Raw genomic sequence first — 70,760 nt, 5'->3', positions numbered from 1 at the left:
ATTGCCAAATGCTCTGGAGTCCCACAGCGGTGTAAGTTTGGTGACCACCCCCTCCCATCCAAGCCGCCTCTGTGCCCTATGCCATATAGTCACCGTGTGCTTGGTCGGACCTTCCAGCTTCCCAACCAATCCCTTGTTGTAGAGCGGGGCCAGGAGGGTAGCCGTGCCCAATTGCCTTCTATCGGCCATATACGCCGGGTCATCATGGGTACCATGAATCCATTGGTTGATCACCTTAAGGTGCGCTGCCCAATAATACAGTTCAAGGCTCGGGAGTGCTATCCCCCCGCTATACCAATCTCTAATTAATTTCAGCTGTGCTACTCTAGCCGGCTTGCCACTCCAAAGCAATGTGGTCAGTAGTGCCGTCACTTGGCGGAAAAACGACAATGGGACCACCGTCGGTGTGTTCTCTAGGACATATAGGAAGCGAGGCAGTGCCAGCATTTTAAAGAGTGCCGCTCTACCCAGCAATGTCAGGGGGAGGGCCTTCCAATGACGCACATCCGCCCTCAGTCTATGCAGCAGGGGAGCCAGGTTTAGCTCCAAAAATGTCTCAGATTCCTGTGTGATTTGAATTCCCAAGTACCTGAAGGTACGTGTTGCTATGATTAACTGGCATCCATCAGGCAGTACCGGGGGGTCGCCCCTGATCATGAATAGCACTGATTTGGACCAGTTTAGTTTATATCCTGACGCTGCACCATGGGTCTCACAGAGGGCCAGCAGGACTGGAATGCCAGAGTCGAGGTCCATAAGGTATACAAGCATGTCATCCGCATACAGGGAGACCCTGTCCTCCCAACCATCACCCCATCGTACGCCCCTCAGCAATTGGGTGGAGCGGAGAATCGTGGCCAGGGGCTCCAACACCAATGCAAAGAGTAGCGGTGAAAGCGGGCATCCCTGCCTTGTGCCCCTCGCTAGTGGGAAATCTCTCGATGTACAACCATTGGCCGTCACCCTCGCCACGGGCTCGGTGTATAACAGCCGGACCCAAGAGATGAAGCCGGGGCCAAAACCCATGTGTTCCAGGACTGCGAAAAGATAGCGCCACTCAACTAAATCGAACGCCATTCGGGCATCTAACGAGAGTACTGCTGCTGGCTCCTTCAGTCGTGGGGCACGTGCCAGCACTCCGTGCAGCCTTCTCAAGTTCAGTGCCGTACTCCGGTGTGGCATAAAGCCCGACTGATCCGGATGAATTAGGTGCTGTAGGTGCGGCAGCAGTCTAGTGGCCAGCAGCTTCGCCAGAATTTTATTTTCGGCGTTGAGGAGCGATATAGGGCGGTATGAGCCACAGTCCTCAGGAGGTTTGCCAGGCTTCGGAATCGCCACTATGGTGGCCATGCGTTGGTCAAAGGGCAAGATCCCTTGTTCCCTGCTTTCCTCGTACATTTCGAGTAGGGGAGCGGAGAGTGTCTCAGACATAATCTTGTACCATTCAATCAGCACGCCGTTGGGGCCCAATGCTTTCCCAGGGTGCAACGCAGCTATGGCTAGCTGTATTTCCTCGGACGTCAGGTCCGAATCAAGTTCGTCCCTGGCGTCCGGGAGGAGAGTACGGGTTGGTACCCCTATGAGCGACCCCTCCACCACCTCCCGCGTGACTTCAGTTTCGGGGGAGAAAACAGACTCAAAGTGGTCCGCGAGGAGTTCCACTATCCGATCAGGCCTAGTCTGCAAATGTAAATGTAAATGTATAGGCATTTATATAGCGCACTACTTACCCGTAGGGTCCCAAGGCGCTTCGACCGCTGCGAAACCCTTCCTGGCTTCCCTGAGAGATGGTCCCTTAATGGGTATCTCCAGGGTGAGACCAGGCATCCCCGGCAGTCTGGTGGGGCCGTTAGTGAAGATGAGGCAAGCTAATGCCCAGAGTTGCCGAGTGTGAACGCTGATCAGAGTGGGCACCGAGGCGAGAGAATTATCGAGTCCGCTGACCCTGGTCCAGAAACCTGCCACGCCGGGAATCGAACCCTGGTCCTGGGCCGTCCTCTGCTCTCGGCTCTGCCGCCTCTAACCAGTGAGCCACACTACTTCACTAAATGCAGTGCCCCTCTCGAGTCCCTGAGTTGCAAAATGGCCCTTTGATCTCCACGCTTCCTCTCCAACCATACCAAGAGTTTACCTGCCTTATCCCCCATGTCATAGACCCTACTTGCTGTTGCCGCCATCCCTCCCAATACTTTACATCGTTGATGTTCGGCGTGTCTCTGCTGGCACATCCAGAGTGTGTGGTGCGTATCCTCACTCGGGTCACTTTCGTGCGCCCGATTCGCACTGGCGAGTTGTTCCTCTAGGTCCGATAGCTCCCTGCTTTGCGAGCGTTTATGTTGTGCGATGACCGAGATCGCCTGCCCACGAAGCACCGTTTTATAGGCTTCCCAGAAGGTTACATGTGAAGTAACCGAGCCCACATTTTCCGCGATATAAGATCTCGTACCCGCTTTTAAAGCCTTGGTTATTACAGGTTCCTTAAAATACCCCGGGCAGATCTGATAGAGGCGTCTGTTGGTCCGCACCTGGCTGGACAGAGTCAGAGTCAACGGGGAATGGTCCGAAACCCCTCGTGGTTTAATGTCAGTGTCAGTGATATTGAGAAAGCCCCCTCCCAATGTGAGGAAGTAGTCTATTCGTGACAGGCTATCGTGAACCGCCGAATAATACGTGTACTGCTGGACTTCCGGGTGAAACTGCCTCCATATATCCACTAGCCCCTGTGCTTCCATGAATTCGAACAGTTTGGAAGACCCCGGTGTGCGTGTGCGCACTGGGTGACGGTCCTGAGAACTGTGTGCCACTGCGTTGAAATCACCCCCCACTATTAGATCCCCTTCCGGGAGGTGTAACAAAAAGTTCCCCAGTTCTGGTAGAGCTACGGTGTGTAGAGCCGGTGGTATGTACACCGAGACCACATGTAGCGGCCTTCCCTCCCACTGCCCATGGACCGCCGCGAAGCGTCCCTGTGTGTCTGCATTGACTGAGTGTACAATAAACCTGGAGGAGCGGTGTAGTAATATCCCAGTACCCCGAGACCCCTTAGTGAACTCAGAGTGTACAATCATACTGTAGCCCTTCCTATCCATGGCCCTTATGGCCGTCCCAGTCAGATGAGTTTCCTGTAATAGAACCAAGGCTGGGGTTAACCTCCTGATGTTCTGTAAGACCAGTCCCCGCTTTATTTTATCCCCCAAGCCCCTAACATTCCATGACATGAGGCTCAATGGTGGTGCCCGCCCCAAGCTAGTGTCCTCCCCCATCGTAACAGGTGAAGCGACCAGCCAGCCGGCCGCCGCCATATATGATACATCTTGTGAAGTGAATTTGCAGTTCGCGCAGCTGCGCCTCTACTCTACGCATTCGCTCTATACAGTGCAGTGAGTGACCCAGTGTAGTACTTAAAAACCAAGAAATCATCCTACCCCCAACTCCCCCCCTCCCTGCCCCCCTGCTCAACGGACTCAGAACTGCCCGCCCCCCCAACTCAGCAGAGTGCTTGATCCCAACCCAAAACACAGTACTTGCTCGCTGGGGTGAAGGACTCTCCGGTATCGGCGGCCCCCAACTTCTGCCGCGGAAGCCCTCAGCCCAGTATCCAAAGCGGCGTTTTCGGTCCACATTGCAGTCAGTTCAGCCATAGACCAACTGCGAAGCTCTATTCCTCTTCAGCACCCTCCTCTCGAAGATCAGATAGTGGGGAGAGGGCCTCCGCTCCCTCCCCTGTGGTCTGCGAGTTCTGTCGGGCTCCTGCATTACGGTGCTTGTTCTGCCTGTTAGATCGCCGCGGGGGATCCACCTGTCTCCACCCCTCCAGCCATTCCTGCGCCACCTCCGGGGAGTCAAAAAACCAAGTCTTATTGTCTGCCACAATCCGAAGTTTGGCCGGAAAAAGCATTGAGTACTGAATTTCCCGGGCTCTCAACTCCTTCTTCACCTCGAAAAATGTTCTCCTCCGTCGTGCGACCTCTGCCGTGTAGTCCGGGAAGAATGCCAAGGTAGAGTTCTGGATCTTGAGAGGGGGGGAAAGTCTCGCTGCCTGCAGGATGGCATCACGGTCTCTGAAATTAAAGAGTCTCGCTATGATCGGTCTGGGGTTCATGCCCGATTTCTGGCGCCCTCCAGGGACCCTGTGCGCTCTTTCCACCGTGAAGAAGGCCGAGAGGCCCTTAGGCTGTAGCTTTTGCGTAATTAAATCCTCCACGTACAGATCCATCGCTCTCGTATCTTCCGACTCCGGCACACCTATAATACGAATGTTGTTCCGTCTCGAGCGCCCTTCCTGATCATCGAGCTTTTCACGCAGCATCTTATTTTCCTTTACTACTCGTTCCATCCCAATTTGCAGCTCAGCCACATCTTCCACTAAGGACTTAGTCACCACTTCCATATTGCTCACTTTCTCCGACATCTTATGGAAGTCCGCTCTGATTAGCGTTATTTCGGCCGAGATGGATCCAACTGTAGTTTGCACTTGCGTGAGTGCCCGCATGACGTCATCAAGGGTTGCCTTCTTGCTTCCCCCAGGTTCGGTAGCTTTGCCTTGTTGTGATTTGGCGTCTGGGGGAGAAGAAACGGGCTTCTCGTACGCAAAACGATCAAGGCGCGACTGCGACGCCCCAGGTTTCGGGCCTTTGCCATCCATCACGACAGTGGTTTCCTCCTCCCGCAGACTCCGACGCAGTCGGTGTCGCGGTCCTCCAACTCAATGTGTCCTGTGGTGAGTACCCGCACCAGACGCTGTCCGGTCTACTCCTCCTTCCCGGCTGGCACGAGGCGTCACGGAAGGACCCACCTGGTCTTCGTGGGTCTATTCCAATCCCCCCAGGGCCCGGCGGCACCACTCCGTGCCGTGTCCCCTCAACAGATCACAGTGGGAGCAGGGGGACGTACCTGCCCGGCTCTGCTGTAGGCCGGTTGTTCCAACAGACTTCCTGCACTGTGTGGGGGCACTGCCACCTCAATGTTGCATGGCACGTCATCTTCCTGCGTCCCTCGGAGCACTGTACCTGCACCCCTGCTTGGTCTCAGGGCCAATGACAAGTGTGGCGAGACGGACCTCGGCCGCTGAGCCGGGTCCGTGAGAGCGCCTTCCAGTCCTCTGACGCAAGTTCAATATGTCTCTGTAAATGACCAGATGCACGGCTGTAGTGCGTGTGTCTGCGGAGCGAGGGGCCCCCCGCGGTCTATTTTGTGCCGGTCAGTGACGAACAGGCACCGCTGTTGCAGCTCCGCCTCAAGTGTGTGAGGCCGGGCCGGTGCGGCTAAGGCAGAGCCGATCACCCGACCCAAAGATGGCGTCCTCTCCTCCGGAGCCTCCGCTCCTCGTTCTGCCGCCCGACCCAGCAGACCCGCCGGAGCGCTCCCCTCCTCACCTCCGAGGCACAGCTGGGCTTCTGGGCTCACGGTCCGTGCCAGTGAAGGTCGGAGGCGCCGGGCGATGCCGAAAGTCCGTCTCCGCCTCCGTCCGTCTCAGGCGTGCGTTTCCTGTTCTCCTCCGCCCGGGGTGGCGCACTTCCTGTCCGCCCTGCAATGCAGGACAGTCCCAGGTCCGGATCCCGTACACAGGCCCACACCGGTGCCGAGCAGAACTCGCGATCCCAACAACGGATCGAGGTGCCGGTTGGTCAGGATGGTGCCGCTTGGTCCTGGGCTTCGTCGCCTTCCCGCTTGAGAGCAATTAACTACGGATATGTAACCGGATCGTCTAGGAGGCCGCTTCAATCACGGAGCTCTCCTCCTAAGCTGCCGCCATCGCCGGCTGCTGGCCACGCCCCTCACAAATTATATTTTTGAACGACACTATTCAACAAACTACCTGTCTTGGCTTAGCCAAAATCAAAGATTTGAACAAACCGTCTATTCCAAAGCCAACAGTGAACAGTAATAGCTCTATAGTTGTTGAGATAGGCGTAAACCATATATTAAACCAAAACAGAACACATCCTGAATGGAAAAAATGGTTGATCTGGCCCACAGATACAAATAACTGTCAAGACAGATTCCTGAACAAAGAACAGGGGTTCACATTGACTAGGCCAGACCCTAGATATTCCCAAAGACAACATCCAGGGATAGTAACCACCTACAGCGTGGGCAAGCTCTGCCTTCAATGGCTACAAACGTCCACACTGGCTGAAATTAAGCAACACCTAACTTTACTTACAGAAGGTGCTGACTTGCGTGATTTCATATTGGGACCACGCAAACAGCGTCAAAAACGTTTCATAGTGGCCTCTATATATGCAGCTTATAACGAAGTCTGGAAAGTAACTCAAATTGAGACAGCAGAAAAAATACGGGAAATTGACCGTATTAATTTGGAAAAATCACTTTCTGTGGTGGACAATGGGTTAATGACTCTGTCCTCCAGAATATATTCTCTGGACAGCATTGTGTCTTCAGCAATCGATATAATATCGCAAGACTTACTGATGTTACAACACGGTCAGTCCCAATTGCGTTCTATTGTACAGCTTGGCTGGACGTTACAAAATTTGCGTTCTGGCTATGTGCCTTGGCGTTTAATCAACACAACATCATTATTTAATATCTTTAACCTCACTGATAAACAAATCAGTTTGGCACAGAAGGGTGCTGACTATACAATTCTGAGCATTGAAAAACTTGAGAGATTACCATTGACAAAGTCAGAACGACCTGTCATTGAATGGATAATACATGGAATAATAAATATTCCGATAACTACTTTCCAGTTTCAATTCTGCCAACAATATATACAGGCAGGCCAGTATGAAAGGTTGGGTAAAGGATACATTAAGTCAATATGGAACTTGCCTTATACACACGAATGTGTCAGCAATAAAGGCCAGAAAGTGTTTCTCAGTGGCGATAATTGTGCAAGATCACTGAGCGGTACACTTCTGTGTCAGGGTATTAGTTTGCACGGAGCCTGTGAAGGGACTTCAAATAACCTTTCATGTTACCAGCTAGGCACACCTGCAACACGAATAGAACCATTCTTTAGGAGACTCTCGAACGGGAGTTACATTCTAATAGTAGATCGCAGATGTTGTAGTTTGCTGCCCGGAAAACCTTATCTCATAACTGTGACTAGGAAGGTCATGTGCTGTGAACATGTATTGTTCCCCAGCGAGTCTGCAGACAGGGAGGCAATGTTATGGCCCGATTTGAAAATTGCTTCTATTCGAATAGATACTTTAAGCAGAATGAAGTCTGTGCTCCTACAGACGCCGACCAGGCTCACGTCATCAAAAGAAACGTATGATCTCCAAGTTGCAAGGACAACAGAAGAGATTCATTCATTATTATCAACTAATTCCCCCATACATTTTGCAGAAATACTGAACGAAATCTTAAATATTTCTGATACCACTGGTATCTCCAGTGTATTTAAAGCAGTGTTTTCGGGTGCTTTAACTCCATTCAAAGCCATCCTGGGTATTTTTCCAGACTTTGTCCATTCCATTTTTGGCGGACTTCCTCTCCTTTTAGGACTAGTAGCGGGTATTCTATTTTTGATCCTGTTATTTCGCTATGGCAAACCATGTCACAGACAAAACACCTGCGACAAGCGAAGAAATGATCCTAGCCATTGGCTACCGGGACCGGGTAACTAAAATCCTTGGACTATCCCGGCTCAGAGACCTGAACATGACTTGGTTTCTTTCATTTAGACCAATGTGGCAAAGTTGTGTTATGCCTGTATTAAGGTGCTTGCTATGCGGCGAAGAATGCGTGTTGGACACCTGTCTGGCACTACAATCGGATGTGCCAATGGACGCAGATACCTTGTTGGGTCCGGTAACGGCTCATGCATTGTGCTGTCCCCAGCGGCTACCAATCCTGATGACGGCATTCGTGGAGTCTTCACCACTACGATTGAGGGGTAGTGAAGTACAAGATGAAAGCAGCATCGATCAGGTACGACCTTCAGTCAGCTATGCTGATCCAAACATCAATGGAGGCAATCATGCTCAGGCTCATGAATGCACGGTAACAACCTTTTCCGAATTAGTGGAACTTACGCAAGAAGCTGTTGACAGTTTTTTCAACAGTCTAAATGATATGATGTTTTCACCAGAGCAGCAGGAATAACTTTGAGCAAACTAGCACTTGGAGTTCCCTACATGCTGAATTTGGCCTTCAACTTTTTGAAGAAAAGCGATATGAAATTTTTTTTCTCATAATTTTTTTTTCAGACTGCAAGAACTTTTTCCCCAATTCCACAATATTTACGATTTTTGGGACACTTATCTTCTGCTTAAAGTAGACGTTATTCTTAGAGAACTAAATTTCTATTTTTAGGTAGTCACAAGACATTTGCTATGCTAGCACTGTTATACATAAATTTATGATTGTGATGAGATGGTCTCGCACTTTTTTTTCTGTATTAAGAGCCATTTCATGTGTGGTTTTCGCATTTAGATTATGCTGAATTTTTAACATATGAGTAGCATTATTAGACTGCTTGTGCTTATAGTATACGTGACAGTACATGTGATTGTGTTTCGTATATTTTATAAAATCCAATTTTCGGAATGCATATAAATGTATTTTGGGGTGGTACGGTATACACAAACGCTACTGATATTCACTATGCCTAGATTTGTAAATATGGACATAGTCTACGTGGAGTGGGTGTGATGTATTCCTATAGGTACTGTATCAATTCCCCTATTCCTGACCCTGGTTTGGTTAATAATTAACTAGCAGCCATCCAACGGTGCAAAAACCGTTATCTGATTAAGCCACACCACGGCACAGAAGCGCGTTATCTGATTAGGTCATAACGCATGCCATCTAATTAGACAAGCGATATTCCTCCAGCCCCTGATAAGGCATACGGAGTTCTCAAAACAAATCAAACCTACAGCGACCTGGGAAATTCCCATAGCCATTGTTTTGATTTCACCGAGAACTTCAGCAAAAGAATGTGCGAACGAGCCCGTTCATATGACATCCTTATTGACGTATATATGTCCATCCTTACGTCAATCTCGGCACCTTTCAGGTATAAATATTACCGACATTGCCTTAAGCAAACACATGCGGTGGTGACGAGATCGGAGCAGCGAGACGTGCTGAGGAGCCCAGCAGAGAGCGAAGCCCACAGACGCTGCCCCGCCTTCCTGACGCGCTGAGAACGAGACGCTGCCTTTCTCCTGCCGAGAAATCCAGCTCCGGCGCTTCCAAGCAGCCCTCGCAGGCAGCTGGAATATCAAGACCTGGGATAAGAGATACCAGCCCTCCATCATTCTAGATCTCAGGTACAGAACTGAATAACCCCTTGCAGAGAATTCTCGAATCAGTCCCTTGGCAAAACAAACTTAACTTAAACTGCTACTTATCTACTCCCGCCCACGTATTAGGCTTAGGTCAGGTACACTGGGGTAGGCGTGGTTAGAAGCACCAGTTGAGTATGATTAGTCAAATGTATATATGTATGTATCTATTTTATCCATTTTAAAGTATCATATGGCTCAGAAACCATATCAATGCTTTTACAGTATTATTTTATAATTCTGTCTCTACTGTATGCACTTTACTTAACTACAAGTATTGCAATAATAGCGATTCATTTCTCTTGTATGAGAAAAGAGACTGATCAATAAATAACATCTTTTATTGAACCACGCCCATCTCTTATTTCTCTACAAACTGGTGAAACTAAGAATGCACGTACTGACTGAGTAAAATAAGTTGTCTATTGTTTTCACACGACTCTAGAGATACACTCTTGATTAGGGGAGAGCAAAGTTGTCATGTTCTATGGTTGTCAGAAACTAAATCCCTTCTTGTCTATCCAGGGAGGTTAAAATCCTCCTTGCCTATTCGAGAAAGTTTCTAGTGAGCTCTGAGCTAGCTGGCAAACACAAAACTTTAAGTCTAATATCGTCGGTAGAAGACCTAGTTAACCTCTGCCCTAGGTCTATACTATTGAAGATATTATTCCAATGCGCAGAGCCTATTGGGATAATAGGAACTACACTACAGGGTTACAGTGTGGTGTGATGTGTTGTAAGTTGGTTTCGAGTGTGGTGTGATGTGTTGTAAGTTGGGTTATGTCTCCTGGTATCTTTGCCCCCGTTGTAAGTCCACACCCGTTTGTCCACGGATCTTACAGCGCCTTCTCCTGTTGGCTGCCTGTGGTCCACCAAGGGGACCCTCCTAAAAGGGCGGACGCCTTAGTGCCACATGAGGGCACACTTGTCAGACCAGTTGTTAGGGACCCACTAAGGGTCCGCGTGCCTCGTCACTTTTGGTAAGGGGTTGGCGGGGGATGCAGTATAAGTGCTTCTCCCCACCCATCTGGTGCCCTTTACGCCGCTTCCCTCCCTACCGCTTACCCGGTGTACTAACATGTTATTTCGTGTTGCAGGCGGAGTTACAGGGCGATCCATAGGCTGTAAGGTACAGACAGGTACTCTCTGCAGGAGCACCACAAGGGTGCAAAAGCCAAGTGTACCCAGGGATGTCCTCGTGTTGTCCCCTGGAAGAGCGATGGCGCCCCGCTAGTCCTAAGGGCGGTTGTGGGCCTGAGCAATCGGGGGCTGCCTGGAACTCTCCCCCCCCACTTCGGGGGGGGCGCGAGTAAGGGCGTGGACTGGCGGTCCACTGCTGGGAGGGTTGGTAAGCACCGGTTGGCGACGGCCACGGTGTAATTTGGCTCATCAGGCAGGCAGGCGGCGGAGGGGCTCGCCTGCCCTTGGATCGCCCGTATTATAACCCACCATGTTTGGCATATTTGTTATGCAAATAAACCTGCAGCAATTTTCTCCACAAACAATGTGTTGTGTGGCTTATTTACTGATGATATTGCTGTATGTGGGGTGGGGGGGGGGGGGGGGGAGGGGGTGATGCTGATATTAGCACCATGGCTCCTGCTGTTGAGCCCCAGTCAGGGTGCCGGGTGTTGTGCTGTATTGTGCTGTATTGTGTTGTATCACTTCTCAGGAGCTTTACTAACCCATGACAGCGTTGCACTTGGAGCCTGGGAGGTCCTTCGTACTTGTGAGCAGACAGGAGTTGAGACCAACGCATGGTGCTGCTCAGATGTGCAAGCATCGCTCTGAAAGAGCCGTCTGACCCTCTGCAGGGTGCCCTGAGGCCAGGCTGGAATGAGCGGCCCGGCCAGCGGGAGGGGAGTCCATGGCACCGCAATATGTCCATGTAAAGATTGGCTTTATGCATAAATAATTCAGAAGAGAACAGTATCTCTGTGTCCAAACAGGCAAGAGTAACTGGGCTTCATCAATAAACACAACGTGCAGCATCAACCACTACAGACACCTGTAGATCCGCTTTGGCCAGTATAAGCATCCGTAGATCAGCACTGACCACGGTGTACACCAGTAGATCAGCATCAACCACTACAGGCATCCGTAGATCAGCATCAACCACTACAGGTATCTGTAGATCAGCATCGACCACTAGAGGCATCCGTAGATCAGCATCGACCACTAGAGGCATCCGTAGATCAGCATCAACCACTACAGGTATCCGTAGATCAGCATCGACCACTACAGGTATCTGTAGATCAGCATAGACCACTACAGGTATCTGTAGATCAGCATCGACCACTACAGGTATCTGTAGATCAGCATCGACCACTAGAGGCATCCGTAGATCAGCATCGACCACTAGAGACATCCGTAGATCAGCATCGACCACTAGAGGCATCCGTAGATCAGCATCGACCACTAGAGGCATCCGTAGATCAGCATCGACCACTAGAGGCATCCGTAGATCAGCATCAACCACTACAGGTATCCGTAGATCAGCATCGACCACTACAGGTATCTGTAGATCAGCATCGACCACTAGAGGCATCCATAGATCAGCATTGACCACTAGAGGCATCCGTGGATCAGCATCGACCACTAGAGGCATCCGTAGATCAGCATCGACCACTAGAGGCATCCGTAGATCAGCATCAACCACTACAGGTATCTGTAGATCAGCATCGACCACTAGAGGCATCCGTAGATCAGCATTGGCCACTAGAGGCATCCGTAGATCAGCATCGACCACTAGAGGCATCCGTAGATCAGCATCAACCACTACAGGTATCCATAGATCAGCATCGACCACTACAGGTATCTGTAGATCAGCATCGACTACTAGAGGCATCCGTAGATCAGCATCGACCACTAGAGGCATCCGTAGATCAGCAGTGACCACTAGAGGCATCCGTAGATCAGCATTGACCACTACAGGAATATTTAGATTACAGTAAGGCAGATGACACCCTGATGTCAGTCAATGGACTTTTGTCATGTGTGACGCCATCTGATACACATATGTGTCTAAAGGGGACTACATGGTGGAGCTACCACTATAGAAGTCATTGAACTGGACCCTTTTTGGGTTGAACATGGGTTAGCGTCACCTACTCTTCCTGTCCATATTATCCAATCCACATGCACACTAGTGATGTGTTCAGGCTCCATTCCATCACCAGCCTTTGAGAAGTGACTCTGACCTCCTTAGAACTGTAGCTTGGTGAGGGCTCCCTGGCTCTGCCCCCTTGAATCACAGCAGCAGGAACAAAACCACTCATTGCATCATCAAACTTATTTTACGGGGTGTGTGCAATTTGTAGAATTAGGTTTTCATAGCTATGTGAGTCTACCCAAATTACCCGAAAGTAGCCAAATTAATATTGAACGTAAAAATGGCATCTAGCAGTGCATGTTAGCTCAAAATAAGTACTCGTGTCCATTTTAGATGGCAAGACGGGAAACATCCTTTACAACAAAACTTTTTCAGCGTAATTTATGATTAAGGCTCCCGGCTTGCTGTTTCTACTAAGTTTTCAAGGTAAATACAGATAGAAACCCATATGTTGTCCTGTCTGTATTTATTTTTAAATGTGTATAAAAACGGAAATTGGGTTGTTTTTTGAGTGATTCTAAAAACTGCCAGCCGTGGCTGCCAGGCGAATATCGGTGCGGATTGACAGACAAGGGGGTTAAAAAAACAGAAAGGAATTTTATTAAAGAGACTTAAACAGCAGTAGATATGCACAAGGTTGATACTGAAATGTGCATGTCTTCACATAAGTGCATTGATTTATCATCGTGGGTTTTCATATCATTGAAACCTCTCAGGCGTTCGAGCATGAGTGCACATTTATAGGTTAAACAAATGTGGAAATATACTGGTTTCAGCTGATGTTTTTTTTTTCACAATACCCAAACTAGATATAGATAAATAAAATACAGATAAAATTAGCAAAAAATAAATATGGATAAATACAGACGGAAAAGTCCAATAATGAAATAACATAAACCGGGAGCCCTATTTATGATTGACGCATTGTCCTTTATTCCTTACTTTAACCCTGTCTGCATCACATGCCAGAGGCCGAATGAGGAAATAAAAATGGAATGAATTAAGAGGATGTTAGGACACCCTGAATGAATCAGGCCACCCCGGGGTCTGGCACCCCATGAAAGAACGAATCTTGAGGACGTCATGAACCGTCCGGGTTTGTGCACACCGAGCAGAAGCCAACATCTCTACATACGGGTCTTCAGCCAAGCACTGCTCGTTCCAGGAAACATGAAGCAGTTCAACAGACCAGGAGCAGCCGGGGCATAAGAAGTATGAATTAATCAATGTGTTGGCGGATACCATGAGTTAGACCTGAGAAACTATGGGCCAGATGTAGGTAGCCCAATACCGATCGGTAACGGCCGAAATTACCGAATTTCGTCCGTTACCGACCGGTATTGGGCATTTGAGATGCAGGGGCCAAATTTAAGGATTTGGTAATTTACCGAATCGGTAATTTAAGGAATCGGTAAATTACCGATTCCTTAAAATAACGATTCGGTAAATTACCGAATCCTTCATGTAGGGAGCACTCAAGTGAGTGCATTTCTGAGTTAAGGATTTGGTATTTACCACCAACTAAAAGTTGGTGGTAAATATCGAAAACCTTTGAAAAAGCAAATTTGTGCTTTTCCAAAAGTGCCATGTGGCAGACATACATGCCCTTAGGGCATGTATGTGTGCCACATGTGCACCCATACACTATTCAGGGGTGCAACAGGGTGTCAATGTGCCACCCGGCCACCCTTGTAAGTCTTCCCCCTATTACCAATTCAGTAAATACCGAATTGGTATTTACTGAATTTTACCGATTTGGTCAAATTAACCGAATCAATACCTACAAACCATTTACAGAGACTGAAATACCAAATCTGTAAAATTCTGTATTTTAGAATCTGTAAATTTGGGTTACCTACATATGGCCCCTATATACCATGATTTAAACCCGATCACCATTGATGGAGCAGGATTTCGCAGAAAGAAACCAGCTCGAATTAATACCCCCATGATACGTACTAACAGTAAGTAGTAATAGTAAACTAACGTGCACCTCACATAAAAACGAGGTAAACTGCCTTGCGCATGTATGCAGTAACGCGAGTTAACATATGAAAGAACTAAAACCGTATTTACAGTGTGCTTTGAAAGAAACGAGAAACCATGCATGATTAGTCAGCATGTGCATTACGTAGTTTGCATGTTGCATCTTGCTTTGAAATATTAAATAATGCAGCGTTTGCTTAAAGGTTATGCTTGTAACGTTAATAGGGAATAGTGCGAAGGTGGACGGTAAACAGTGAAAAGTGCATTGTCATATAATTAATGAATGTCTATATTCCATTTGCTATAGTGAGCTTGATGGGGCGCCATTTTCTCTTAACTTAGCCGGATAAAGGAGGGGCGGAATCAGAACGAAATTGTCATGACAGAACAGCAAGAAGTGCTGAGTGCTGCAAAGGACGAACAGCGGTTAGAGGCCAATATGCTGAAGGAGAATATTGAGTGTCTGCCAAGGGATGTGACCAATCGTGGGACCAAAGACTCTTTCCGCAGAAATTTCTGAAACTTATTAATTAAAATGTTTAAATGTATCTTCTGTTAAAGTCGTGAGAACGAGTCAAGAATCTGACTATGGGAAAGGACGTGGAACCATAACCTAACCAAATATGAGTGAAGTCACCGTGGTGTGACAGAGCCACCTCCTAAACTCACCAATCAACTGCCGAGTTTCGTAAAATGTTTCAACTGATGTGGGATGGACATGTAGTTTTTAGGGTATAACTGGGGTGCTTGTAGTGATGTGGTTAGAGAGGCTTGCAGGAGATAGAGAAGAAGGGTGAATGCGTTGCTGATCGTCGGTTTGGCAGAGAGGCCGAGCTGCTCCTGTTAAGTACTGTTCCTGTCCCTAAATCTTTGTTCCCTGACTCTATATTCAGGGGACCCCAACTATCACTTTGGCAAGAGGGGTGGTTTTCCACAAATTCCTTAGGTGTGTATTATTCGACTCCTTCTTGCAAATTACTTGGAAATGTATTTTGTCTCTGGAACTTTTGTCTCTCCGCCTATCCCCTCCGTTAAATGTATTTTTGTTTCGCATTGTTTGCTGAAAATGTTGTCTCTTAATCTATCCACTCCTTCATGCACGTCAGGTTTGAAAGAGAAGTTTCTGTCTATTTAAAGGTGATGATGTGTGCACTTTAATTAATTAAAGATAACATTTTATTAACTTTACTGATAGTCTGTGATTATTTAACTGACTGAGCCATTAGTCAGACAGTAATATCATTACCATCAACTCTTCAACTAATTGGTTCATCGACCAAGGAGAAGGAAAGTTGATGAATACGTTTAGTAAGATATTTTTGTGATGTCACACATGAATCTAAGAAAGAAAACAATTTAATGACTTTAAAACTTGACCCCAGCGCATCAGGGATTTGGGTGAATGTGTATGGGCCATTGTATTGTGATGATATACGATACACCAGGAAGGATCTTTGCATTCCACGACTTGCCGAGGAGTAGTGTGTACAATGACGTCATCGGAGATTGTGTGTACTACACACTGGATGCTGACGCCATTGGTGCACACAGTCTCTGAGTGTACCACACGTGATCTATAAATGTTCTCCCTCTGTGGGTCCTGGGTCTAAGGTTCCAGGGCACACAGCGGCTAGTGGGCACCAATGGTGCCTATTGAAGTGAGGGGGGGCGAGTATCACTGATCTTCCATCCCAGCCCTACTGTGGGGTGCACAGCTGAGCCCCACTTGTAACCGTTCAGCACTTAACCCTTGGGGTAGCAAAGCAAGCCGAGCCAAATCTTTATCAGGGAGGGGGTGTGGGATATAACACTCACTAAACAAATATCCAATGCTTTGTCTTAAAAAGGAATATTGCTTTATTATTAGAACAACACAATACTACAATTTTAGTGTCACAGGTGTAGGTGTCTACACAACTCGTTCAGGGTAATCAGAGATCTGTGCCTGAAGAGAGTCACCAAAGGTCAATATTGTACTCGGACCCCTGTCTCTGTGTCACAGAGTCACTTTCAGACTATAGGCTTATATGTGGACCTACCCCTGATGCACTCTGGGACTTGTAGTCCAATGCTCTCCCAAGTGTGACCCCTTTGCAGTCCAAAGGGTCATCTCTCAGCTCTCTACAGTCCCAAAGGGTCAGCTCTCAGTACTTATCAGAGGCTGTGCAGTACTTTCAACAGGAGAGTGTAGTACTTATCAGGAGCTGAGCAGTACTTTCAACAGGAGAGTGCAGTACTTATCAAGGGTTGTACAGTACTTTCAACAGGAGAGTGCAGTACTTATCAGTAGCGGTGCAGTACTTAAGACAGGAGAGTGTAGTACTTATCAGGGGCGGTGCAGTACTTTCAACAGGAGAGTGTAGTACTTATCAGGAGCTGAGCAGTACTTTCAACAGGAGAGTGCAGTACTTATCAAGGGTTGTGCAGTACTTTCAACAGGAGAGTGCAGTACTTATCAGTAGCGGTGCAGTACTTTCGACAGGAGAGTGTAGTACTTATCAGGAGCTGTGCAGTACTTTCAACAGGAGAGTGTAGTACTTATCAGGAGCTGTGCAGTACTTTCAACAGGAGAGTGTGGTACTTATCAGGAGCGGTGCAGTACTTTCAACAGGAGAGTGTAGTACTTATCAGGAGCTGTGCAGTACTTTCAACAGGAGAGTGTAGTACTTATCAGGAGCGGTGCAGTACTTTCGACAGGAGAGTGTAGTACTTATCAGGAGCTGTGCAGTACTTTCAACAGGAGAGTGTAGTACTTATCAGGAGCGGTGCAGTACTTTCGACAGGAGAGTGCAGTACTTATCAGGAGCTGAGCAGTACTTTCAACAGGAGAGTGTAGTACTTATCAGGAGCGGTGCAGTACTTTCGACAGGAGAGTGGAGTACTTATCAGGGGCGGTGCAGTACTTTCAACAGGAGAGTGTAGTACTTATCAGGAGCGGTGCAGTACTTTCGACAGGAGAGTGTAGTACTTATCAGGAGCTGTGCAGTACTTTCAACAGGAGAGTGTAGTACTTATCAGGAGCGGTGCAGTACTTTCGACAGGAGAGTGTAGTACTTATCAGGAGCTGTGCAGTACTTTCAACAGGAGAGTGTAGTACTTATCAGGAGCGGTGCAGTACTTTCGACAGGAGAGTGCAGTACTTAACAGGAGTGGTGCAGTACTTTCAACAGGAGAGTGTAGTACTTATCAGGGGCGGTGCAGTACTTTCAACAGGAGAGTGTAGTACTTATCAGGAGCGGTGCAGTACTTTCAACAGGAGAGTGCAGTACTAATCAGGGGCTGTGCAGGACTTTCAACAGGAGAGTGTAGTACTTATCAGGGGCGGTGCAGGACTTTCAACAGGAGAGTGTAGTACTTATCAGGGGCGGTGCAGTACTTTCAACAGGAGAGTGCAGTACTTATCAGGAGCAGTGCAGATCTTTCGACAGGAGAGTGTAGTACTTATCAGGAGCGGTGCAGTACTTTCAACAGGAGAGTGCAGTACTTATCAGGGGCGGTTCAGTACTTTCAACAGGAGAGTGTAGTACTTATCAGGGGCTGTGCAGTACTTTCAACAGGAGAGTGCAGTACTTATCACGGGCGGTGCAGTACTTTCAACAGGAGAGTGTAGTACTTATCAGGAGCAGTGCAGATCTTTCGACAGGAGAGTGTAGTACTTATCAGGAGCGGTGCAGTACTTTCAACAGGAGAGTGTAGTACTTATCAGGGGCGGTGCAGTACTTTCAACAGGAGAGTGTAGTACTTATCAGGAGCGGTGCAGTACTTTCAACAGGAGAGTGCAGTACTAATCAGGGGCTGTGCAGGACTTTCAACAGGAGAGTGTAGTACTTATCAGGAGCGGTGCAGTACTTTCAACAGGAGAGTGCAGTACTAATCAGGGGCTGTGCAGGACTTTCAACAGGAGAGTGTAGTACTTATCAGGGGCTGTGCAGTACTTTCAACAGGAGAGTGCAGTACTTATCAGGAGCGGTGCAGTACTTTCAACAGGAGAGTGCAGTACTAATCAGGGGCTGTGCAGGACTTTCAACAGGAGAGTGTAGTACTTATCAGGAGCGGTGCAGTACTTTCAACAGGAGAGTGCAGTACTAATCAGGGGCTGTGCAGGACTTTCAACAGGAGAGTGTAGTACTTATCAGGGGCTGTGCAGTACTTTCAACAGGAGAGTGCAGTACTTATCACGGGCGGTGCAGTACTTTCAACAGGAGAGTGTAGTACTTATCAGGAGCAGTGCAGATCTTTCGACAGGAGAGTGTAGTACTTATCAGGAGCGGTGCAGTACTTTCAACAGGAGAGTACAGTACTTATCAGGGGCGGTGCAGTACTTTCAACAGGAGAGTGTAGTACTTATCAGGAGCGGTGCAGTACTTTCAACAGGAGAGTGTAGTACTTATCAGGAGCGGTGCAGTACTTTCAACAGGAGAGTGCAGTACTTATCACGGGCGGTTCAGTACTATCAACAGGAGAGTGTAGTACTTATCAGGAGCGGTGCAGTACTTTCAACAGGAGAGTGCAGTACTTATCAGGACCGGTGCAGATCTTTCGACAGGAGAGTGCAGTACTTATCAGGGGCTGTGCAGGACTTTCAACAGGAGAGTGTAGTACTTATCAGGAGCGGTGCAGTACTTTCAACAGGAGAGTGTAGTACTTATCAGGAGCGGTGCAGTACTTTCAACAGGAGAGTGCAGTACTTATCACGGGCGGTTCAGTACTATCAACAGGAGAGTGTAGTACTTATCAGGAGCGGTGCAGTACTTTCAACAGGAGAGTGCAGTACTTATCAGGACCGGTGCAGATCTTTCGACAGGAGAGTGCAGTACTTATCAGGGGCTGTGCAGGACTTTCAACAGGAGAGTGTAGTACTTATCAGGGGCTGTGCAGTACTTTCAACAGGAGAGTGCAGTACTTATCAGGGGCGGTGCAGTACTTTCAACAGGAGAGTGTAGTACTTATCAGGGGCGGTGCAGTACTTTCAACAGGAGAGTGTAGTACTTATCAGGAGCGGTGCAGTACTTTCAACAGGAGAGTGTAGTACTTATCAGGAGCTGTGCAGTACTTTCAACAGGAGAGTGTAGTACTTATCAGGAGCGGTGCAGTACTTTCAACAGGAGAGTGCAGTACATATCAGGAGCTGTGCAGTACTTTCAACAGGAGAGTGTAGTACTTATCAGGGGCGGTGCAGTACTTTCAACAGGAGAGTGTAGTACTTATCACGGGCGGTGCAGTACTTTCAACAGGAGAGTGCAGTACTTATCAGGAGCGATGCAGTACTTTCAACAGGAGAGTGTAGTACTTATCAGGGGCGGTGCAGTACTTTCAACAGGAGAGTGCAGTACTTATCAGGAGTGATGCAGTACTTTCAACAGGAGAGTGTAGTACTTATCAGGGGGGTGCAGTACTTTCAACAGGAGAGTGCAGTACTTATCAGGAGCGATGCAGTACTTTCAACAGGAGAGTGTAGTACTTATCACGGGCGGTGCAGTACTTTCAACAGAAGAGTGCAGTACTTATCAGGGGCGGTGCAGTACTTTCAACAGGAGAGTGTAGTACTTATCAGGAGCGGTGCAGTACTTTCAACAGGAGAGTGTAGCACTTATCAGGGGCGGTGCAGTACTTTCAACAGGAGAGTGCAGTACTTATCAGGGGCGGGGCAGTACTTTCAACAGGAGAGTGCAGTACTTATCAGGAGCGATGCAGTACTTTCAACAGGACAGTGTAGTACTTATCAGAGGCGGGGCAGTACTTTCAACATGAGAGTGCAGTACTTATCAGGGGCGGTGCAGTACTTTCAACAGGAGAGTGTAGTACTTATCAGGGGCGGGGAAGTACTTTCAACAGGAAAGTGCAGTACTTATCAGGAGTGATTCAGTACTTTCAACAGGAGAGTGCAGTACTTATCAGGGGCGGTGCAGTACTTTCAACAGGAGAGTGTAGTACTTATCAGGAATGGTGCAGTACTTTCAACAGGAGAGTGCAGTACTTATCAGGGGCGGTGCAGTACTTTCAACAGGACAGTGTAGTACTTATCAGGAGCTGTGCAGTACTTTCAACAGGAGAGTACAGTACTTATCAGGGGCGGTGCAGTACTTTCAACAGGAGAGTGTAGTACTTATCAGGAGCGGTGCAGTACTTTCAACAGGAGAGTGTAGTACTTATCAGGAGCGGTGCAGTACTTTCAACAGGAGAGTGCAGTACTTATCAGGAGCTGTACAGTACTTTCAACAGGAGAGTGCAGTACTTATCAGTAGCTGAGCAGTACTTTCAACAGGAGAGTGCAGTACTTATCAGGGGCGGGGCAGTACTTTCAACAGGAGAGTGCAGTACTTATCAGGGGCGGTGAAGTACTTTCAACAGGAGAGTGTAGTACTTATCAGGGGCGGGGAAGTACTTTCAACAGGAGAGTGCCGTACTTATCAGGAGCGATGCAGTACTTTCAACAGGAGAGTGCAGTACTTATCAGGGGCGGTGCAGTACTTTTAATAGGAGAGTGTAGTACTTATCAGGGGCGGTGCAGTACTTTCAACAGGAGAGTGCAGTACTTATCAGGAGCGATGCAGTACTTTCAACAGCACAGTGTAGTACTTATCAGGGGCGGTGTAGTAATTTCAACAGGACAGTGTAGTACTTATCAGGAGCGGTGCAGCGCTTTCAACAGGAGAGTAAAGTACTTATCAGGGGCGGTGCAGTACTTTCAACAGGAGAGTGTAGTACTTATCAGGAGCGGTGCAGTACTTTCAACAGGAGAGTGCAGTACTTATCAGGGGCGGTGCAGTACTTTCAACAGGAGAGTGTAGTACTTATCAGGAGCGGTGCAGTACTTTCAACAGGAGAGTGTAGTACTTATCACGGGCGGTGCAGTACTTTCAACAGGAGAGTGCAGTACTTATCAGGAGTGGTGCAGATCTTTCGACAGGAGAGTGTAGTACTTATTAGGAGTGTTGCAGATCTTTCAACAGGAGATTGCAGTACTTATCAGGAGCGGTGCAGATCTTTCGACAGGAGATTGCAGTACTTATCAGGAGCGGTGCAGATCTTTCGACAGGAGAGTGCAGTACTTATCAGGGGTGGTGCAGTACTTTCAACAGGAGAGTGCAGTACTTATCAGGAGCGATGCAGTACTTTCAACAGGAGAGTGCAGTACTTATCAGGGGCGGTGCAGTACTTTCAACAGGAGAGTGCAGTACTTATCAGGAGTGGTGCAGATCTTTCGACAGGAGAGTGTAGTACTTATTAGGAGTGTTGCAGATCTTTCAACAGGAGATTGCAGTACTTATCAGGAGCGGTGCAGATCTTTCGACAGGAGAGTGCAGTACTTATCAGGGGCGGTGCAGTACTTTCAACAGGAGAGTGCAGTACTTATCAGGGGCGGTGCAGTACTTTCAACAGGAGAGTGCAGTACTTATCAGGAGCGATGCAGTACTTTCAACAGGAGAGTGCAGTACTTATCAGGGGCGGTGCAGTACTTTCAACAGGAGAGTGCAGTACTTATCAGGAGCGATGCAGTACTTTCAACAGGAGAGTGCAGTACTTATCAGGGGCGGTGCAGTACTTTCAACAGGAGAGTGCAGTACTTATCAGGAGTGGTGCAGATCTTTCGACAGGAGAGTGTAGTACTTATTAGGAGTGTTGCAGATCTTTCAACAGGAGATTGCAGTACTTATCAGGAGCGGTGCAGATCTTTCGACAGGAGAGTGCAGTACTTATCAGGGGCGGTGCAGTACTTTCAACAGGAGAGTGCAGTACTTATCAGGGGCGGTGCAGTACTTTCAACAGGAGAGTGCAGTATTTATCAGGAGCGGTGCAGTACTTTCAACAGGAGAGTGCAGTACTTATCAGGAGCGATGCAGTACTTTCAACAGGAGAGTGTAGTACTTATCAGGAGCTGTGCAGTACTTTCAACAGGAGAGTGTAGTACTTATCACGGGCGGTGCAGTACTTTCAACAGGAGAGTGTAGTACTTATCAGGAGCGGTGCAGTACTTTCAACAGGAGAGTGCAGTACTTATCAGGGGCGGTGCAGTACTTTCAACAGGAGAGTGTAGTACTTATCACGGGCGGTTCAGTACAATCAACAGGAGAGTGTAGTACTTATTAGGAGCGGTGCAGTACTTTCAACAGGAGAGTGCAGTACTTATCAGGGGCGGTGCAGTACTTTCAACAGGAGAGTGTAGTACTTATCAGGAGCGGTGCAGATCTTTCGACAGGAGAGTGTAGTACTTATCAGGAGCGGTGCAGTACTTTCAACAAGAGAGTGTAGTACTTATCAGGGGCTGAGCAGTACTTTCAACAGGAGAGTGCAGGACTTATCAGGGGTGGTGCAGTACTTTCAACAGGATAGTGTAGTACTTATCAGGAGACTGCAGTACTTATCAGGAGAGTGTAGTACTTATCAGGGGCGGGGCAGTACTTTCAACAGGAGAGTGTAGTACTTATCAGGGGCGGGGAAGCACTTTCAACAGGAGAATGTAGTACTTATCAGGAGAGTGCAGTACTTTCAACAGGAGAGTGTAGTACTTATCAGGGGCGGTGCAGTACTATCAACAGGAGACTGCAGTACTTATCAGGGGCGGTGCAGTACTTTCAACAGGAGAGTGTAGTACTTATCAGGGGGGGTGCAGTACTTTCAACAGGAGAGTGTAGTACTTATCAGGGGCGGTGCAGTACTTTCAACAGGAGACTGCAGTACTTATCAGGGGCGGTGCAGTACTTTCAACAGGAGAGTGTAGTACTTATCAGGAGCTGTGCAGTACTTTCAACAGGAGAGTGTAGTACTTATCAGGAGCTGTGCAGTACTTTCAACAGGAGAGTGCAGTACTTATCAGGAGCTGTGCAGTACTTTCAACAGGAGAGTGCAGTACTTATCAGGAGCTGAGCAGTACTTTCAACAGGAGAGTGTCGTACTTATCAGGGGCTGAGCAGTGGTTCAACAGGAGAGTGTAGTATTTATCAGGGGCGGTGCAGTACTTTCAACAGGAGTGTGCAGTACTTATCAGGAGCGGTGCAGCGCTTTCAACAGCAGAGTGCAGTATTTATCAGGAGCTGTGCAGTACTTTCAACAGGAGAGTGTAGTACTTATCAGGAGCGGTGCAGTACTTTCAAGAGGAGAGTGTAATACTTATCAGGAGCGGTGCAGTACTTTCAACAGGAGAGTGTAGTACTTATCTGGGGCGGTGCAGATCTTTCAACAGGAGAGTGTAGTACTTATCAGGAGCGGTGCAGTACTTTCAACAGGAGACTGCAGTACTTATCAGGGGCGGTGCAGTACTATCAACAGGAGAGTGTAGTACTTATCAGGCGCTGTGCAGTACTTTCAACAGGATAGTGTAGTACTTATTAGGGGTGGTGCAGTACTTTCAACAGGATAGTGTAGTACTTATCAGGAGACTGCAGTACTTATCAGGAGAGTGTAGTACTTATCAGGGGCGGGGCAGTACTTTCAACAGGAGAGTGTAGTACTTATCAGGGGCGGGGAAGTACTTTCAACAGGAGAATGTAGTACTTATCAGGAGAGTGCAGTACTTTCAACAGGAGAGTGTAGTACTTATCAGGGGCGGTGCAGTACTATCAACAGGAGACTGCAGTACTTATCAGGGGCGGTGCAGTACTTTCAACAGGAGAGTGTAGTACTTATCAGGGGGGGTGCAGTACTTTCAACAGGAGAGTGTAGTACTTATCAGGGGCGGTGCAGTACTTTCAACAGGAGACTGCAGTACTTATCAGGGGCGGTGCAGTACTTTCAACAGGAGAGTGTAGTACTTATCAGGAGCTGTGCAGTACTTTCAACAGGAGAGTGTAGTACTTATCAGGAGCTGTGCAGTACTTTCAACAGGAGAGTGCAGTACTTATCAGGAGCTGTGCAGTACTTTCAACATGAGAGTGCAGTACTTATCAGGAGCTGAGCAGTACTTTCAACAGGAGAGTGTAGTACTTATCAGGGGCGGTGCAGTACTTTCAACAGGAGAGTGTCGTACTTATCAGGGGCTGAGCAGTGGTTCAACAGGAGAGTGTAGTATTTATCAGGGGCGGTGCAGTACTTTCAACAGGAGTGTGCAGTACTTATCAGGAGCGGTGCAGCGCTTTCAACAGCAGAGTGCAGTATTTATCAGGAGCTGTGCAGTACTTTCAACAGGAGAGTGTAGTACTTATCAGGAGCGGTGCAGTACTTTCAACAGGAGAGTGCAGTACGTATCAGGAGCTGTGCAGTACTTTCAACAGGTGAGTGTAGTACTTATCAGGAGCGGTGCAGTACTTTCAACAGGAGAGTGCAGTACTTATCAGGAGCTGTGCAGTACTTTCAACAGGAGAGTGCAGTACTTATCAGGAGCTGTGCAGTACTTTCAACAGGAGAGTGTAGTACTTATCAGGAGCGATGCAGTACTTTCAACAGGAGAGTGTAGTACTTATCAGGAGCGGTGCAGTACTTTCAACAGGAGAGTGTAGTACTTATCAGGAGCGGTGCAGTACTTTCAACAGGAGAGTGCAGTACTTATCAGGAGCTGTACAGTACTTTCAACAGGAGAGTGCAGTACTTATCAGTAGCTGAGCAGTACTTTCAACAGGAGAGTGTAGTACTTATCAGGGGCGGTGCAGTACTTTCAACAGGAGAGTGCAGTACTTATCAGGGGCGGTGCAGTACTTTCAACAGGAGAGTGCAGTACTTATCAGGGGCGGGGCAGTACTTTTAACAGGAGAGTGCAGTACTTATCAGGGGCGGTGAAGTACTTTCAACAGGAGAGTGTAGTACTTATCAGGGGCGGGGAAGTACTTTCAACAGGAGAGTGCCGTACTTATCAGGAGCGATGCAGTACTTTCAACAGGAGAGTGCAGTACTAATCAGGGGCGGTGCAGTACTTTCAACAGGAGAGTGTAGTACTTATCAGGAGCGGTGCAGTACTTTCAACAGGAGAGTGCAGTACTTATCAGGAGCTGTACAGTACTTTCAACAGGAGAGTGCAGTACTTATCAGTAGCTGAGCAGTACTTTCAACAGGAGAGTGTAGTACATATCAGGGGCGGTGCAGTACTTTCAACAGGAGAGTGCAGTACTTATCAGGAGCGGTGCAGCACTTTCAACAGGAGAGTGCAGTACTTATTAGGAGAGTGCAGTACTTTGAACAGGAGGGTGCAGTACTTTCAACAGGCGAGTGCAGTACTTTCAACAGGAGAGTGTAGTACTTATCAGGAGCGGTGCAGTACTTTCAACAGGAGAGTGTAGTACTTATCAGGAGCGGTGCAGTACTTTCAACAGGAGAGTGTAGTACTTATCAGGGGCGGTGCAGTACTATCAACAGGAGAGTGTAGTACTTATCAGGAGTTGTGCAGTACTTTCAACAGGAGAGTGTAGTACTTATCAGGGGCGGTGCAGTACTATCAACAGGAGAGTGTAGTACTTATCAGGAGCGGTACAGTACTTTCAACAGGAGAGTGTAGTACTTATCAGGAGTTGTGCAGTACTTTCAACAGGAGAGTGTAGTACTTATCAGGGGCGGTGCAGTACTATCAACAAGAGAGTGTAGTACTTATCAGGAGCGGTGCAGTACTTTCAACAGGAGAGTGTAGTACTTATCAGGGGCGGTGCAGTACTATCAACAGGAGAGTGTAGTACTTATCAGGAGTGGTGCAGTACTTTCAACAGGAGAGTGTAGTACTTATCAGGGGCGATGCAGTACTTTCAACAGGAGAGTGCAGTACTTATCAGAAGCTGAGCAGTACGTTCAACAGGAGAGTGCAGTACTTATCAGGGGCTGAGCAGTACTTTCAACAGGAGAGTGTAGTACTTATCAGGGGCGGTGCAGTACTTTCAAAAGGAGAGTGCAGTACTTATCAGGAGCGATGCAGTACTTTCAACAGTAGAGTGCAGTACTTATCAGGAGCTGTGCAGTACTTTCAACAGGAGAGTGTACTACTTATCAGGAGCGGTGCAGTACTTTCAACAGGAGAGTGCAGTACTTATCAGGAGAGTGCAGTACTTTCAACAGGAGGGTGCAGTACTTTCAACAGGAGAGTGCAGTACTTTCAACAGGAGAGTGTAGTACTTATCAGAAGCGGTGCAGTACTTTCAACAGGAGAGTGTAGTACTTTCAACAGGAGAGTGTAGTACTTATCAGGGGCGGTGCAGTACTTTCAACAGGAGAGTGCAGTACTTATCAGGAGCGGTGCAGTACTTTCAACAGGAAAGTGTAGTACTTATTAGGAGCGGTGCAGTACTTTCGACAGGAGAGTGTAGTACTTATCAGGAAGGGTGCAGTACTTTCAACAGGAGAGTGTAGTACTTATCAGGAGCGGTGCAATACTTTCAACAGGAGAGTACAGTACTTATCAGGAGCGGTCCAGTACTTTCAACAGGAGAGTGTAGTACTTATCAGGAAGGGTGCAGTACTTTCAACAGGAGAGTGTAGTACTTATCAGGAGCTGTTCAGTACTTTCAACAGGAGAGTACAGTACTTATCAGGAGCTGTTCAGCACTTTCAACAGGAGAGTGTAGTACTTATCAGGGGTGGTGCAGTACTTTCAACAGGAGAGTGTAGTACTTATCAGGGGTGTTGCAGTACTTTCAACAGGAGAGTGCAGTACTTATCAGGAGCGGTGCAGTACTTTCGACAGGAGAGTGCAGTACTTATCAGGAGCTGTTCAGTACTTTCAACAGGAGAGTGTAGTACTGATCAGGAGCGGTGCAGTACTTTCAACAGGAGAGTGTAGTACTTATCAGGGGCGTTGCAGTACTTTCAACAGGAGAGTGCAGTACTTATCAGGAGCGGTGCAGTACTTTCGACAGGAGAGTGCAGTACTTATCAGGAGCGGTGCAGTACTTTCAACAGTAGAGTGCAGTACTTATCAGGAGTTGTTCAGTACTTTCAACAGGAGAGTGTAGTACTGATCAGGAGCGGTGCAGTACTTTCAACAGGAGAGTGTAGTACTGATCAGGGGCGGAGCAGTACTTTCAACAGGAGACTGCAGTACTTATCAGGGGCGGTGCAGTACTTTCAACAGGAGAGTGCAGTACTTATCAGGAGCGGTGCAGTACTTTCAACAGGAGAGTGTAGTACTTATCAGGGGCGTTGCAGTACTTTAAATGGGAAAGTACTGGCACTTTCAGTATTACACATAAGCACTTCTCTTACATGGGCATGGTTCTTGACACTTGTCTTTTAGGGACTGCTGCCACCCTGTGGCAATACTGAAGACTGCAGTCCAAAGATGACAAATGAAACTCTGGGATGGGCAGAATAACAAATATTTCCAGCTGTGGGGCGTGTGAAGGATGCAACGTGTACCACAAAATATGACACCAACTGCTCTTTCAGAGGGGTTTATTTTGCATGCACAAAAAATCAGAATAATGCACTTTTATTCAAATCATTTCAATAACACACACAGCTTTTTTTATGCGGTGTATATATGCCCTTAACCTTTTCATTTTTTTTTTATTTTAAACAAAGATGAGCGAGACCTTACTGCACAAAAACAGTCCCCTGAGACATATTTGTTTTTGTGTGCGGTTCTATACAGTGTGAACTCAACCCGAAGGTATTCGAGCGCTTTACATGAGCACCAGTTGCGTTACATGAGGACACATCCATTTTTGTAGGCACGGGGAGATTAAGTGATTTGCCCAGAATCGCAGGATGTTGAGCCGACGCTGAGACTCTAACCTGGTTCCTCTGCTCCAAAGTCAGTGCACAGAGAAAGAGGAAGTAACGAGTAGAAATTAAGGCATTTATCCTTCTTACACCTCACCTGGGGAGGCGTAGCATTTTGACCCATTCCCATGTCTACCACTAATGGTAAATCGGAGCACGCTTCAAAATCCATGGGTGGAAGCTCCACCCACGGTACGCCACCCAGTGGCAGAGTACCTCAACGCAGCGATTCGCGCTGCCTTGCGTTACTCTAGATGTATGAAGCCACGCATAGTGGCCTCGCATGGCTCGATAAATCGTACTATGTTTTGTGTCTCCCTGGCGCCCCCTAGGGTAGGTGCAAGGGTGACGCAAAACCTTGATAAATATGGGCCCTGGGACATGCATCTGGGTGTGATGCTGGGGGCTGCTATAGGAAGTGGAAATCACCAGAAAAGATGCACTGTGCAGTCCCTCGACGTCAAAAGGTTTTAGCCCTAATATGCAAATGCTGTTGTCATGCAGCAAAACATGACATCATAAAACTTCATCTTCTGAACAACTTCATTTTAAAAATTCTGGTCTTTTTCTACAAACAGCCAAACTGAATAACACAGAATCAGCCAGAATTACGAAGACACTTCGAGTTCGCAAACCACGTGATTCACTCAAATTGCAGGGTTTGTCACTGTAAATGGCTTTTCAGATATTACTAAGACCATTTATTAAGTGTTTACCAAATCACAAAATCTGTTTAACCCCTTCCATGCTGATGACGTCCCCCAGCCGTCATGCACAACGGGGCTCGTGTGCTGATGACGGCTGGGGGCCGTCATAAACCCGCCCACTCGCGATTCTGCCGCACAGGCGCAGAATCGCGGCCGCATGGAAGGGGTTAAAAATACATACTGAATCGTAATTTTGCAGAGGTGCGCTTAGGGAGTTCCTTCCCTCCGGGGTGCTATGTGTCGAAGGTTTGTGACCACAATTTCAGTTGCAGAGAAGTGACATGTTCCTGACTCCACACAGGATGTGGTAACCCATTCAACAAGAGGAAGTGATCCTTTTCGCACCCGTCTCTTTTTTTATGTAATGAAAAAGTTTGTTTGGGCGTGGGCCGTCATCTATTGGACAACTGCCAACCCGTAAACAATTTTTTGTAACAATTTTCCTTCCTAAATGAAGACCTGAATCCTTTAAGGAAAACACGCTGCATTTAAAAAACACAACTTTACTTAAATGAGATTAAAGTCATTGTGCTCTGTGGCCGACATCAGACCCAGTGATGCCCTCCAACTGGAGTGAGTCGCAATTTGGGAATGGTGATGTGGTGGGTCGAATCGCGATCAACTTTGAATGGTGATTTAGAGAAGCGACAGAACAGTACATAGATCAGTTCGCAAAATCAGAATCAATCTGCAAAAAGTTGGTGAGTAATTTGTGATCACTTTTTGCAAATCAAATCTTAGTGCATCAGACCCGTGTGATTTATTCTTTTAAATATACCCTCTACCGCCTGAAATATCATCCATTTAATCCTTCCATCAACAATACAGGCACGTAGTAATATAATATCGAATAGGCAGCTGTGTACTACCGTGCAACAAAGCCACCTTGGGGTTCTGCTGTCTTGGAAAAGCACTCAAAATTTGGCATTGAGGTATAAAATACATCTAGATCTGTATGGGTGGGTGGATGGATGGGTGGATGGAATGTTTGGCTAGATGGATGGGTGGTGGGTGGGTGGATGGATAGATGGATGGATGGGTGGACAGGTGGATGGATGGATATGGATGAGCGGATGGATATGGATGGATGGGTGGGTCGATGGATAGATGGGCAGGTGGGTGGGCGGACAGACATATGGATGGATAGATGGATAGATGGATAGATGGGTGGATAGATAGATGGATAGATGGATGGATGGGTGGAGGTGGATGGATGGATGGATGGATGGATAGATGTTGGATGGGTGGGTGGATGCATGGATGGATGGATGGGTGGACAAGTGGATGGATGGATATGGACGAGCGGATGGATATGGATGGATGAGCGGATGGATATGGATGGATGGGCGGATGGATGGGTGGGTCAATGGATAGATGGGCAGGTGGGTGGGCGGACAGACATATGGATGGATGGGTATATGGATGGATGGGTGGATAGATGGATGGATACATGGATGGGTGGGTGGAGATGGATGGATGGATGGATAGATGTTGGATGGGTGGGTGGATGCATGGATGGATGGATGGGTGGACAAGTGGATGGATGGATATGGATGAGCGGATGGATATGGATGGATGAGCGGATGGATATGGATGGATGGGCGGATGGATGGGTGGGTCAATGGATAGATGGGCAGGTGGGTGGGCGGACAGACATATGGATGGATGGGTAGATGGATAATCCTTTGCATACTTCGGTCGGTCTCTGAATGTTGCTCGCACAGTGCCACTGTTGTGGCACCCTCTTGTGTCCTTAACATGTTGTAGACAGGTTAGTGTCAGGCCCAGGCCCTGTGACTATCACATTGTTCTGGTGACTTCTCGAATCCAGGTCATATATTTTGAGACACTCGTGTAGACGTCGGGGAACCGAGGATTTCCGCATCTCAAGCCGGAAAATGACACCACTCCAACTGCCTTCTCCCCACAGATCAAGGGTCCCCCGGAATCCCCCTGAAAAAGACAAGAGCACATTACCAGCTCTGGAAGGATAAACAGCGCCCATGCACAAGCCATGTATGTATATGGTATTTCTATAGCACAATCCTGGCAAAAAGGCAGCGGAGCGCTCTGCAGGGTCAAAGACGAGCAGAGAGTCGACGGGCGATAGCAGAGTCTACGGTGCAAGAATACTCTGGGGGTCACTGAACTACATAGGGTCACAGAAATGTAGGGTTGGGAGGGATTACCCCACAAGTGAAGGGTCCATTGCTGCATGCATATGTACACACATACACATGTATGGTTGTAGATACAAATGCACCCAAACATACATGTAGAAATGCACATATGCATGCATATGCACACACATGCACAGAAATAAAGACACACATATAAACACACACACACATACATGCATATATACATACAACACACATATATCTAAATACATACATGCACACAAACACACACACTTATAAATACACCATACATGCGCATACACTGACCGCCCTGACGCCGTCGGAGAACCGTACAGGCACCAGTCTCGGGTGTGGGCACTTACTGAGCAGAAGCCGCGGGTGGCACCGTCCAGGCTGGTGGCGCACAGCACGGTCCCTGGCAGTGCCCCTCTCCAGGACTCGTTGCAAGCCTTCAGGGGCATCACGCTGACCGCTGTCTCCATCAGCCCCAGGGGCGGGCTTTCAAAGTCTGAGATGTCGCCCCACCCTGCCACCGAGCACATGGTCCCGGGGGTGACGTCGGCATCCCGCCGCGGAAGCGAGATGTTCCCAACGAAGCGGTTCATGGACGCCCTGCGGTCCAGCTGGAAACACAGGACGGGAGAGGGTGAGACACAGGACAGGAGAGGGTGAGACACAGGACAGGAGAGGGTGAGACACAGGACGGGAGAGGGTGAGACACAGGAGAGGAGAGGGTGAGACACAGGACAGGAGAGGGTGAGACACAGGAGAGGAGAGGGTGAGACACAGGACAGGAGAGGGTGAGACACAGGAGAGGAGAGGGTGAGACACAGGACAGGAGAGGGTGAGACACAGGACAGGAGAGGGTGAGACACAGGACAGGAGAGGGTGAGACACAGGAGAGGAGAGGGTGAGACACAGGAGTGGAGAGGGTGAGACACAGGAGAGGAGAGGGTGAGACACAGGAGAGGAGAGGGTGAGACACAGGAGTGGAGAGGGTGAGACACAGGAGAGGAGAGGGTGAGACACAGGAGAGGAGAGGGTGAGACACAGGAGAGGAGAGGGTGAGACACAGGAGAGGAGAGGGTGAGACACAGGACGGGAAACATCCTTTACAACGCAACTTTTACCACGCAGTGCTATTACAACGCAGGGTTTACAACGAAAACCATTACAACGCAATGCGCTGGGGGCGCTCTAGGATAGGGAATAGATTTAATTTACTATCCAACACCTTCCCTACTATCCACGCGGACTGGAGTTGGAATAGTAAATTAAACTATTCACTATCCAGCACCCCAAAGCGCTATGCGTTGGCATGGTATGCGTTGTAAAAACTGCGTTGTAACAGCATGCATGGTAAAAGCATGCGTTGTAACGTCATACATCCCACAGGACAGTTGGGGAAGGATAGAGACTGCCAAACATTGAACGCACTCACTACTAACCTCCCATCAGAAAACACTACAGCCACTGGAATTATGTGATCTGGCAGCTATGGCAGATTCCGCATAATAATGGATATTTGCTGCATTTGTCACACAATGCACGAGTTACTGCATAATTTGGAGATTTACAAAATATTGTTTATAACCCAAATTGGTCAAACGATGCTTAAGACATGGCAACCGGTAGCCGCACAGCGGAACGCTCGTTGCTATAGTTGACTGTCCATCTTTCCGTTTGCTTATTACTACATTTGGGTGGTTGAACCGGTACTAATGAGGTGAAACCTGTGCCCAGACCGTGTTAAGAAGTGTAAAAATGAACCAAGTCATAAAGTAATACTATCAAAAAAAGTGCTGCATTATGTTGCATAATTTGCCTTTTCTTGAAGAGTAATTTAGTAAACGCAGCCACATAACGTGGTTCTCCCCTGCTGAATAATTCCAGTACTCCTGCCAAATAAAAGAGCAAAGCAACAGATCCAAATATTGGGCCCAATTCACAGAGCTAACTTAAGACACACCCCTAAACTTACTCCTTTTGGTATTCACAGAAGGCATTTAGTAGTAGTAAAGTTAGGATGTTGTCTTAAGTTTGTCTTAAGTCTGTCTTAAGTCTGTCTTAAGTTTGTCTTAAGACAGACTTAAGTTTGTCTTAAGTCTGTCTTTAGTCTGTCTTTAGTCTGTCTTTAGTGTGTCTTAAGTCTGTCTTAAGTCTGTCTTTAGTCTGTCTTAAGTCTGTCTTTAGTCTGTCTTAAGTATGTCTTTAGTCTGTCTTAAGTCTGTCTTTAGTCTGTCTTAAGTCTGTCTTTAGTCTCTCTTAAGTCTGTCTTAAGTTGGTCTTAAGTCTGTCTTTAGTCTGTCTTAAGTCGGTCTTAAGTCTGTCTTAAGTCTGTCTTAAGTCTGTCTTTAGTCTGTCTTAAGTCTATCTTAAGTTTGTCTTTAGTCTGTCTTTAGTCTGTCTTAAGTCTGTCTTAAGTCTGTCTTAAGTCTGTCTTAAGTCTGTCTTAATTTTGTCTTAAGTTTGTCTTAAGTTTGTCTTAAGTCTGTCATAAGTCTGTCTTAAGTTTGTCTTAAGTCTGTCTTAAGTCTGTCAGTTTGTCTTAAGACAGACTTAAGTTTGTCTTAAGTCTGTCTTTAGTCTGTCTTTAGTCTGTCTTAAGTCTGTCTTTAGTCTGTCTTAAGTCTGTGTCTTTAGTCTGTCTTAAGTCTGTCTTTAGTCTGTCTTAAGTCTGTCTTAAGTTTGTCTTAAGTCTGTCTTTAGTCTGTCTTAAGTCTGTCTTAAGTCTGTCTTTAGTCTGTCTTAAGTCTGTCTTTAGTCTGTCTTAAGTCTGTCTTTAGTCTGTCTTAAGTCTGTCTTAAGTTTGTCTTAAGTCTGTCTTTAGTCTGTCTTAAGTCTGTCTTAAGTCTGTCTTTAGTCTGTCTTAAGTCTGTCTTTAGTCTGTCTTAAGTCTGTCTTAAGTTTGTCTTAAGTCTGTCTTAAGTCTGTCTTAAGTCGGTCTTAAGTCTGTCTTAAGTCTGTCTTAAGTCTGTCTTTAGTCTGTCTTAAGTCTGTCTTAAGTCTGTCTTAAGTCTGTCTTAAGTCTGTCTTTAGTCTGTCTTAAGTCTGTCTTAAGTTTGTCTTAAGTCTGTCTTAAGTCTGTCTTTAGTCTATCTTAAGTCTGTCTTTAGTCTGTCTTAAGTCTGTCTTTAGTCTGTCTTAAGTCTGTCTTAAGTTTGTCTTAAGTCTGTCTTTAGTCTGTCTTAAGTCTGTCTTAAGTTTGTCTTTAGTCTGTCTTAAGTCTGTCTTACGTCTGTCTTGAGTTTGTCTTAAGTTTGTCTTAGTCTGTCTTAGTCTGTCTTAAGTCTGTCTTAAGTCTGTCTTAAGTTTGTCTTAAGTTTGTCTTAAGTCTGTCTTAAGTCTGTCTTAGTCTGTCTTAAGTTTGTCTTAAGTCCGTCTTAAGTCTGTCTTAAGTTTGTCTTAAGTTTGTCTTAAGTCTGTCTTAAGTTTGTCTTAAGACAGACTTAAGTTTGTCTTAAGTCTGTCTTTAGTCTGTCTTTAGTCTGTCTTTAGTCTGTCTTTAGTCTGTCTTTAGTCTGTCTTAAGTCTGTCTTTAGTCTGTCTTAAGTCTGTCTTAAGTTTGTCTTAAGTCTGTCTTAAGTCTGTCTTAAGTCGGTCTTAAGTCTGTCTTAAGTCTGTCTTAAGTCTGTCTTTAGTCTGTCTTAAGTCTGTCTTCAGTTTGTCTTAAGTCTGTCTTTAGTCTGTCTTAAGTCTGTCTTAAGTGTGTCTTAAGTCTGTCTTAAGTCTGTCTTTAGTCTGTCTTAAGTCTGTCTTTAGTCTGTCTTAAGTATGTCTTTAGTCTGTCTTAAGTCTGTCTTTAGTCTGTCTTTAGTCTCTCTTAAGTCTGTCTTAAGTTGGTCTTAAGTCTGTCTTTAGTCTGTCTAAAGTCTGTCTTAAGTCTGTCTTTAGTCTGTCTTAAGTCTATCTTAAGTTTGTCTTTAGTCTGTCTTTAGTCTGTCTTAAGTCTGTCTTAAGTCTGTCTTAATTTTGTCTTAAGTTTGTCTTAAGTTTGTCTTAAGTCTGTCATAAGTCTGTCTTAAGTTTGTCTTAAGTCTGTCTTAAGTCTGTCTTAAGTTTGTCTTAAGACAGACTTAAGTTTGTCTTAAGTCTGTCTTTAGTCTGTCTTTAGTCTGTCTTAAGTCTGTCTTAAGTCTGTCTTAAGTCGGTCTTTAGTCTGTCTTAAGTCTGTCTTTAGTCTGTCTTAAGTCTGTCTTAAGTCTGTCTTTAGTCTGTCTTAAGTCTGTCTTTAGTCTGTCTTAAGTCTGTCTTAAGTTTGTCTTAAGTCTGTCTTAAGTCTGTCTTAAGTCGGTCTTAAGTCTGTCTTAAGTCTGTCTTAAGTCTGTCTTTAGTCTATCTTAAGTCTGTCTTTAGTCTGTCTGAAGTCTGTCTTTAGTCTGTCTTAAGTCTGTCTTAAGTTTGTCTTAAGTCTGTCTTTAGTCTGTCTTAAGTCTGTCTTAAGTTTGTCTTTAGTCTGTCTTAAGTCTGTCTTACGTCTGTCTTGAGTTTGTCTTAAGTTTGTCTTAAGTCTGTCTTAGTCTGTCTTAAGTCTGTCTTAGTCTGTCTTAGTCTGTGTTAAGTCTGTCTTAGTCTGTCTTAGGTTTGTCTTAAGTCTGTCTTAAGTCTGTCTTAAGTTTGTCTTAAGTCTGTCTTAGTCTGTCTTAAGTCTGTCTTAGTCTGTCTTAAGTTTGTCTTAAGTCCATCTTAAGTCTGTCTTAAGTCTGTCTTAAGTCTGTCTTTAGTCTGTTTTAAGTCTGTCTTTAGTCTGTCTTAAGTCTGTCTTTAGTCTGTCTTAAGTCTGTCTTAAGTTTGTCTTAAGTCTGTCTTTAGCCTGTCTTAAGTCTGTCTTAAGTTTGTCTTTAGTCTGTCTTAAGTCTGTCTTAAGTCTGTCTTGAGTTTGTCTTAAGTTTGTCTTAAGTCTGTCTTAATTGTGTCTTAAGTTTGTCTTAAGTTTGTCTTAAGTCTGTCTTAAGTCTGTCTTAAGTTTGTCTTAAGTCTGTCTTTAGTCTGTCTTTAGTCTATCTTAAGTCTGTCTTAAGTTTGTCTTAAGTTTGTCTTAGGTTTGTCTTAAGTCTGTCTTAAGTCTGTCTTAAGTTTGTCTTAAGTTTGTCTTAAGTCTGTCTTAGTCTGTCTTAGTCTGTCTTAAGTCTGTCTTAAGTTTGTCTTAAGTCCATCTTAAGTCTGTCTTAAGTCTGTCTTAGTCTGTCTTAAGTCTGTCTTAAGTTTGTCTTAAGACAGACTTAAGTTTGTCTTAAGTCTGTCTTTAGTCTGTCTTTAGTCTGTCTTTAGTCTGTCTTAAGTCTGTCTTTAGTCTGTCTTAAGTCTGTCTTTAGTCTGTCTTAAGTCTGTCTTTAGTCTGTCTTAAGTCTGTCTTAAGTTTGTCTTAAGTCTGTCTTTAGTCTGTCTTAAGTCGGTCTTAAGTCTGTCTTAAGTCTGTCTTAAGTCTGTCTTTAGTCTGTTTTAAGTCTGTCTTTAGTCTGTCTTAAGTCTGTCTTTAGTCTGTCTTAAGTCTGTCTTAAGTTTGTCTTAAGTCTGTCTTTAGCCTGTCTTAAGTCTGTCTTAAGTTTGTCTTTAGTCTGTCTTAAGTCTGTCTTAAGTCTGTCTTGAGTTTGTCTTAAGTTTGTCTTAAGTCTGTCTTAATTGTGTCTTAAGTTTGTCTTAAGTTTGTCTTAAGTCTGTCTTAAGTCTGTCTTAAGTTTGTCTTAAGTCTGTCTTTAGTCTGTCTTTAGTCTATCTTAAGTCTGTCTTAAGTTTGTCTTAAGTTTGTCTTAAGTCTGTCTTAGTCTGTCTTAAGTCTGCCTTAGTCTGTCTTAAGTTTGTCTTAAGTTTGTCTTATGTCTGTCTTAGTCTGTCTTAAGTCTGTCTTAAGTCTGTCTTAAGTTTGTCTTTAGTCTGTCTTAAGTCTGTCTTTAGTCTGTCTTAAGTCTGTCTTAAGTTTGTCTTAAGTCTGTCTTTAGTCTGTCTTAAGTCTGTCTTAAGTCTGTCTTAAGTTTGTCTTAAGTCTGTCTTAGTCTGTCTTAGGTTTGTCTTAAGTCTGTCTTAAGTTTGTCTTAAGTTTGTCTTAAGTCTGTCTTAGTCTGTCTTAACTCTGTCTTAGTCTGTCTTAAATTTGTCTTAAGTCCGTCTTAAGTCTGTCTTAGTCTGTCTTAAGTCTGTCTTAAGTCTGTCTTAAGTTTGTCTTTAGTCTGTCTTAAGTCTGTCTTTAGTCTGTCTTAAGTCTGTCTTAAGTTTGTCTTAAGTCTGTCTTTAGTCTGTCTTAAGTCGGTCTTAAGTCTGTCTTAAGTCTGTCTTAAGTCTGTCTTTAGTCTGTCTTAAGTCTGTCTTTAGTCTGTCTTAAGTCTGTCTTTAGTCTGTCTTAAGTCTGTCTTAAGTTTGTCTTAAGTCTGTCTTTAGTCTGTCTTAAGTCTGTCTTAAGTTTGTCTTTAGTCTGTCTTAGTCTGTCTTAAGTCTGTCTTAGTCTGTCTTAGGTTTGTCTTAAGTCTGTCTTAAGTCTGTCTTAAGTTTGTCTTAAGTTTGTCTTAAGTCTGTCTTAGTCTGTCTTAAGTCTGTCTTAGTCTGTCTTAAGTTTGTCTTAAGTACGTCTTAAGTCTGTCTTAAGTCTGTCTTAGTCTGTCTTAAGTCTGTCTTAAGTCTGTCTTTAGTCTGTCTTTAGTCTGTCTTTAGTCTGTCTTAAGTCTGTCTTAAGTCTGTCTTAAGTCTGTCTTAAGTTTTTCCTAAGTCTGTCTTTAGTCTGTCTTAAGTCTGTCTTAAGTTTGTCTTAAGTCTGTCTTAAGTCTGTCTTAAGTCTGTCTTAAGTCTGTCTTAAGTCTGTCTTAAGTCTGTCTTAAGTTTGTCTTAAGTTTGCAGAGAAGGGGTCAAAGGTCAGCTGTGCACAAGGCTGCAGCCTGAAGCCCAGGGGACTCACCTTGAGTAGCTGCAGGTCATTGACGCCAGACATGGGGTCATAGTACGGGTGACTGATGGAGGCTTGAACTTTGAAGGTCTGTCGTGAAGACTCTTGGGTAGTGAAGGAGTGAGCCCCCAACACCACACTGACCATGTCTGGGGGCCTGAAGCAACAGAAGAAAGAGACACTTAGGGGAGAACGTCATCAGGTGTGGGTGAGTTGATTTAGCAGGTGTCGAATCAAGGGAGAGAGAGAGAGACAGAGAGGCAGAGCGAGAGAGAGAGAGACAGAGAGGCAGAGCGAGAGAGAGAGAGGAGAGAGAGAGAGAGGGAGAGAGAGACAAAGAAGTGGAGAGAGAGGGGGAAGAGGGGGAAGGAGAAAGAAAACCTATGGGAGACAGAGAAAGAGGAGAATGAAGAGAGGGGGAGGGAAAGAGACAGAGAGGCAGAGAGAGAGAGAGAGAGAACGAGAGAGAGGGAGAGAGAGGGGGAGAGAGAGAAAGAGAGAGAGAGGGGGAGGGAGATAGAAAACCTAAGAGAGAAAGAGAGAGATAGGGGGAAGAAGAGAGGGGGAGAAGGAGAGAGAAAGATAGAGAGGGAGAGAGGGCATAGAGAGAGGGATAGAGAGAAGGAGAGAGAGAGAGGGGTGGGAGGAGGGGGACAGAAACCCTACGAGCACGAGATAGAGTGAGGGAGAGAGGAAGGATAGAGAGAGAGGAGAGAGGAGAGAGAGAGAGAAGGAGAGGGAGAGGGTGTGTGTGAGAGAGAGAGAGAGAGATTGAGTGAACAGAGAGGGAGGGAGAAGGGAGGGTCTGTGAACGAGAGACGGCTCAGAAAGTATGTCAGCAAGAGCGAGGGTAGCAGAGAAGAAGAGCTGGAGGGACAGTTTCCTGCCCCTCTGTGTTGCACCTGTGACTGCAGGTACTGGTGCTCAGATGCGGTGTGTAACCAATGCGCCAGGGGGGGGGCGCTTTTAGCAAGTGGGGACAAGCGCTTCGAGTGTACTCTCATCAGTGAGACTGTCTCATCTACTTTCATCTCCAGGAGTCCCGGGCGGTACTCCCCAGAGCCGATCTCACGGCCTGCTGTCTGCAGCGCCCCTGGTGGCCTCTGGTGTAACATGCATCATGGTGTGTGTGTTTAGACGCATGCAGTGTGAGCAGTTACCTCGGCTGGGACCGTGTGGGGATCTGCGGCTGCGGGCGGCCCCTTTAGTGCCATTTGGGCACTTCCCCACCCCCACTATAAAGCGGGACTCCAGGAGGAGTCCCCTTACCAGACGCGTCACTTCCAGCACGCAGAGGAGGTGGGGAGGCATTTCTGTCTCCCCCAGCCATCTTGGCGTCGTCTTTGCACCGGACTCGCCGTCTCCCACCCTACCGCTTACCCGGCGTGGGGTTGGCAGGCGAAGTACATAGAGCGTTGTAATGCTTTCTTTGTCGTTGCAGGTGGAGTAACAGGGCGATCTGGAAGCATATGGGTACAGAAGGGTACCTCTGCAGGAGAACAATAGGGGTACCAGAGCCGAATCCCAGGAGCCTCAAGGGAGAGTCCTGGAATAATTACGTCAGCGCCCCGTTAGTCCTACGGGCGGTTGTGGGCCTGAACAACCGGGGGCTTGCCTTGTAAATTGATACTTGTATAGCGCACTACTCACCCGCAAGGGTCTCAAGGCGCTTGTACGAATACCGCTGTGGAACGCATCCTGGCTTTCCCTGTGAGGTGTCCACTCCTGGGCACCCCCAAGGTGAAGCCAGGCAAAGGCATCCTTTGCGTTGTTGGGGCCGTTGTGGAGATTAAGCAAGCTATTGCCCAGAGTTGCAGAGTGGGACCCATGATTAGAATAGGCACTGAGGCGAGAATTATCAGGTCCGGGGAATTTTGAGCCCAAGACCCGCCGAGGCGGGGAATTGAACCCTGGTCCCGGGCTAGACCTCTGCATCAGGGTCTGCCGCTCTAACCATTGAGCCACACTTCTCCACTTGCTACCCTCCGCCCTGAAAGAGGCGTGAGTAATAAGGGACCAATGTGTCACGGGATCCAGTAAGGGGATCACCCCTATAAGGGTAGCGCTGATTGGTTTCTCCACAGTGCTTGGCTCATCCGGCGGGCAGGCAGCATAGGTTAGTACGGCTGCCTGCCCTTGGATCGCCCGTAAAATAACCCACCGCATTTGCATGGTTTTGTATGGAATAAACCTGCAGCAATATTTTTCCCAAACAAAAGTTGTGTTGTGTATTTACTTATGCATGCCTACTCTGTTGTGGTGTGGGTGGGGTGTGGTGCCATAATGGGACTAATTCCATGGGTCTGAGTGAGGTGTTGGGTCGAGAGGACGATCATTTACTATGTCTTGCACATTTGGTTTCTTCCTCCTATCTCTGATTCGTGAACGCCTCTAGTGTAACACCGGAAGTGGTGAGCATGCTTCGCACACCTTCATGTAATGCTATGAAGGAAACATGATAATTATCGATTACAAATATTTTGAGTAACTCCTATTAAGAGTGTCAGTGGGGTTCCGGGTCATTGAGGCCATGAGTTATGCTGGACAAACACCGGGTATTATGACTCATGTTTAACTGTATATACATCATTCGTTGTTTTTGATATTTTTGTAATGATTTTATATCTATGGCGTAGGTGTAATCATGTCAGCTACAGCCCTGAAGAAGTTCACGAAGAGCGAAACGTGTTGGATGTGGATGGAGCTTCGAAGCGATTTATCAGACGAGCGCCTGGCCTGCAGGCAGCGCCTGGGTGACAGAGTTGTGTCCGCTGTCACTCTACTCAGGATGTGCCATGGGGCCAGATGTGAGTGAGCAGAGAGACGCACTACCTTGTCTCTGGCGCAGCGCCTAGAAGTGTGGGGGAGGGGTGAGAAACAGACACACAAACTAATCTTTAGAGCATTTGCACCTGGTTTGGTTGAATTCCTACATGATATACCCCCCTCCACCCCTTATAAATAATGAACCTTAAACCTTTCAGAATGGGGGAGGGCGAGAAGGGGGTACCAATACTCACACATCGTCGAAGCAGTGTGCTGCCGTCATCACCCACCGTCGCCGGATGAGGGCGCCCCCGCACTGGTTCTGGCCGTTCAGCAGGATGGAGGCCATGTAGGGCCGGGAGTGGGGGGCCGCCTCCCTGCCCCCCACGATCCAGCCACGCAGCAGCTTACCTGTGCCAAAGAGGGGCGAGGTTAGGACAGCCGCCATCTGTACCTAAAGACGCCCCTGTGCCTTGCACCCCAAAACCAATGAGCTGGGGTTTAGCACTGAAACCTTCCGCCCCTTATCTAGGATCACACTCACTCGTAGGCCACATAGAGCACACTCACAAAGCACACTCACTCGTAAGACACCCAGAGCACACTCGCAAAGTACACTCACTCGTAGGACACTCAGAGAACATTTGCAAAGCACACTCACTCGTAGGCCACACAGAGCATGCTCTCAAAGCACACTCACTCGTGGGACACTCAGAGCACACTCTCAAAGCACACTCACTCGTGGGACTGTTGGACCCGGCCTCATGGCGTGGTCCTACCCCTCCCGCATGGAGGGCCCAGGCCGACATCGGCCCTCCACCCAGTACCGGGCAGCCCTTTTGCACGACACTATACACCCCAACATTGCTGGTCCGGTCACCATCCCGGACCCCCCCTACCGGCCTGGCCCCATCGTGGGCCCCTCACGACCTACGCACGAGGCCGCGTCCGACTCCATCTTGGGCCCACCACGTCACAACCACGTGGCCTCGGCCCCGGCCCAGGCCCCAGCGAAGCCCCGACATCTATGCGCCAAGATCTACCCAGGCGGTCGAGTGGCCACTCGACAGATCCCCGGAGGAGGGGAGTTTCGATGGGCCTCCAGCCGTCCCCGGACGCCTGGTATCGATCACCCCCGGCATCCCTGGGTGCTGGCTCCACCCCCCTGCTAGGTGTCTGGACACCATCTTCCCGGCCCCTCTGACCCCCAGGCGCGAGGGTCCGGACATCAAAGGACTCCAGTCCTATATCTGGGCCAGCCCCGGAGTAGGACGGCAGTTGTATCCTGGACTGGAAAGCCCTACTGACGCTGTCACGGCCGACACCAGAAGACTCATTACCTGTAACCTGACGAAACCTTGAGAGCCTGCTGGCGCTGCCGCGGCCCACCTTTGCCGAACCATCTTGAGAGCCTGCTGGCGCTGCCGCGGCCCTCCTTTGCCGAACCATCTTGAGAGCCTGCTGGCGCTGCCGCGGCCCACCTTTGCCGAACCATCTTGAGAGCCTGCTGGCGCTGCCGCGGCCCACCTTCTGCCGAACCATCTTGAGAGCCTGCTGGCGCTGCCGCGGCCCACCTTTTGCTGAACCATCTTGAGAGCCTGCTGGCGCTGCCGCGGCCCACCTTTTGCCGAACCATCTTGAGAGCCTGCTGGCGCTGCCGCGGCCCACCTTTTGCCGAACCATCTTAAGGGCCTGCTGGCGCTGCCGCGGCTCGACCTCTCGGAACCCCCGGCTCGAGGATTGAGAGCTGTGTGCAGGGTATCCCTTCCTGCCCCCACACCGAGACTGTCCCGCTACCCCGTCCCTTTTACGAGACTCTACAGATCCCTCGATCTGCCTGTATATACCGCTGAGACCCAGCCACCTTTATTCTTGATAAAGCCTAAGAACTTAACCTCTTGTGTGGTGTCCGTTTGTAGTGTTGTGGTTATCCTGCTGTATGATCCTAGGAGAGGACCCTCAACCAGGAGGCCTCTCAGTAACGTTCGGCTACTTCTTGACGGAGAGGTGGACCTAGGGGTAGCCAGTCAGACATCTTCTGCCTCCCCCGGGATCGCCTTTCTAACATTGGTGGCAAGCGACGGGATCCGAGCCGACGCAGATCGTACAGAGAGTAATTCACTCACTACCGAGAAAAACACACCGCGACCATGACTACTCAGGAAACCAGACCGACTGCGGAATTCCAGAAAGAAAAGATGGAAGATTACAGCCACAAGGAATTAAAACAATCCTGCAAGGACTTAGGCATCGCTACCACGGGCCTCAACACCAAAGAGGACTTTAAATCAGCCCTGCAAGCCTGGGCGGGCGCCAATAACGCGCCACCCCAGAATGAAGATAACCCGGGCCCGAACGGACGCCCGGAGACCGACACGAACCCAGCGGGGGAAAGACCCGCAAACTTGGACACGGGCCTCCCCCACGGAGACGCCCGAGAACGAGAGAGAAACCGGCTCCACGAGTTGGAGCTCGCCAGACTCCGACAAGAAGGAGAGATACAGCTGGCAGAAAGGAAATTAGCCCTCGAGCAACTACGGCTGGAAGGAGACCTAGAGGAAAGGCGAAGACAACGAGACCTCGAGGAAAAGAAACTCGTGCTCGAGCATGAGCGCGGCCTCAAAGAACTGGAAATCAAGGCCAAGACAACTGAAACCAGCACCGCCGGGGGTAAGACCTCACCCCCGCCAGTGGACACGAAGGTGCACATACCCAAGGAGGTCGTCAAAGAATACTATAAGAACGACGACATCCAACAGTGGTTCAAAGCCTACAAGGTCGCCATGACAGCCCATCGAGTACCCCTCAAAGATTGGGGCGCCGGCCTATGGGGAAAGTTCATCAACGAGGGGAGAGACGCCCTGCTAGAGCTCCCCGACGCCGAGATGACCTCTTACGAACACATGAAGACCGCCCTCCTCACTCACTACGGACTCACCCCCGAAATGTACCGGCAGCGATTCCGAGACTGTAAAAAAATTCCCGGTACCACTTGGGTGGAGTACGTGAACTTTTACAGCAGAGCCTTCGAAGGGTGGATCAGAGGCTGCCAGGTCACCACCTACCAGCAGTTGGTCGACCTCATCCTATGGGAACATCTTTCCAATAACTGCTTCATCGAACTCCGGCAGCACCTCCTCGACAGCAAATTGACAGAGCCACGAAAACTCGCTGTCGAGGCGGATAGATGGGTGAGCAACCGAGTTCCCCGGAGTCCAATGGGAGACTACGGCCGGGGATCCCCGGGGAACCACCGACCACAAGGCGGCGGAGGAGGCCAGAGTAGGGGCCGAGACACCCCTGCGGGGTCATCCCCTACCTCCCCGTCGCCATCCCTGGGTTGGAGGGGAGGCCCCCCAGCAAGACCCGGGCCCCGCCCGAATGTTACGTGCCACCGATGCCAGCGACAGGGCCATTATGCGAACGACCCTCTCTGCCCGATGAACCAGCGACCCGGCACCACCGGTCCCCCGAGCCGCCAGATCGCGGCCGCCGCCCTGAGTGCAGAGGGAGGCGAAGAAGAGGGCGACGACACCGAGCAGGCCGAGTGGGAGCCCGCCGCCATGATCTTAGCATGCCTGGGTGATCGAGACATGATCCCCCGAGACCCGATCCCAGGTAACACCCAGAAATACCGCCAATGGGTCACCATCAATGGACGCCGGGCCGAAGCCCTCCGAGATACTGGAGCCAGCGTAACGGCGGTCCGCTGCCACTTGGTGACCTCCGAACAAATTCTTCCCAACGTCTTGTGCCCAGTGCGGTCGGCGGACAACTCTGAGAGTTTGTGCCAGATGGCCCGCATCCCCTTCGAGTGGGGAGGGGTGTCGGGCATGCTGAAAGTGACTGTCCGAGACGATGCCCCCGTGGACTGCCTCCTCGGGAACGACCTGGAAAGTTCCCTCTGGGCCGGCGTAGAGAGGAGAGAGCATCTGGGGATGCTAGGCCTTCCCGAGTGGGTTTGTGCGACCACCCGCTCCATGTCCGCCCGGGCCTTCACCCCGACGGAGGAAGCCCCGATCGAGGAGCCGGAGTGGCCCGCACCTCCACCGCCCGCCGTCCCCAAGGACGCCGACCCTGAACCCGGCCCCCAGGGGCCCAGCCAGGAAGAAATTACCGAGCTCGGCCACCTTCCAGAACTAGCTCAATGGCGCCAAGAAGGTGGCCCCACCCGCGAACAATTCCGACAAGAACAGAGCACCTGTCCCTCCCTCGAGGGAATTCGACGACAAGCCGCCACTCAAGCCGCTGGAGACCCCGCGGGGTCCCACTGGGTCTATTGGGACAACGACCTTCTCTACAGTGAGCAGAAGATTGCCGAACTAGGGGCCAGCCGGGTGCTGGTCGTTCCCCTCCGATTTAGAGACTTCCTTTTGAACTTAGCGCATGATGTGCCCCTCGCCGGGCACCTGGGGCAGGACAAAACTTACAGCCGCCTGGTGACTCATTTCTACTGGCCGAAAATGCGCAACGATGTACACAATCACTGCCGATCCTGCCAGACCTGTCAAGCCAGCGGGAAGAGCGGGGGGAAAGTCAAAGCCCCGCTCCAGCCCTTTCCCGTGGTCACCACCCCCTTCGAGCGAGTGGGGATCGACATCGTGGGGCCCCTGGACCCCCGCACCTCTCAAGGGCACCGCTTCATCCTTGTTTTAGTGGACCATGCCACCCGCTATCCGGAAGCCATCCCCCTCCGAACCATCACGGCCCCAGTAGTAGGCCGAGCCCTAATGGGGATCTTCTCCCGAGTCGGCTTCCCCCGAGAAGTCGTGAGTGATCGGGGCACAAACTTTATCTCCAAGTATATGCGATCCCTGTGGCAACAGTGCGGGGTCACATATAAGTTCACCACCCCGTATCACCCCCAAGGGAATGGACTTGTGGAGCGGTTTAACCGAACACTGAAGGGAATGATCAAGGGCCTTGAGGAGCCACTACGACGCAAATGGGATGTGCTGCTGCCTTGCCTCCTGTTTGCATATCGCGAAGTACCCCAGTAGTCCCTGGGGTTCAGCCCCTTTGAACTATTGTATGGGCACCCGGTCCGAGGCCCCCTCAGCCTGGTCAAAGAAGGCTGGGAGACGGCTGTCCGAGGTGCGCCACCAGATGTCTACCAGTACCTCCTGACCCGCCGCAACCAGACTCGGAAGTTCCGGGAACTTGCTGAAGCCAACCTTGAAGCCAGTCAGGAGGAGATGAAACGCTGGTATGACCAGAACGCCTCGTCCATCGAATTCGAACCGGGCCAGCAGGTCTGGGTCATGTCCCCGGTTGAACCTTGTGCCCTCCAGGACAAGTGGACGGGGCCCTTCAAAGTGGTGGAGCGCAAAAGCCCCGTCACCTACCTGGTGGACATGGAGTCCCCCAGGAACCCCCTCCGGGTTGTACACGCTAACCGGCTCACGCCACACTTTGCCCGCACTGAACTAAGTCTGCTATTAGCGACCGATGACGGAGCTGAAGACGACTCCGAACCTGTGCCAGATCTCATGAGCACCACTGAGAAGGACGGCTCCATCGAAGGGGTCATGCTCTCCTCCACCCTGACCCCCGAACAGCACCATGACTGCCGGCAGCTGCTGGGGCAGTTTGCAGATCTGTTTTCCCTCACCCCTGGAGTCACCCGGTGGTGTGTCGACGATGTAGACACCGGAGACAGCCCGCCTGTAAGACACCGAGCTTTCCGAGTGCCCGACCGAGTGCGGGCCTACATCCATTCCGAGGTGGCCAAGATGCTAGCGCTGGGGGTAGTCGAACCCTCCGACAGTCCGTGGGCCAGCCCAGTTGTCCTGGTCCCTAAAGCCGCCGCACCCGGCACGCCCCCGGAGCTCCGGTTCTGTGTTGACTACCGGGGGCTGAATGCCGTCACCAGGACCGACGCCCATCCCATCCCCCGTGCGGATGAACTGATCGATCGCCTGGGGGCCGCCAAATATCTCAGCATCTTCCATCTCACGGCCGGGTATTGGCAGATCGGCCTCACCCCTGGAGCGCAAGAGCGATCAGCCTTCTCGACCCCTGATGGCCACTACCATTTCAAGGTGATGCCCTTCGGCATGAAAAACGCCCCGGCCACCTTCCAGAGACTCGTGAATAGAGTGCTGGCCGGGCTAGAAGAGTTCAGCGCCGCCTACCTAGAGGACATTGCGGTGTACAGCCTCCACTGGGATGCACACCTGACCCACCTCCGGGAGGTCCTGTCGGCCCTCCGACGGGCCGGACTAACAATAAAGGCCAGCAAGTGCCAGATCGGCCAAGGGTCCGTGACGTATCTGGGACACCAAGTGGGGAGCGGCCTGGTGGCTCCCCTCCAGCCAAAGATTGACGCTATCCAGGCCTGGGAGCCCCCGGTCACCCAGACCGCCGTCCGAGCCTTCCTGGGGCTCACAGGATACTATCGGCGCTTCATCAAAAACTATGGGAGCATTGTGGGGCCCCTCACAGAACTGACCTCCAAGAAGCTACCCCAAAAGGTATGCTGGACCCCAGAGTGCCAAGCAGCCTTCGAGACTCTAAAGACTGCCATGTGCACCGCCCCTGTGCTCCAGGCCCCCGACTACAGCCGAGAGTTTGTGGTCCAAACCGACGCCTCGGAGCACGGCATTGGGGCGGTCCTCTCACAAGTGAACCCTGAGGGAGTCGACCTTCCCGTTGCCTTCATCAGTCGGCAGCTGCTAGCCAGAGAACAGCGCTGGAGCACCATCGAGAGGGAAGCCTTCGCCGTCGTGTGGGCCCTAAAGAAGCTCCGGCCCTACCTCTTCGGCACCCACTTCCGGGTCCAGACCGACCACCGGCCCCTGCGGTGGTTGATGCAGATGCGGGGAGAAAACCCGAAACTGTTGCGATGGTCCATCTCCCTGCAAGGGATGGACTTCACTGTGGAGCATCGCCCCGGCAACGACCACGCCAATGCTGACGGCCTGTCCCGATTCTTCCGCCTCGGCGAGGAGAATCCCCAAGAAGATGGGTGACTCTCCCCTGCCTTCAGCTGGGGGGGACACGTGTTGGACCCGGCCTCATGGCGTGGTCCTACCCCTCCCGCATGGAGGGCCCAGGCCGACATCGGCCCTCCACCCAGTACCGGGCAGCCCTTTTGCACGACACTATACGCCCCAACATTGCTGGTCCGGTCACCATCCCGGACCCCCCCTACCGGCCTGGCCCCATCGTGGGCCCCTCACGACCTACGCACGAGGCCGCGCCCGACTCCATCTTGGGCCCACCACGTCACAACCACATGGCCTCGGCCCCGGCCCAGGCCCCAGCGAAGCCCCGACATCTAGGCGCCAAGATCTACCCAGGCGGTCGAGTGGCCACTCGACAGATCCCCGGAGGAGGGGAGTTTCGATGGGCCTCCAGCCGTCCCCGGACGCCTGGTATCGATCACCCCCGGCATCCCTGGGTGCTGGCTCCACCCCCCTGCTGGGTGTCTGGACACCATCTTCCCGGCCCCTCTGACACCCAGGCACGAGGGTCCGGACATCAAAGGACTCCAGTCCTATATCTGGGCCAGCCCCGGAGTAGGACGCCAGTTGTATCCTGGACTGGAAAGCCCTACTGACGCTGTCACGGCCGACACCAGAAGACTCATTACCTGTAACCTGACGAAACCTTGAGAGCCTGCTGGCGCTGCCGCGGCCCACCTTTGCCGAACCATCTTGAGAGCCTGCTGGCGCTGCCGCGGCCCACCTTTGCCGAACCATCTTGAGAGCCTGCTGGCGCTGCCGCGGCCCACCTTTGCCGAACCATCTTGAGAGCCTGCTGGCGCTGCCGCGGCCCACCTTCTGCCGAACCATCTTGAGAGCCTGCTGGCGCTGCCGCGGCCCACCTTTTGCCGAACCATCTTGAGAGCCTGCTGGCGCTGCCGCGGCCCACCTTTTGCCGAACCATCTTGAGGGCCTGCTGGCGCTGCCGCGGCTCGACCTCTCGGAACACCCGGCTCGAGGATTGAGAGCTGTGTGCAGGGTACCCCTTCCTGCCCCCACACCGAGACTGTCCCGCTACCCTGTCCCTTTTACGAGACTCTACAGATCCCTCGATCTGCCTGTATATACCGCTGAGACCCAGCCACCTTTATTCTTGATAAAGCCTAAGAACTTAACCTCTTGTGTGGTGTCCGTTTGTAGTGTTGTGGTTATCCTGCTGTACGATCCTAGGAGAGGACCCTCACCCAGGAGGCCTCTCAGTAACGCTCAGCTACTTCTTGACGGAGAGGTGGACCTAGGGGTGGCCAGTGAGACATCTTCTGCCTCCCCCGGGATCGCCTTTCTAACAGGGACACTCAGAGCACACTTTCAAAGCACAATCACTCGTAGGCCACACAGAGCACACTCTCAAAGCACACTCACTCGTAGGACACTCAGAACACACTCTCAAAGCACACTCACTTGTGGGACACTCAGAGCACACTCTCAAAGCACACTCACTCGTGGGACACTCAGAGCACACTCTCAAAGCACACTCACTCGTGGGACACTCAGAGCACACTTTCAAAGCACACTCACTCGTAGGCCACACAGAGCACGCTCTCAAAGCACACTCACTCGTGGGATACTCAGAGCACACTTTCAAAGCACACTCACTCGTAGGCCACACAGAGCACGCTCTCAAAGCACACTCACTCGTGGGACACTCAGAGCACACTTTCAAAGCACACTCACTCGTAGGCCACACAGAGCACGCTCTCAAAGCACACTCACTCGTGGGACACTCAGAGCACACTTTCAAAGCACACTCACTCGTAGGCCACACAGAGCACGCTCTCAAAGCACACTCGCTCGTGGGAAACTCAGAGCACACTCTCAAAGCACACTCACTCGTAGGACACACAGAGCATAATCTCAAAGCACACTCACTCATAGGTCACCCAGAGCACATTTGCAAAGCACACTCACTCGTAGGTCACACAGAAAACATTTGCAAAGCACACTCACTCGTAGGACACACAGAGCACACTCTCAAAGCAAACTCACTCATAGGTAACCCAGAGCACATTTACAAAGCACACTCACTCATAGGCCACAGGGAGCACATTTGCAAAGCACGCTCACTCGTAGGTCACCCAGAGCACACTCTCAAAGCACACTCACCCACATTCTCTATGCACACTCACTCGTAGGCCACTCAGAGTACAATTGCAAAGCACACTCACTCGTAGGCCACATAGAGCACACTCACAAAGCACACTTACTCATAGGTCACAGGGAGCACATTTGCAAAGCACACTCACTGGTAGGTCACCCAGAGCACACTCTCAAAGCACACTCACCCACATTCTCAATGCACACTCACTCGTAGGCCACTCAGAGTACAATTGCAAAGCACACTCACTCGTAGGCCACATAAAGCACACTCACAAAGCACACTCACTCATAGGCCACAGGGAGCACATTTGCAAAGCACACTCACTCGTAGGTCACCCAGAGCACACTCTCAAAGCACACTCACCCACATTCTCAATGCACACTCACTCGTAGGCCACTCAGAGTACAATTGCAAAGCACACTCACTCGTAGGCCACATAGAGCACACTCACAAAGCACACTCACTCATAGGCCACAGGGAGCACATTTGCAAAGCACACTCACTCGTAGTTCACCCAGAGCACACTCTCAAAGCACACTCACCCACATTCTCAATGCACACTCACTCGTAGGCCACTCAAAGTACAATTGCAAAGCACACTCACTCGTAGGCCACATAGAGCACACTCACAAAGCACACTCACTCATAGGCCACAGGGAGCACATTTGCAAAGCACACTCACTCGTAGGTCACCCAGAGCACACTCTGAAAGCACACTCACCCACATTCTCAATGCACACTCACTCGTAGGCCACTAAGAGTACAATTGCAAAGCACACTCACTCGTAGGCCACATAGAGCACACTCACAAAGCACACTCACTCACAGGCCACAGGGAGCACATTTGCAAAGCACACTCACTCGTAGGTCACCCAGAGCACACTCTCAAAGCACACTCACCCACATTCTCAATGCACACTCACTCGTAGGCCACTCAGAGTACAATTGCAAAGCACACTCACTCGTAGGCCACATAGAGCACACTCACAAAGCACACTCACTCATATGCCACGGGGAGCACATTTGCAAAGCACACTCACTCGTAGTTCACCTAGAGCCCACTCTCAAAGCACACTCACCCACATTCTCAATGCACACTCACTCGTAGGCCACTCAGAGTACAATTGCAAAGCACACTCACTCGTAGGCCACATAGAGCACACTCACAAAGCACACTCACTCATATGCCACGGGGAGCACATTTGCAAAGCACACTCACTCGTAGTTCACCTAGAGCCCACTCTCAAAGCACACTCACCCACATTCTCAATGCACACTCACTCGTAGGCCACTCAGAGTACAATTGCAAAGCACACTCACTCGTAGTTCACCTAGAGCCCACTCTCAAAGCACACTCACCCACATTCTCAATGCACACTCACTCGTAGGCCACTCAGAGTACAATTGCAAAGCACACTCACTCGTAGGCCACATAGAGCACACTCACAAAGCACACTCACTCATAGGCTGCACTGAGCACACTCTCACCGCTCCTAAGTTCACTTTTCGGTCACTCAGAGCACACTTCAAGCACGCTCAGAGCTCGCTCAGAACACCCACTTAGGGCCCTTAGAAAGAGCCTGTCCATCGCACATTACACAGATGCACCAATCTCTGCTCCGCAGCCCCAGTGACTCTCAGAGACCTGAAGGCAGCTCAGTGGGTTCCTTACCTGCCGCGGCTGCAGTCACCAGCATGGAGAGGGCTGTGAAGAGGAGGAGGGGGGCAGCGGGTTTCATGCTGTCTGTGGTACCCCCAGCCTTCTGTTACCCCAGGCTCTGCTGTCTGTGGTACCCCCAGCCTTCTGTTACCCCAGGCTCTGCTGTCTGTGGTACCCCCAGCCTTCTGTTGCCCCGGGCTCTGGTGTCTGTGGTACCCCCAGCCTTCTGTTGCCCCGGGCTCTGGTGTCTGTGGTACCCCAGCCTTCTGTTGCCCCGGGCTCTGCTGTCTGTGTTACCCCAGCCTTCTGTTACCCCGGCTCTGTTGTCCGTGGTACCCCAGCCTTCTGTTACCCCGGGCTCTGGTCTGTGTGGCTTCGCCCTGCCTTCCTGGTACTTCATAGCTCAGGATGTGGGAGGCTTCTGTGGTTTGGAGAAGAAACTCTGCTGGTGGTGGCGAAATCACGCTCGGTCTCCTGTACAAGCCCCCGGAGACTCAGGGTCCCTCTCACCCATGAATCTCAAGTGACCCTCATATCCAAGACCCCCTCAAACCATGTGCTTTCCTCATGTGAAAACCCTCATACCCCGAAACCCTCGCACCAAAGGGTCTTTTCTACCCATGTGCCCAAGAAACCAGGAAACTAAGGACCGACTCAAAAAGGGGCTCCACACTTGTGTGGGATGCCCCACAGTCGTGGGGGAGTGTCTGCACTAGTGGAGGAGGCCCCACAGTCATGGAGGAGTCTCCACACTCGTGGCAGAGGCCCCGCAATCCTGGGAGAGTTTCTGCACTCGTGGCAGAAGCCCCACAGTCATGGGGGAGTCACTGCACTCGTGGTGGAGAATCCAAACTCGTGGCGGAGGCCCCACAGTCACGGGAGAGTCTCCACACTCGTGGCAGAGGTGCCACAGTCATGGGAGAGTCTCTGCACTCCTGGTGGAGGCTCGCAATCGTGGGGGAGTTTCTGCCCTCGTGGCAGAGGCCTTGCTATCATGGGGGAGTCTCCACACTCGTGGCAGAGGCCACAGATTCATGGGGAGAGTCTCTGCACTCCTGGTGGAGGCCCCGCAGTCATGGGAGTCTCTGCACTAGTGGTGGAGGCCCCGCAGTCATGGGAGTCTCTGCACTCCTGGTGGAGGCCCCGCAGTCATGGGAGTCTCTGCACTCGTGGTGGAGGCCCCGCAGTCATGGGAGTCTCTGCACTCGTGGTGGAGGCCCCGCAGTCATGGGAGTCTCTGCACTCGTGGTGGAGGCCTCACAGTCATGGGAGTCTCTGCACTCGGGGTGGAGGCCCCGCAGTCATGGGAGTCTCTGCACTCGTGGTGGAGGCCCCGCAGTCATGGGAGTCTCTGCACTCGTGGCAGAGGCCCCGCAATCATGGGGGGAGTCTTCGCACTTGTGGCGGACGCCCCACAGTTGTGAGGGTCCCTGCATTCGTAGTGAGGCCCGGCAGTTGTGCAGAGACTCCCCTGCGACTGTGGGGCCTCTGCCACAAGTGCGGAGGCCCTTTTGTAACCAGGCCCTATATGTACCATCGACCTCTCACCTCTAAGGACAAAAAGAGCCTTGCACTCAAGGGCCCCTCATGTCCAAGAAGATTCTGGGCCCTAGGAGCCCCAGCCTGAAACCCCCTCGTCCTCAATATGTCCTGCTTGCCCAGACTCTCCTCGCACAAGACCTGTGCACTCAGTACCCCACTAAGGTGAGAGCCCAAAGTGCCCCTGACTACCGCAGACTGAAGACCCCTCGTATCTAACACCTCTAAGCAGTGATCTTCGGCAAGAACTCCTCACCATGGAGTCCAACTGGTGGCCGGCCGAACTCGGACCCACACCCAGGACGCGGAACCCACACCAGGAACCTCGGAATAATCATCAACAGCAAACTGGACAGGACCCCACAGGGCTAGTTATGCACCTGATCAGCGCCAGGTCCGAGGCCTACTGATACACGAGGCCGTTCACAACCTGCAGACTTTCCATACCTCCGACCCGTGCATCATCTAACATACCTGATCCAGAATACCACAAACCACCATGAATGGAAGACTCCCACATGCCCAACCCAAGATGTGCTCACAGCCGCAACATACACCACCACTGCATCTTACACACCTCCACTTACTACCACAGACCGGTAACAAGTCAAAAAAATATCGTAGTCAAAATATAAAATGGACAAAATATCGAATGGAAAAAATATAGTGGTGAAAAATATCTAATTGAAGGTAAGTAATTTAATATCGAATAGTAATTTTTACCCCTACGCTATCCAACGCTTTCCCTACTGTTGCACCCTCTGGAGTGGGAATAGTAATTTTTACCCCTACGCTATCCAACGCTTTCCATACTGTTGCACTCTCTGGAGTGGGAATAGTAATTTTTACCCCTACGCAATCCAACGCTTTCCCTACTGTTGCACTCACTGGAATGGTAATAGTAAATGTTATATTTATTATTTAATTATTTTTAAATTACTTTTAAGACATTTAAAGAAAATCGATATTTTGACTAACTATATTTTTTAAAACTATATTTTTGATTCGATATTTTTGTACTTACCTGTTTGTAGATAGGAATTCGATATTTTTGCATTCTATATTTTTTCTTCGATATTTTGGTAATTCTATATTTGTGTATTCGATATTATGTCAGTGATCCCACAGACCATCTGATACCACGGACATATATGTACCTTCAGTCTACCACACCTCCAATTTCTACAATCCTCAAACCGCTTCCTACTCGAAACAACATTTTACCTTATAATTCCATTTAAAAAGAGCACCAGAACTACATGTACAGCAAAGCAGCTGAACTCCAGACCACTCCACACATGAGACCCCCATGGGTCACATACTGCCCTGCACCACTAACCATAAACTTGAGACCCCCTACATAACCGACGCCTCCTTGTACCTCTGGCACCACAAAGCACCCAGTCCACCACCCTAGGCACATTAACACCAGGAGGGTGCTGTAAAACCATGGAAATGCCATAGACACGAAGACACAAGAACACAACACACGGGTGGTCTGCATGAACTTGAAGGTTTTTACAACACACCAACGGTATTGAAAGACAGTTGGGTTGGGGTAGGGTCAGACATATCTTGAGGGGAGGCATATGTAACACTGATGTAGACTCACATGCTGAACAGCCCCCATCCACCCCCATTTCACTGGTAAAGACAGCCCCCCTCCCCAGGGCAGAGATGATACCGCCCCTCCCCTGGTAACCGTTGAGCGAGGGGAAGCTGAGCTGCCTCTGGGTGACTCAAGAGCTGCTGCCCGCCACCATCAGCGGCCTCTTGCACGCCTCTCTGGTGCATTGCACAAGCATCTCACAGTGACCACAACTGCAGAAGGGTCTCCTCTGCCAACTGTCGGCGGGAGGTGCAGAGCGGCTGGAGCAACAATGCGTTAAAGCCTGGTGCTTCTGTCACCGGAGTCTACAGGGAAAAGGACCCAGCTCCCCGCATGCTCTCCCGACCCCCTACAATCCTACTCATCATCTGAGATCAACTGGAGCCCACCTCTCAAAGTCCCAAAAATCCAAAGGGCGAGGATGGGTGCGGGCTCCTTTGGCTATTTGGCAGCCAAAAAATGGAATACACCCCCGCCTCGGCTTCGCGAGGAATCATCTGAAAGTGTCTTTCCGAGAGGCTTGAAAACCTGGCTCTACCTGATGTGAGCCCCGACAGCCTTGCCCAGCCCTGCATATAGCTGTTTCTAGCGCGGGGACACACCAGTCGGTGTAACCAGGCGCTCTATAAATGATTTATTATTATTATTATGTAGAGGCAAGGGTGCAGGCAGGGCCCAAGGGTGCAGGCAGGGCCGGGGAGAGAGAGTTGGGGGAAGTCGGGGATGGGGTACCAACTTAAGTGGTTCACTACGGCCTTGGGGGAGGGGGTGATTCGTAAAGTTCTCGTGTAGTGGTCTGCCAGGGTCTGTTTGGGAGTTGAAGAATCGCAGCGATGCGATTGTCAATAGGGATTACCAGTGGCGTTGCGAGTCAAGGAGTAAATACAGGTTATTGAAGGGCGGTTGGGCCTCGCTGGGGCAGCCGGAGTATCGAGCTTATAATGCCCCCAGACATGTGCAGTAGTTAAAGTCTAAGAGATAGCTTACTGAAGAGACACTATATCAATAATTATGGGTCTCGGAGGGCAGTCAGAGCATTGGAGGGGAACAGATGTAGCAATGGGCCTTTGACAGGCAGCCATATTGTTGAGGGGGCCCTTGGGACCCTCTTCTACTTCGGAATCTCAGTCAGCAAGTTTGAAGGGGGTCAGAGGGGGCTTTCATGTGAAAGGTGATGAGTAGAGTTACTCAAGGGTCCTACTTCTCTCCTTGTCCTTCTACGATGATACACATACCAGAGCGCTATCATGTGTACTACCCATGGTACTAGGATTTACGCTGAGTGTAAAACATACCGGGGAGATGGTCAGGACTGACTCCGTGCCTTGATTACCAAGTACCACTGCATGAGAGAGCTCCCACTGCTTCAGAACAGACAAAACTGATCCAGCCCTGACAATCCCCCTCCCCGCAGTGATGCTCCATGGCTCTGCTTGCAGTTCCCCCTCCTCCCTGCAGAGGGCGCTGCCTCCCTTCTCTGGCCAGTGATGCTCCATGGCTCTGGTTGCAGTTCCCCCTCCTCCCTGCAGAGGGCGCTGCCTCTCTTGTGTGGGCAGTGATGCTCCATGGCTCTGGCTGCAGTTCCCCCTCCTCCCTGCAGAGGGCGCTGCCTCCCTTCTCTAGGCAGTGATGCTCCATGGCTCTGGTTGCAGTTCCTCCTCCTCCCCGCAGAGTGCGCTGCCTCCCTTCTCTGGGCAGTGATGCTCCATCTCTGAGGCTGCAGTTCCCCCTCCTCCCTGCAGAGGGCGCTGCCTCCCTTCTCTAGGCAGTGATGCTCCATGGCTCTGGTTGCAGTTCCCCCTCCTCCCTGCAGAGGGCGCTGCCTCCCTTCTCTGGGCAGTGATGCTCCATCTCTGAGGTTGCAGTTCCTCCTCCTCCCTGCAGGGGGCGCTGCCTCCCTTCTCTGGGCAGTGATGCTCCATCTCTGAGGCTGCAGTTCCCCCTCCTCCCTGCAGAGGGCGCTGCCTCCCTTCTCTAGGCAGTGATGCTCCATGGCTCTGGCTGCAGTTCCCCCTCCTCCCTGCAGAGGGCGCTGCCTCCCTTCTCTAGGCAGTGATGCTCCATGGCTCTGGTTGCAGTTCCTCCTCCTCCCCGCAGAGTGCGCTGCCTCCCTTCTCTGGGCAGTGATGCTCCATCTCTGAGGCTGCAGTTCCCCCTCCTCCCTGCAGAGGGCGCTGCCTCCCTTCTCTAGGCAGTGATGCTCCATCTCTAAGGCTGCAGTTCCCCCTCCTCCCTGCAGAGGGCGCTGCCTCCCTTCTCTAGGCAGTGATGCTCCATCTCTAAGGCTGCAGTTCCCCCTCCTCCCTGCAGAGGGCGCTGCATCCCTTCTCTAGGCAGTGATGCTCCATCTCTGAGGCTGCAGTTCCCCCTCCTCCCTGCAGAGGGCGCTGCCTCCCTTCTCTGGGCAGTGATGCTCCATCTCTGAGGCTGCAGTTCCCCCTCCTCCCCGCAGAGGGCGCTGCCTCCCTTCTCTGGGCAGTGATGCTCCATCTCTGAGGCTGCAGTTCCCCCTCCTCCCTGCAGAGGGCGCTGCCTCTCTTGTGTGGGCAGTGATGCTCCATGGCTCTGGCTGCAGTTCCCCCTCCTCCCTGCAGAGGGCGCTGCCTCCCTTCTCTAGGCAGTGATGCTCCATGGCGGTGGCTGTAGTTCCCCCTCCTCCCTGCAGAGGGCGCTGCCTCCCTTCTCTAGGCAGTGATGCTCCATGGCTCTGGTTGCAGTTCCCCCTCCTCCCTGCAGAGGACGCTGCCTCCCTTCTCTAGGCGGTGATGTTCCTCTCATAGGCTGCAGTTCCCCCTCCTCCCTGCAGAGGGAGCTGCCTCCCTTCTCTTGGCAGTGACGCTCCATCTCTAAGGCTGCAGTTCCCCCTCCTCCCCGCAGAGGGCGCCGCCCCCCTCCCTCCCCGCAGTGATGCTCCATGGCTCTGGTTGCAGTTCCTCCTCCTCCCAGCAGAGGGCGCCGCCTCCCTTCTCTGGCCAGTGATGCTCCATCTCTGAGGCTGCAGTTCCCTCTCCTCCCTGCAGAGGGTGCTGCCTCCCTTTTCTGGGCAGTGATGCTCCATGGCTCTGGTTGCAGTTCCCCCTCCTCCCAGCAGAGGGCGGTGTCGTCCTTCTCTGGGCAGTGATGCTCAATGAATCTGGTTGCAGTTCCCCCTCCTCCCCGCAGAGGGCGCTGCCTCCCTTCTCTAGGCAGTGATGCTCCATGGCTCTGGCTGCAGTTCCCCCTCCTCCCTGCAGAGGGCAGTGTCATCCTTCTGTAGGCAGTGATGCTTCATCTCTGAGGCTGCAGTTCCCCTTCCTCCTCGCAGAGGGTGCTGCCTCCCTTCTCTGGGCAGTGATGCTCCATGGCTCTGGTTGCAGTTCCCCCTCCTCCCTGCAGAGGGCGCCGCCCCCTCCCTCCCTCACTGAGGCTCCATGGCTCTGGTTGTAGTCCCCCCTACTCCCTGCAGAGGGCGCTGCCTCCCTTCTCTGGCCAGTGATGCTCCATGGCTCTGGCTGCAGTTCCCCCTCCTCCCTGCAGAGGGCGGTGTCGTCCTGCTCTGGGCAGTGATGCTTCATGGCTCTGGTTGCAGTTCCCCCTCCTCCCCGCAGAGGGAGCTGCCTTCTTCTCTGGGCAGTGATGCTCCATGGATCTGGTTGCAGTTCCCCCTCCTCCCCGCAGTGATGCGCCTCTCAGAGGCTGCAGTTCCCCCTCCTCCCTGCAGAGGGCGGTGTAGTCCTTCTCTGGCCGGTGATGCTCCATGGATCTGGTTGCAGTTCCTCCTCCTCCCCGCAGAGGGCGCTGTCGCCCTTCTCTAGTGATACTCCATCTCTGAGGCTGCAGTTCCCCCATGTTAGAAATGGGATTTCCGGTTGGCTGAGGCTTGCGCCAAAGCCAGGCAGAAACCACCACTCCAGTCAGGGCAAGGGAGTACACGCCAAAGATAACCCCTGCTCACCCTCTAGGCAACGTGGAGCGAGCAGTAAGGCTTATCCCGGAGGCAATGTAAGTTAAGTATTTGCGCACGCATCCCCAGCAACAACATCAGAGGCCCCCCACAAAAGGAACTCCACACAAGGTTATATGTAAAAATAGCCTTTGTATTATACCAAACACATTAGATAAAACATGTTCTGTGTGCAGCCCCGGGCCACACTTTGCGCTCTGTGGCCTCAGGCGCGCTGTAATCCCGCAGCGCTTCACGAGCCGAGCTGCAGTGAGCTCACCCGTGCGTGCCAGGAATGCGCTGCTCGGGCTTCCGTCAGGGCGGTGCCTGCAGAGTATAGCGCCTCGGGTTACAGCTCTGCGGCCCTCATGCTGGTGGTGTCTTTACAAACCTCCCGCCCGTCAGTGTGTGCTCACTGCTGTCCCATTCCAGACTCTGGGGTGTCTCTGCAGTGACCGAGCTGCCTGTAGGGTCATTCTCAATAGTGCCTCGAACGCAGCCTTCCTTACAGTACAGCGCCTCGCGTTACAACTCTGCGGCCCTCATGCTGGTGGTGTCTTTATAAACCTCCCGCCCGTCAGTGTGTGCTCGCTGCTGTCCCGTCCCAGACTCTGGGGTGTGTCTGCAGTGACAGAGCTGCGTGTAGGGTCATTCTCAATAGTGCCTCGAAGACAGCCTTCCTTACAGGGTTCAAGGCGCTGAGCTGGTCATTACTGGTGCTTAAAACGTAGAAGTGAAAGCGGAGAGGGGCGGCCAGGCTCTCTACTCGGATACCTGCCTGGTCTCCGCTCCACCGACACGCCCATCCGGGTGCCTAGAGGCACAGTAAGTGCTTCCCCTCACACCGGGCTGCACTTTAGCAGTGACTGTCGAGCTCAGTCTGGCATTGAAGGCGAGCGGGGCAGCCGGGCTAGGAGCAACATGTACCCTACAAATAGTTTGCTTCTGGAAGAAAAAGAAAAAAAATATAAAGTGCAAATGAGAAGAATTGAGCCCAGCAGCCTCACCGGAAGTCAGGCAAAGTCGCCTGTGACGGGGGCGGGGCTGCATCCGGACCGGAAGAGAAGGCGGAGTGAAAGCGTCTCGAGTCGCGACGCCAGAAGGAGAGCGGAGTCCCTCAGAATTCACCTGGTAAGTTGAGGGGGGCTGGGGCTCGGTTCCCTCGTTGTGTGTGTGTGTGTGTGTGCGTGCGCGTGTGTGTGTATGCATGTTTGCGACGGTGGGGGAGAGGGGGGGTGCACTCGTGTGTGTGTGCACGCGTGTGTGTATGTGAGCTGGGGGTTGTCTCTGTATGTATGTGCGTGCATGCGTGGGCGCTTGTGTGTGTGTGTGTATGCGCATGCGTGTGTGCTTCTCGGGAGACAGCGCCTGGCCGCAGCGCTCGTTCGCGTGCGCGTGTCACTTTGAAATCGCCTTCAGGGCGATGCGCGCGGCCAGGATTGTCTCCTGGGAAGCACACACGCCAACAAAAGAGCTTCGGCGGAGACGCGGTTCCGCGCGTTCAGCCGAGCCCTAAACACACACTTTACAATGTGCCATAGGCACGGGCAGAATTTACAGGGGATTATATACACAGGACAGGGCCACATGGACCACTGTCAGGAATAAGCATTTTTAGAACTAGCCCTTTGAAGAAATAGCACATAGCACCTATAATAACTATAGCACCAAATAGCAACTGTAGACCACAACCAGTAACCACTGGTAAAAGGTAAGTACCTCCTACGCAATCCTAACCACCGTAGGCATATATCACACAGGGAACCATGAACACACTAGTATAACCCATACTAGATAAAACAACCTCCTAAGCATAAACATATGTCTAGAGGTATGAGAACAGGGTGCGCAAAACATTCTACACACAGCACATTTCCTAGCACCCTAAGAAGCACATAAATCACATTTAGCACATAACTCACATCAAAGTCCAGGTTGCGCCACTGCGCCAAAACCTAAATGTAGCAGCTGCCCACTACTTGCTGGGCAGCTGGGGACAATAGCAAGGGCCTAAACGCTGCAGCTGGCACTAAGTGCTGCGCAGCTGGGGAAGGCCAATGTAGGGATGAAGGAGTGCGTCTCACTCCTAGATGCGAAGTACATGTCCGTGGGAAGGAAAATCTAACTGGTGCAACTGCCCACTATTTGCTGGGCAGTTGAGAAACAAATCTGCGACAGGGGCCCTCACTGGCCCCTCAGGACAAAGACTGCGCCAAACTGAGCCATCTGGCTCTGGAAATCCACATTGCGCACTTTTAGAGCCCTCTAGGCTCTTAAATAAAGGTGCCGCCAAAAGGTTGGAATGCACTGGCTGTAAACATGCCCCCGAGGGGCAACAGGAAGAAATGGGGGAGGCCAGGCTTGAGCCCTCGTAGCTCTTAAACAAATATTGCGCCACTCGTGGAGCACGCTGGCCCCTGATATCATTAGGCCCGCCGGTGGGCCCACTCGAGGCTCTGTGGCCGAAGGTGCCCCCTGTTGGAGCCACGCAGGCTCAGTAACGACGTTGGGACGGCCCACTGCCATCCGGGGCCGCCCTAAATGCACCACAGTCCCAGGGTCGGACTCTGGCAAGACACACAAGCCCCCACTCACCGGACTTTTGCGGGCTGGGACTCCTCCTGATAGAGGCGGCAGGGCAGGCACGGGGGCATCTTCACCCGGTCCCCCATCTCGGGGCCGGGACTCAGTGTGGAGCCGCAAGGCTCCGGGTCAACTCCTTTTTCGGGGCTCCCACCTGGGAATGGGAGCCCCGCTGCATTCAGCTGGTGTCTCTTGGTGGCCCCGGGGCTCTCCCCAGTTCACGGGGCCCCGGGCGGCCATCACTCCGCCTGCTTTTCTTTCCCCCTCTCGGCGGCGGCCCCGGGCAGCCAATACTAGCGCGGCAGCGGGCGGGACTTCCTGGGAGCAAGTGGAAGTCCCGCCCCTCTCCAGGCTCCCGGCCGCCTGACTTCCGTTTTCTGCAGCGCCGGCATCACTTTCGGGGGGAAATAATGAGGGGTAGGCACCCTCGAAATATAAAATAAACGTAGAAACGGGGTAGGCACCCGTTAAGGCGCATCTGAAAAGGGGTGGCACCCTTAAATAAAAATGTAACGAGAATCGGGCACCATGCAGGGTAGGCACCTGCTAATATCAAATTAAGAGGGTAGGCTCCCTCAGCAACAGGGCAGTTTAGGAAAGAGCGCTTCCCAGGCGCCAGGGGCACAGTGACCAGCAAGCCCCCAAGGGAGGACGACTAAAGAAAGAAAAGGGCCCCCAGCAACCAAGTCCATCAGCAATCCAGGGGCTGGGAAGGGCCCAGGGAGGCAAGCCTTCCCCTGGGCCCCAGCTGCAGCACGCCCCTGGTAGATTCAACTTGAGCACAAGAACATTTTACAAGAGGTCACAGCCTCTTTTTATACAGAGGAATCCTTTGTCTCCAAAGGTACAGGCAAGGGGCGAACCAGATGCAACTGGTTCCTGAGCACTTTGTTTTGCTCAGCCCCTCTGCCTATTCACAGGGTGGGTCAGGGACATCAGACACACCACAGGAGGCGGAGCTAGCATTGTGGAGGGAAAGCCCAGCCCTATTTAGGTCCCAGGTGCACTCCTTTGCAGCCATCAACATGCAGATCTCCCCATTCACCACTGGGGCAGACCCATCCTGACTCCAGGAGCCTGGCACACCAGCCATCCCCAGCCAATCACAAGCCAGCACATTCACTGCACAGACACACCAACTTCTAGAAGTGGCACTTCCAATCTAGACACAATAATGCTGCACACATAATCGCGCAGCATTTAATCACACAAGTTCGCACATACCAAACTCGACCTTGCACTCCCCACGCATCAGGAATTACCATGGACACACACATTCCTCATGCATTTCTATGGGAGGGCAGGCCAATCTCACACACGCACTCAGAGAGAGCACGCACTTTACACTGCACCACAGTGCTAAAGCGCGCAAAGACCAGAAATCATCATAATTATTTAACACTAAAAGCCAAAAAGCTCAGGGGTGAACCTGCCAGAAGGGCCAAGTCCAACACCCCTCCTCCCGGCAGAGGGCGCTGCCTCTCTTCTCTGGCCAGTGATGCTCCATTTATTTATTTATTTATTTATGGGTTTGTATAGCGCTTGAATCACTCCGGCAGGAGTATCTCTGCGCTTTTGACCGGAAATCAAGGACATGGGAGAGGTGTTATATTTCATTTTTGAAAAAGATAGTCTTTAGAGATTTTCGAAATTTTAGGTGCTCTTTACATTGTCTTAAAGCCAGGGGTAGCTTGTTCCACAGCTTGGGACCTGTCGTGGACAGTGCTCTGCCTCCATGTATAACTTTTTTGAAATGGGGGACCACAAGGAGGAGACTATTACTTGATCTGAGGGATCGTGTTGGAACATAAGGAACAAATTTCCGCTCAAGATAAGTAGGTCCTTGTCCGTTCAAGCACTTGTGGATCAGGCAGCATATTTTAAATGTTGCCCTTTGTCTGACTGGGAGCCAATGTAGTTGGTCCAGAAGGGGTTTGGAGGCAGTTCTTGGAGGAGCATTCAGAACCAGGCGGGCTGCCGTGTTCTGAATGACTTGTAGTTTATCCAGCACTCCTTCATTGGCAGGGAGTAACAGACCGTTGCAATAGTCGATCCGACTCAGAATCAGCGCTTGAACGAGGGTTTTCCTTACTATGTTAGGTAAGAGAGGAAAAATTTTGCGGAGCAAGCCTATTGTGTGGTAACATATCCCTGAAATGTAGGTGGTGTGCTGTTTTAGTGACACGTCGTGATCAAGCCGGATTCCCAAATTCTTCACAACCTGTTTTGGTTCAGGGACTGCTCCTAGCTCTATTGGCCACCAATCCGGAGTCCAAAGTATCTTAGCTTCCCCAAATAACATGATCTCCGTTTTACTAACGTTACATTGGAGACAGTTGGTGGACATCCATCTTGCCACTTCTCTCATGCCTGATGAAAAGGAGTTCCTAACCTCCGTGGAAAGGGTTTTGAAGGGGAAAAGGAGCTGCGTGTCATCTGCGTAAGACACGGGAACAAAGTCGTGTCTACGCAGTACTCCTGCCAGGGGTGCCAGATAGATATTAAAAAGTGTGGGGCTCAAACATGAGCCCTGTGGCACCCCCTTAGATATCTCAATTTCCACCGAGCGGTATGTACCCATGGTGACTCTCTGGGTACGATCGGCTAGGAAACTCTTTAGCCATTCAAGGGCTTTGTTTTTTAGGCCAGCGTTCGACAACCGCTGAGTCAAGATGGAGTGAGATACGGTGTCGAACGCTGCCGATAGGTCCAACAAAACTAAGATGACAGAAAGGCCCTTGTCCTGGTAGGCATGGAGATCATCGGTAACAGACAGTAAAGTGGATTCTGTACTGTATTTGGGGCGGAATCCCGATTGAGATTCATCCAGGGCTTGTACTTGTTCAATATGTGTGGATAGGTGGCAGTTGACATGTTTTTCTATTATTTTCCCCAAGAAAGGTAGCAGGGAGATAGGTCTCAGATTAGTCAGGTCAGTCCATGATAAGGCGGTGTTTTTCCTTATTGGTCTGACGAGTGCTCTCTTCCATTCCTTGGGGACAGTACCCGAGATGAGTGAAAGGTTTACTAAATCCATCATCATAGGACTTAGATGTTCAGCTCTGGTTGAGGTTCCCCCTCCTCCCTGCAGAGGGCACTGCCTCCCTTCTCTGGGCAGTGATGCTCCATCTCTGAGGCTGCAGTTCCCCCTCTTCCCCGCAGAGGGCGCTGCCTCCCTTCTCTGGGCAGTGATGCTCCATCTCTGAGGCTGCAGTTCCCCCTCCTCCCTGCAGAGGGCGCTGCCTCCCTTCTCTGGGCAGTGATGCTCCATGGCTCTGGTTGCAGTTCCCTCTCCTCCCTGCAGAGGGAGCTGCCTCCCTTCTCTGGACAGTGATGCTCCATGGCTCTGGTTGCAGTTCCCCCTCCTCCCTGCAGAGGGCGCTGCCTCCCTTCTCTGGACAGTGATGCTCCATGGCTCTGGTTGCAGTTCCCCCTCCTCCCTGCAGAGGGCGCTGCCTCCCTTCTCTGCCCAGTGATGCTCCATCTCTGAGGCTGCAGTTCCCCCTCCTCTCTGCAGAGGGTGCTGCCTCCCTTCTCTAGGCAGTGATGTTCCTTGGTTCTGGTTGCAGTGCCCCCTCCTCCCCGCAGAGGGCGCTACCTCCCTTCTCTGGCCAGTGATGCTCCATCTCTGAGGCTGCAGTTCCCCCTCCTCCCTGCAGAGGGCGCTGCCTCCCTTCTCTAAGCAGTGATGCTCCATGGCTCTGGTTGCAGTTCCCCCTCCTCCCTATAGAGGACTCTGCCTCCCTTCTCTGGCCAGTGATGCTCCATGGCTCTGGTTGCAGTTCCCCCTCCTCCCTGCAGAGGGCGCTGCCTCCCTTCTCTGGCCAGTGATGCTCCATGGCTCTGGTTGAGGTTCCCCCTCCTCCCTGCAGAGGGCGCTGCCTCCCTTCTCTAGGCAGTGATGCTCCATGGCTCTGGTTGCAGTTCCCTTTCCTCCCTGCAGAGGGCGCTGCCTCCCTTCTCTGGCCAGTGATGCTCCATGGCTCTGGTTGCAGTTCCCCCTCCTCCCTGCAGAGGGCGCTGCCTCCCTTCTCTGGGCAGTGATGCTCCACGGCTCTGGTTGCAGTTCCCCCTCCTCCCTGCAGAGGGCGCTGCCTCCCTTCTCTAGGCAGTGATGCTCCATGGCTCTGGTTGCAGTTCCCTTTCCTCCCTGCAGAGGGCGCTGCCTCCCTTCTCTAAGCAGTGATGCTCCACGGCTCTGGTTGCAGTTCCCTCTCCTCCCTGCAGAGGGCGCTGCCTCCCTTCTCTAGGCAGTGATGCTCCATGGCTCTGGTTGCAGTTCCCTCTCCTCCCTGCAGAGGGCGCTGCCTCCCTTCTCTAGGCAGTGATGCTCCATGGCTCTGGTTGCAGTTCCCTTTCCTCCCTGCAGAGGGCGCTGCCTCCCTTCTCTAAGCAGTGATGCTCCACGGCTCTGGTTGCAGTTCCCTCTCCTCCCTGCAGAGGGCGCTGCCTCCCTTCTCTAAGCAGTGATGCTCCATGGCTCTGGTTGCAGTTCCCCCTCCTCCCTGCAGAGGGCGCTGCCTCCCTTCTCTGGGCAGTGATGCTCCATGGCTCTGGTTGCAGTTCCTCCTCCTCCCAGCAGAGGGCGCCGCCTCCCTTCTCTGGCCAGTGATGCTCCATCTCTGAGGCTGCAGTTCCCTCTCCTCCCTGCAGAGGGTGCTGCCTCCCTTTTCTGGGCAGTGATGCTCCATGGCTCTGGTTGCAGTTCCCCCTCCTCCCAGCAGAGGGCGGTGTCGTCCTTCTCTGGGCAGTGATGCTCAATGAATCTGGTTGCAGTTCCCCCTCCTCCCAGCAGAGGGCGGTGTCGTCCTTCTCTGGGCAGGGATGCTCCATGGCTCTGGTTGCAGTTCCCCCATCTCCCCGCAGAGGGCGCTACCTCCCTTCTCTGGGCAGTGATGCTCCATGGCTCTGGTTGCAGTTCCCCCTCCTCCCTGCAGAGGGCGCTGCCCCCCTTCTCTGGGCAGTGATGCTCCATGGCTCTGGTTGCAGTTCCCCCTCCTCCCTGCAGAGGGCGCTGCCTCCCTTCTCTGGGCAGTGATGCTCCACGGCTCTGGTTGCAGTTCCTCCTCCTCCCCGCAGATAATAATAATAATCCACATTTGTAAAGCACGAACAATCACCCGTAAGGGTCTCTAGGCGCTGGGGGCCGTCGGGAAGATTAAGCAAACTATTGCCCAGAGTCATATGGTGCTGGGCTAACCTGCCGCCGGAGCCGGGGATCGAACCCTGATCCCCAGATTCCAGCGTCAGTCGCCCTGGCCGCGGCACCACACCTCTCCCACCAGAGGGCGCTGCCTCCCTTCTCTAGGCAGTGATGCTCCATGGCTCTGGTTGCAGTTCCTCCTCCTCCCTGCAGAGGGCGCTGCCTCCCTTCTCTAGGCAGTGATGCTCGATGGCTCTGGTTGCAGTTCCCTCTCCTCCTTGCAGAGGGCGCTGCCTCCCTTCTCTAGGCAGTGATGCTCCATGGTTCTAGTTGCAGTTCCCTCTCTTCCCCGCAGAGGGCGCTGCCTCCCTTCTCTGGCCAGTGATGCTCCATCTCTGAGGCTGCAGTTCTCCTTCCTCCCTGCAGAGGACGCCGTCCCCTCCTTCCCCGCAGTGCTGCTCCATGGCTCTGCTTGCAGTTCCCACTCCTTCCTGCAGAGGGCGCTGCCTCCCTTCTCTAGGCAGTGATGCTCCATCTCATAGGCTGCAGTTCCCTCCCCTCCCTGCAGAGGGCGCTGCCTCCCTTCTCTGGCCAGTGATGCTCCATGACTCTGGATGAGGTTCCCCCTCCTCCCTGCAGAGGGCGCTGCCTCCCTTCTCTGGGCAGTGATGCTCCATTTCTGAGGCTGCAGCTCCCCCTCCTCCCTGCAGAGGGCGCTGCCTCCCTTTTCTAGGCAGTGATGCTCCATGGCTCTGGTTGCAGAGTCCTCTCCTCCCTGCAGAGGGCGCTGCCTCCCTTCTCTGGGCAGTGATGCTCCATGGCTCTGGTTGCAGTTCCCCCTCCTCCCTGCAGAGGGCGCTGCCTCCCTTCTCTGCCCAGTGATGCTCCATCTCTGAGGCTGCAGTTCCCCCTCCTCTCTGCAGAGGGTGCTGCCTCCCTTCTCTAGGCAGTGATGTTCCTTGGTTCTGGTTGCAGTGCCCCCTCCTCCCCGCAGAGGGCGCTACCTCCCTTCTCTGGGCAGTGATGCTCCATGGCTCTGGTTGCAGAGTCCTCTCCTCCCTGCAGAGGGCGCTGCCTCCCTTCTCTGGGCAGTGATGCTCCATGGCTCTGCTTGCAGTTCCCACTCCTTCCTGCAGAGGGCGCTGCCTCCCTTCTCTAGGCAGTGATGCTCCATCTCTAAGGCTGCAGTTCCCCCTCCTCCCTGCAGAGGGCGCTCCCTCCCTTCTCTAGGCAGTGATGCTCCATCTCTGAGGCTGCAGTTCTCCTTCCTCCCTGCAGAGGACGCCGTCCCCTCCCTCCCCGCAGTGATGCTCCATCTCTGAGGCTGCAGTTCCTCCTCCTCCCTGCAGAGGACGCTGCCTCCCTTCTCTAGGCGGTGATGCTCCATGGCTCTGGTTGCAGTTCCCCCTCCTCCCTGCAGAGGGCGCTGCCTCCCTTCTCTGGGCAGTGATGCTCCATCTCTAAGGCTGCAGTTCCCCCTCCTCCCTGCAGAGGGCGCTGCCTCCCTTCTCTAGGCAGTGATGCTCCATCTCTGAGGCTGCAGTTCTCCTTCCTCCCTGCAGAGGACGCCGTCCCCTCCCTCCCCGCAGTGATGCTCCATCTCTGAGGCTGCAGTTCCTCCTCCTCCCCGCAGAGGGCGCTGCCTCCCTTCTCTGGCCAGTGATGCTCCATGGCTCTGGTTGCAGTTCCCCCTCCTCCCAGCAGAGGGCGCTGCCTCTCTTGTCTGGGCAGTGATGCTCAATGAATCTGGTTGCAGTTCCCCCTCCTCCCCGCAGAGGGCGCTGCCTCCCTTCTCTGGCCAGTGATGCTCCATGGCTCTGGTTGCAGTTCCCCCTCCTCCCTGCAGAGGGCGCTGCCTCCCTTCTCTGGGCAGTGATGCTCCATCTCTAAGGCTGCAGTTCCCCCTCCTCCCTGCAGAGGGCGCTGCCTCCCTTCTCTGGCCAGTGATGCTCCATGGCTCTTGTTGCAGTTCCCCCTCCTCCCTGCAGAGGGCGCTGCCTTCCTTCTCTGGACAGTGATGCTCCATGGCTCTGGTTGCAGTTCCCCCTCCTCCCTATAGAGGACTCTGCCTCCCTTCTCTGGCCAGTGATGCTCCATGGCTCTGGTTGTAGTTCCCCCTCCTCCCTGCAGAGGGCGCTGCCTCCCTTCTCTGGGCAGTGATGCTCCATCTCTAAGGCTGCAGTTCCACCTCCTCCCCGCAGAGGGCGCTGCCTCCCTTCTCTGGGCAGTGATGCTCCATCTCTAAGGCTGCAGTTCCACCTCCTCCCCGCAGAGGGTGCTGCTTTCCTTCTCTGGGCAGTGATGCTCCATCTCTGAGGCTGCAGTTCCACCTCCTCCCCGCAGAGGGCGCTGCCTCCCTTCTCTGGGCAGTGATGCTCCATCTCTAAGGCTGCAGTTCCACCTCCTCCCCGCAGAGGGTGCTGCTTTCCTTCTCTGGGCAGTGATGCTCCATGGTTCTGGTTGCAGTTCCCCCTGCTCCCTGCAGAGGGCGCTGCCTCCCTTCTCTGAGCAGTGATGCTCTATGGCTCTGGTTGCAGTTCCCCCTCCTCCCTGCAGAGGGCGCTGCCTCCCTTCTCTAGGCGGTGATGTTCCTCTCATAGGCTGCAGTTCCCCCTCCTCCCCGCAGAGGGCGCTGCCTCCCTTCTCTGGGCAGTGATGCTCCATGGCTCTGGCTGCAGTTCCCCCTTCTCCCCGCAGAGGGCGCTGCCTCCCTTCTCTGGCCAGAGATGCTCCATGGCGGTGGTTGCAGTTCTCCCTCCTCCCCGCAGAGGGCGCTACCTCCCTTCTCTGGCCAGAGATGCTCCATGGCGGTGGTTGCAGTTCCCCCTCCTCCCTGCAGAGGGCGCTACCTCCCTTCTCTAAGCAGTGATGCTCTTCCTCTGAGGCTGCAGTTCCCCCTCTTCCCCGCAGAGGGCGCTGCCTCCCTTCTCTGGGCAGTGATGCTCCATCTCTGAGGCTGCAGTTCCCCCTCCTCCCTGCAGAGGGCGCTGCCTCCCTTCTCTGGGCAGGGATGCTCCATGGCTCTGGTTGCAGTTCCCCCTCCTCCCCGCAGAGGGCGCCGCCTCCCTTCTCTGGGCAGTGATGCTCCATGGCTCTTGTTGAGGTTCCCCCTCCTCCCTGCAGAGGGCGCTGCCTCCCTTCTCTGGGCAGTGATGCTCTATGGCTCTGGTTGCAGTTCCCCCTCCTCCCCGCAGAGGGCGCTGCCTCCCTTCTCTGGGCAGTGATGCTCCGTCTCTGAGGCTGCAGTTCCCCCTCCTCCCTGCAGAGGGCGCTGCCTCCCTTCTCTAGGCAGTGATGCTCCATCTCCGAGGCTGCAGTTCCCCCTCCTCCCTGCAGAGGGCGCTGCCTCCCTTCTCTAGGCAGTGATGCTCCATCTCTGAGGTTGCAGTTCCTCCTCCTCCCTGCAGGGGGCGCTGCCTCCCTTCTCTGGGCAGTGATGCTCCATCTCTGAGGTTGTAGTTCCCCCTCCTCCCCGCAGAGGGCGCTGCCTCCCTTCTCTAGGCGGTGATGCTCCATCTCTGAGGTTGCAGTTCCTCCTCGTCACTGCAGGGGGCGCTGCCTCCCTTCTCTGGGCAGTGATGCTCCATCTCTGAGGTTGTAGTTCCCCCTCCTCCCCGCAGAGGGCGCTGCCTCCCTTCTCTAGGCGGTGATGCTCCATCTCTGAGGTTGCAGTTCCTCCTCCTCCCTGCAGGGGGCGCTGCCTCCCTTCTCTGGGCAGTGATGCTCCATCTCTGAGGTTGTAGTTCCCCCTCCTCCCCGCAGAGGGCGCTGCCTCCCTTCTCTGGGCAGTGATGCTCCATCTCTGAGGTTGTAGTTCCCCCTCCTCCCCGCAGAGGGCGCTGCCTCCCTTCTCTGGGCAGTGATGCTCCATCTCTGAGGTTGTAGTTCCCCCTCCTCCCCGCAGAGGGCGCTGCCTCCCTTCTCTAGGCGGTGATGCTCCATCTCTGAGGCTGCAGTTCCCCTTCCTCCCTGCAGAGGACGCCGTCCCCTCCCTCCCCGCAGTGATGCTCCATCTCTGAGGTTGCAGTTCCTCCTCCTCCCTGCAGGGGGCGCTGCCTCCCTTCTCTGGGCAGTGATGCTCCGTCTCTGAGGCTGCAGTTCCCCCTCCTCCCCGCAGAGGGCGCCGCCTCCCTTCTCTGGGCAGTGATGCTCCATGGCTCTTGTTGAGGTTCCCCCTCCTCCCTGCAGAGGGCGCTGCCTCCCTTCTCTGGGCAGTGATGCTCTATGGCTCTGGTTGCAGTTCCCCCTCCTCCCCGCAGAGGGCGCTGCCTCCCTTCTCTGGGCAGTGATGCTCCGTCTCTGAGGCTGCAGTTCCCCCTCCTCCCTGCAGAGGGCGCTGCCTCCCTTCTCTGGGCAGTGATGCTCCATCTCTGAGGTTGTAGTTCCCCCTCCTCCCCGCAGAGGGCGCTGCCTCCCTTCTCTAGGCGGTGATGCTCCATCTCTGAGGTTGCAGTTCCTCCTCCTCCCTGCAGGGGGCGCTGCCTCCCTTCTCTGGGCAGTGATGCTCCATCTCTGAGGTTGTAGTTCCCCCTCCTCCCCGCAGAGGGCGCTGCCTCCCTTCTCTGGGCAGTGATGCTCCATCTCTGAGGTTGTAGTTCCCCCTCCTCCCCGCAGAGGGCGCTGCCTCCCTTCTCTGGGCAGTGATGCTCCATCTCTGAGGTTGTAGTTCCCCCTCCTCCCCGCAGAGGGCGCTGCCTCCCTTCTCTAGGCGGTGATGCTCCATCTCTGAGGCT

General features: G+C 51.6%; 1 protein-coding gene across 1 annotated transcript; it reads right to left on the bottom strand.

The window, feature by feature from the left end:
- Positions 1-27,652: 27,652 nt before the first annotated feature.
- PRSS57 (serine protease 57) lies at positions 27,653-51,584 on the bottom strand. Its single transcript, XM_078670807.1, has 5 exons — positions 51,244-51,584; positions 40,742-40,898; positions 37,734-37,878; positions 31,210-31,470; positions 27,653-30,659 (listed from the first exon to the last, which is right to left on the bottom strand). The coding sequence occupies exons 1-5, from the start codon at positions 51,308-51,310 to the stop codon at positions 30,507-30,509; spliced, it is 783 nt and encodes a 260-aa protein (XP_078526933.1). The 5' UTR covers positions 51,311-51,584; the 3' UTR covers positions 27,653-30,506.
- Between the last annotated feature and the right edge of the window lie 19,176 nt (positions 51,585-70,760).

Source organism: Lissotriton helveticus, chromosome 12 (assembly GCF_964261635.1).
Source record: "Lissotriton helveticus chromosome 12, aLisHel1.1, whole genome shotgun sequence".
NCBI classification, from domain to species: Eukaryota; Metazoa; Chordata; class Amphibia; order Caudata; family Salamandridae; genus Lissotriton; species Lissotriton helveticus.
The sequence above is the reverse complement of the archived record's forward strand: the minus strand, read 5'-3'. Positions and strand labels throughout refer to the sequence as shown.

Bases quoted from the DNA above. Each gene is read 5' to 3' on its own strand.
- PRSS57 (XM_078670807.1), bottom strand. From the start codon at position 51,310: ATGAAACCCGCTGCCCCCCTCCTCCTCTTCACAGCCCTCTCCATGCTG. The intron at 40,899-51,243 runs GTAAGGAACCCA...TCTTTGGCACAG, and splicing joins GGTGACTGCAGCCGCGGCAG to GTAAGCTGCTGCGTGGCTGG. The intron at 31,471-37,733 runs GTGAGTCCCCTG...CTGTGTTTCCAG, and splicing joins ATGACCTGCAGCTACTCAAG to CTGGACCGCAGGGCGTCCAT.